Below are 51,035 nucleotides of genomic sequence, written 5' to 3' on the forward strand. Positions count from 1 at the left end.
CTTCAGTAGTAACTGCAGTGATCCCTGGGCAAGCTGTCAGGGATTCTGAGACCTTCCAGGAGCCCTGCTGGGCTATAAATAGAATTTATTGCTATTTGTTTCCCACAGAAGGCAGTTCTTTCACATTTTATCTCTTTCCTCATGTAAACACAGAACAAAGTGAGGAAGGCTTTCTCTCAAGATCAAAGTGTGTGTGGAACTCTTCCCTTGGATCATTTACATCACTGCAGTGTGCATGAAGCATTTCCCAGCTCTGCCTGTCTCACCTGCCAGGGATTAAAGGCTGCACTGCAGCCTGAATTCTGTGCTGCTCATGACTTAGCACCTCACATCCCCTTCTTTAAACAGCAGTACTTTCATAGTAAATCCCACAAATACATAGTTTACAGAGGCCTTTTCTACTCTTAGTTCTTCTGTTACTGTTGTGTCTGTTCCTGGCTCTGTTCTTGCTTGCATTTGGCTTTGTTTTGCAGTCAAGTTGTCCTTGTTTCCTGAATTTCTGTACATAGGATCAGTTTCTCTTAGGCAGGAGTATTAACAGACCCTGTGCTTCATGGTCATGTTCTAGGTTCCTCTGAATGTGCCCTGACTCTCATTCAGGAGTTTCCCAGCAGTTGTGTTGGAAGGAGCGCCACTCCAGACTTGCTCTCCATTAGTAGACATTTTGAATTTCAGCTTCTGAACTCACTTTTTATCTCAGAAGAATAAAGCCCCCCCCCCCCAATATCTGCAGTCAAAGTCAGCTGGGCCACAGTGGCACCGCAGGGAATGGGAGCATCTCGGGGGAGAATGCCACCTCCTAATTCTCATTGTACCTCCAGAAAGCAAAGAAACCTCTGGTGAGCCCACGGAATTGCTCAAAAGGAAAAGGATTTGTTGCATTCCTGAACATTCCTGTGGATAACACAGGTTTTCTGCCCTGTGAATTCCTTTAAGTGTCTGCCCGTGTGACGAGCTGAGCTGACACTGAAGCACATCAGCCACGACCTGTTGATTTTCCCTACTCCCCTTTTGCTCCCTGGCCCTGCTCTCCTGAGCTGCTCAGGCTGGCAGCTGCAGGCTGATGCTCCACCTTGAACCAGTCCAGGCTGCACAATCACAGACCAGACACCAGTGCCTGGGAGGATTCCTGTCCATCACAAGTGCTCCAGACTGGGACTGATGGGTTTTGTCCAGCCCCTGGTTCCTGAGGCCCGATTCCTATGATTTTCAACAACATCCAATCCCATTCCAATCTCACCTCAGCAATTTCCATCCCTCAGCTCTCCCTGGCTGCCTCCCCAAGATGTGGATAACAGCCCTAATTCCAGGGATGCACAGCACAGCCTGCAGCCCCTGCATGGCCTTTAGGCTCAGCCCAAGACTTAGGCTGTGAGAAGCCTGACTTCAGAACTTCCCAGCTGAGCTCAGAGCTGGTAAAAGTATTTTGTGCTCTTTCATACAGGGTCTGATGAAGCAGATTTTGTCCATCTGGATTAGAGTCTGCTTGTGCCCAGCAGATTGGTTAAAATGTTCCTGGGATTTATTACAGTTTAATGCCATGGAAGCTAAACAAATTTCAGGAACAATTTTGAGGCTCAAATCTCAGCAGGCAGCTATTTGCCTAATGTCCTATTTTTTTATACATGTCCTGCAGGAAGAAAATAGCTTTTAGTTACACGGGAGCCCGATTTTTGCTTGAAATACTGGCACTGAGAATTGCCCCTTTTCAGGCCATTTCCTGCTGTCAGGGGCATGCTCAGTGCCCTGGAAGGTGCTGAGGAGCACGAGCTGCAGATCTAAAGGCAGGAACACTCTGCTTTGCCTGGGATATGCAATATTTCAGCAGCAAGGCTTTTTCTATCCCAATCTTCCAGTTACTTTTGTGCTCCTAATTATTTCTATGAGTGTAATTGACTTGCAAGACATTCTTGGCTTGCAGAGTGCACGGAGTGAATTATTGACCCGTCACATGGGTCATTGATGTGAGGAGACGTCAGAACAAGCTGGGTGCAAAGCAGCTACTTTGCATTCCTAATAGCAAATGTGAGCCATTAATAACTGTGCTGCCTGCTGCACTCAGAGCCTGCCCAATTTGGGTTTGACATGCATATGGCTGAGTTCATCCTCAGTGTAATTTGAAATTCATTGGGCACGGACTTCATCTCCTTCTGCTGCTTGAAAATCTCTCCTGTGCCGAGATGTGCTATGCTAATTCCAGAGTTTATGGCTGACTTGAGATGTTACATTTGAAAAATCAAATTCAATTAAATCAACTTATTACCAAGGTCAGAGACCAGCATTCAGTACATCCATTCCTTGCTATTTCACAGCAAGGAGTAAACTTAGGGAGCAGATTCTGTCTTAACCCAAAACCCAACTGATCTCTCCTAATCAAATGGCTTTTGGCTTCAGGACCTAGGAAGTGCAGTCAAGTGATAAAGCATTCCCCAGAGTCCAAATAGCTGAGCTGAATTACCAACTTTCCACTTTTTTTGCGTACTATGGGACAAATATTCTCCTCTTTGTGCCTGTTTTCCCATCTGCTCATAAGATGGAAGAGGAAGGAGGGGGTTGGGTGGATAAATTCAATGACTGCAAAGTTTTGAGTGTGGAGCTGTGGGCTGGTAACAGCATCAGCTTGCTGTAGTCAGAGTTGGAATGGAGCACAGATTTTAGGAGAGTCTCAAGAGATGCCCCATTGCTACATTGGCAGGCACGTGCTTATTATCTGTGAAGGGAAAGAAGTTCTGCGAGTATAATATCTCAATATTCTCAGCAAGGAGTGAAACAGAGGGGATATACAATGCCTTTTGGAGGAGGACAAATATAAAGCTGATTTGCAGATCCTTTTGCAAATTGAAGTCTTAAATTTAGATTTATGATGAGCTCCCACACTGTGCAAGGCTTTGTATTTAAATTACACCATCACCAAGTGCCCAGTGGCTCTTTCTGCCTCTTATTTTTCAGCACCTAATGCAGTTCCTGCAGGAGATACTTATGTTCCAGACAGAGCCAGACAGAAATGTGAGAGAGATGTTGACCTTTTGGACTCCCTTTACGTATATCCCACTGTTTCATTTCCAGGGAAAAACAGCTTAACTTGTCCAGGCATCTCACAGCCTTCCCACTCATTTAGGAGCTTAAATCTCGATGGAATTCTCTGTGGTGGTGATTCATTCCACCAACCTGAGGGAACTTACTCAAGTGACTCTGGTGCCTCAGAATTCCTCTCAGTTCTCAGAAACTGGCATTTCAAAGTGAATTGCTTCAAACTTCCCTGGATCATCAGCTACACAAGCAGTTCTAGGTACCAAGATTCCTATTTTAAGTTTCTGCTTCTGTTAAGTACCTAAGTTGAACCTGGGACTAAATTACTTCCAAAACTGAAGCTCTGACCCCAACCATTAATGAGTTTTTAAAAATCTTGTATCAGTTGTGCCACTTCATGTAGGATTCAATTATGCAGCAAACTCGGGATGTTATTTGAGATTTCCAAAGTTCTACTAAAGTGGTGTAAAACCCATGAAGGATTTACTCTCACCTCATTTTACCCCTTCAAACGTTTGAAGAGCACAGGCAGCTCATTTAAGAGAGGCACCAGAGCTGCAGTTTAAAGTTGAGGGCTGAAGGAGATGCTCTTCAGGGTGTCTCCTTTCACCCAGAGTGACAAAATTAGACACAGCCCCCAAATTTAAACAAGAAAGGGAAGTGAGATGGACTCCTCTCGATATTAACAAACCTCCAGACACAGCATAGCCATTCAGGTGGCAGCAGCTCTGCCCTGTGATGCACATGTCATTTGTAGAACTGCCTGGTTTTCCCTTTGGGATGGGCATTCCGAGGGCTTCGAGCAGTTACCTGTTCTGGGCTCCTCTGTGCACAGCTCTGCCCACAGCACACAGAGCATGGGAGAGTTTATTAAAGCCTGAGCCAAGTTAAAGTCTCTTGCCTTTCTCATGGAATGCTGCAGAGGTTCCCATGTCCCAGCCCTGCTTTCCTACTCACCAAAACCCAAGCTATTTCAAACCACCACACTGGGGAAAGCGAGAAGGGAACAAACCCTTACCTGAGTGAGGCTCAGCAGGGAGGGTGAGCCCTCATCGGCCCCTTGCTGCTCCCAGCTCCTGCTCTGGGGACAGGACTCCTGAAGATCTCTGGGGGCACCCAGAGCACTGGAACTGAGCTCTAAAGCTCCTTTTCTCTGTGGGCAGGCTGAGCTGCAGTCCAGGCAGGGTGTGAGGTGCTGGTGCAGCTTTAGGATTGTGTGCCCAGGGAGCACACAGCGGGCACTCCTGGGGCAGCCTGGCTGGGAAGGGGAAGTTCCATTCCCATGTCAAACTGTCCTCATTCCTGCTGTAATCCAAAGATTTAGGGATGTGCCTTGGTCACAGGGGCTCAGGTGAGCTGCTGAACCCAGAACAGCCCTCTAGAGCCCTGAACTCCTCTTGGGAAGGGCCTTTCCCCCACCACCCCTGCAAGAACCCCGCAGTTCCCCAGGACATGCTGCTCACCAGTGCTGGGGTGTGTCCACAGGACTTCTGCCAGAGAGGTGAATTCCCAGAGCTGCACTCTTACATTTCTCCTGTCAAGGACAAACAACAAATCTGGATGGAGCTGGAACCCAGCAAGAATCCCATGGCAAGAAAATGAAGCGTGGGAGTCTCTTCCTCCCACCTCCCACCACCATCTCCTTCACATCCAAACACAAATCCATGATTAAGGCTTAGTGCCCTTTGCCCTCATCCTTCCCCACTCCACACAACACTCCCATTAAGCAGCTGTGTTTCCAAGTCTCCAAGTCTCTCCCTTCAATATTTTCTTGCCAGCCTCGGTTCTGTCTGGAAGTAAGGACCTCCTGCAGGAGCTGTAGTAAATGCCAAGTAGTAAAAGGCACAAAGAGTCACTGGACAGTTGATTGAGGTACTCAAAGAGCCCATCCCTAGAGTTCCATGCCCTCTGCATCCAGCTCCAGCTCCTCACTCACGTGCTCTGTGCTGCCTTGTGCAGCTCCCCCAGACTCTGCCAGGCAGAGCCTGGAGGGGTCCAGCAGCCCCAGCTGTGATCAGGGCTCCAGAGCCAGAGGCTCAGTGCCTGTCTCAGGAGCACTGTCCTGTGCATGGAGAACACCTGTAACTGTGAGAAGATCTCACACTGCACCTCTTTGGGCTTTTGGGACAGAGTTTAACTCAAGAGTGGCAGCTCTCAGATAAGCACCTATGGAAAAAGGCTGTGGTGTAGGAAATACAGGCCGAGTACGAATGGCCACTTGCTCCTTCGTGATCATTCAAACCATTACCTGGTTATTTTTTTCTATAAGAGGAGATTTTCCCCCTCTTGTGCACTGAAGTTGCATGATGCAGAAAATTTGTTTGTTTAAGCAAGAGCTCTTATGGTGTCTTTCATCAAATGTTCTCTGAGAACATTACTAATAATTCATTAAAGCAGCACTGTCAGCTGGAACACTTTTAATTATCATTTTCTGACAAGTCAACCCTTAAGTGGTATGCCCTGATTTTTAAATTTATTACTAACACATATGCAGATTTTTCTCTTTCCCTGCTGATGTTTATAGGGGTTGAGAAAAGCAATTGACTGTGAGATTAAGGAAGTGAACCATGCATTACACGTTGTCATGCCCAAAATGGAAGAGAATTTAAGGGTGGTTACTTTTTTTAACTTCAGAACTTTTGAGAACCTTGTTCCTAGAGCTCTGAGCATCTCCTGCAGCTGAGCTGGGGGAACTTCTGCTCTGAGCTGCTGCTTCTGGGGAACTGAAACACCTCCCAATTCAGGTAGTGCTGTGGAAACCCTGAGCTGATGCTTATTAACTGTCCACTTACACACACTTAATTAGCCCTTCAGTTACTCTGAAGCTACTTAAGTCACTCTGAAGCCCAGGTGGCTGCTGCTAACGCAGGGTTAAACAGCAGTGCTGGCAGTTCCCACAGAAATCTAACATGCTTTGAGCTTGTACCAGCTTATCCCACCCCAATTTTTCACAGATTTGAGGCTGAAGGCCCTTTCTAGCCCCATGCCACTGTCAGAAATCCACTCAGCATTCCCAGAGAGGAGCAATGCCTGAATTGCCATCACCTGCACTTGGTGTCTGAGGGGACTCCAGCAGATGCAGAGATTTTCTTTGGCAGTGGATACAGAGAAGTGGCAAAGAGCTGCCCAAGGAGAGGTGAGCCAGTGACAAGGCAGACTAGAATCCACACATGCTATTCCCCCCCCAAAAAAAAAAAACAAAAAAACCTAAACCAAAAAAAAAAAAGAAATTATTTGGTTCCCTTGCTGTAGTCCTGACATGGCAAATTTGTGCAAGGAGACAGAAGGGACAGTCTGTAGGGAAGTATGATGGGAAAACAGTAGAACAAATCCCCTTACCTTGTGTCTCACCCAGTGCAGGTGCCTGCAGAAGGGAGATGGGAGAGGAGCTGCCCGTGTCCCCCAGAGCAGGGAACGGCCACGGAACTTGGGTCCAGCAGCTCCTGCATCAAAGGAAGAGAGCCCAAGGCCCTTCTGGCTTTTATGTGTGCCTGTGGCAGGTCAGAGTGGCTGCCAGCTCATCTGTATGCAATGGCTCATTAATGCTGGGCCTCATCTGCACGGGCTTGTGGAAGGCAGGGGAATGGGCTGCGGGATGGATGGGGAGGCAGTGAAGAGCTGGGCTGCCAGAGTTAAAGAGTAATGAATGCAGCGCTACCTGGAGGAGCTGACCTTACTGCTGCTGCCCAACGCCTGAGCCTCGTGTCCCACCCACCAGCACAGGCACAGCACAAGTGCCTTGGCCACCTGTGAGCTCCAGGCCTTTCCTTTGCACGGGGAGATGCTTTGGGCAAGAACCAGGTGCCTCTTGATGCCCCCCATATGCTGCACAACTCTCTGCAGCCCGATTTAATGGGGCTGTGCTCTGTGAGCTGGCTGTGTCCTTGCCCAAACTCCTGGTCTAACTTCCCCCCTCAGATCTGAGCTGAACCCCTGGCTCCACCTGAGCCCTTTGCAGAGGGGGGGCACAGCAGTGACCTCACTGGGGCTGCAGCAGTGACCCCACTGCTGTGGGGCTGCAGGAGTGACCCCACTGTTGTGGGGCTGCAGGAGTGATCCCACTGCTGTGGGGCTGCAGCAGTGACCTCACTGGGGCTGCTGTCTCTCTCTCTGCACTGCTGTCACCTTGGAGCTTAAAGAAATGTCCATCTTTTGTAGTTCTCCATCCTCTGCATCCTGAGGGACCAAGTGACCAAGGCCTGGGATCATCCCACTCACCTGCAGACGCACAGACATGAGGTGTCTGATAAGGCCAGTTCTGGTTCCCCTTGTGCTCAGGAGGCATCTCTTCCCTCTCAGGCAGGTGTCCAAGGCTGCACTGCTTTGTGGAGGTGTCCATCCCTCTCCATCAGCAGAGGATGGCTGGGGCAGGTTGTACCCCTGAGTTTTGGAGGCCCTGCTGTAAATAAATGAGTTCTTCCCTCAACAAGCCCAGCCTGGAAGCTGCTCTTCCCTTGGGAATAGAGCAACAAGCACCCGCTGCCTCTGGCCACCACCAGGGACAGCTGGAGATGGGATCCTCCAAGGCTTGAGGAACTTGGCAACAGGATTTGAGTGTTCAAAAAAAGTTCTCTAACACCTGGGCAGAGCCAGGTGTGCTCAGAGTGCACCAGAGGAGCTCTGTGGCTCAGAGAGGCAGCGTTTGCCCGCAGCACTGTGGGGACAAAAGCACAGGAACAAGGAATTAACTCTGTTATTAGACACCCCTTGGTTTAATAGCTCCGTCATGAATAACAAATTTGATCTCACCCAGGCAGCCCTTTTCATCTGCAGAGCATGTCAATCCATCTGTTACACCTCCTGGCAGGCAGGTGTGTTACACCAACACCTTTGGGCTTTTACAGCACCAGGGGCTGAGGATGGAATTGCTCCAGACCCTTTACCAGGAGCTGATTGATGAGGTATACCCTGAAAGAACCTGGTTATTTTTATACCCTACCTACTACACTCAGGATTCCCATCTTTTTCACCTATTGGCAGTTCGTGATGGCACAAATTAATTTTCTTGCATCACTTAACAGGCTGCAGATTGTTTAACATAATTTTCCAAAGCATCTGGCTGGTTCTCCTGCACTGAAACTCAATGGGATTTTTCCCTCTAGCTTCAAAGAGCATAGCTGAGCCCTTAAAGGGATTTACTTCTGTTAAATATTATCCTCAAAACTGAGAAATTAAAAGCAAATCAGCTTTCTTCCTTTTTCCTCTAAGACATGTCAAAAGAATATTATAAAATAAAAGCCTTTCTGAGCTTTCAGAGACTCCCCAAGTGAATTTCATTTGCAGGTTTTTAGGAAAGAGTGTAATTAACAACTTTAATCAGTCTGAAGCTAGAAAATACATTCTATATTTAGCATGAAAAAAAAAGCAGAGCAGAAGGAGGGGAGTAAATGACCTAGATTTTCACAAGTGACAAATGATTCCAAGGTGCTTGGAGCCCCCTTGGCTGACAGGGATTCCCACGGAGTGCAGAAGGTTTTCTCCTCCTTGTCTCTGGTGTTGAACATTCCAAACCACCCAAGGCACTCTCGGAAATCCAAGGGGTTGTGTTTGTAAAACTCTTTCTTTTATTCACCTCGGGAAATATTCCCAAAATTGCATCCATAACCAGGCAATTAAATCCCATTTTCAGCAGCGACCTTGGTGTGCTGGCAGCCCTCCTAATTTCCAACATTGCCCGCTTTTCTGAGCTTCCTTCATTGTTTTCCTGGAAATGTGTGTGATGAGAGCATCTCCCACCAGGAAAAATGGGGAAAACAAGGCATGACTGAGCTACTGAGCTCCCATTTCCAGAATGTCCCTTGCTATATTTGCATTTTCTTGTCTTTCAGTGTTCTGCTTGCCACAATAAAGGCAACATTTTCTATAAAAAGCACGAGCCTGCTTGCCTACCAGCAGTTTTTCTGTCTAAATGCTGATAATCTCTGTTCTGTCAAAGGAAACATCCAATGCTTTTATCTCTTGGAATGGTTATTTATGGAGAGGCCTCTCGAAGATGCAATCAAAGATATAGACATTAAAAATAGGAGGCGAGTGAGTCCTGCAGGTGGTTGTTTATTCATTAACCTCGGTGCAGGAATCCTGGCAGCCTCCCAGTCCTTATTTACTGTGTGCTGAGCACGGGAGGGATGTGAGCAGCAGCGCAGTCCCGGGAGAGATGATCCATCCTTCCCAGGAGAGATGATCCATCCTTCTGGGAGTAAGGTGCGCGCTGAGCGGGTTCCAGCCGAGCTGGAGCAGCAGGGACGGGGGGCTGAGCACTCACTCTGCTGTCTGAGTGCCTCTGAGTCACTCCCAAACCTCCTGCCCTGGGAATAAGTGCCGTCACAGCCCAGGGAAATGTGAGAGCAGGGCTTTGGCTCCTCTTGGCTTCCCTGCCAGCCTTCCCTAAATAATCCAAGCACGCAGGCAGGCAGGCAGGCAGAGAGTGTAAATCTCTGATACCTGCAATGGAAGAACAGTCTTACAGATGGAGTAAATTATACCCCTCATCCCCCCCAGCACTTTCAAGCCTTGCTAGTAATGAAAGCAAAGGGTTTGTAATCACTTCAGCCTCACACATTCTGAGGCAGCAGCTCGGTGAAGCCTTGTCCTCCTCTGCTGAGTCTAATGACAAAATTTAAATGCATAGGCTGTTTAAATGCTGGCAGTGCATGTGGGAACCCAGAGAGGCAGAGACCAGTGGGATTTGACTCCTGGAGGTCAGAAATAGCAGCAGGGCCCTTGTGTTCTCTGCTCTGTTCTTTACAGAGCACTGAGGATGGGCTCAGAGAGGGGAAATCCCTCCTCAGAGTTGACAGCATGAGATGCCCTGGTGAGTTATCACTGAATCACAGAATCATGGAATATCCTGAGCTGAGAGGGACCCACAAGGATCATCCAGCCCAGCTCCTGGCCCTGCACAGGACAGCCCAACAATCCCACTCTGTGCCTGGAATGTTGTCCAAACCTGTCCCTCCACTGCTCCTCGTGAGGATGCTGAAGTCACGCTGAGGTCTCCCCTCAACCTCCTCCTCTCCAGGCTGAACAAGCCAAGTTGTTTTGTGTCTTTCTGACACCTTCACACACTTTATTTTTCGATCATTTTCAGAGAACTGATGAAGAGAATTTAGCACTATCTTTAAGTTGTTACATTGGAGCAGCTCAGCTGCCATAAAAAATTCCTAAACCCGTGGGATCTGGAAAGTCCCTGGGTCCCTGGCGAGGCCTCAGGGGCCAACACCTCTGCTGGCAGTGCCATGTGGGGAAAGTGAAGCTCATGCAACTCTGCTGATGGAGGGAATTATCCTCCTTACCTGTATTTACTTGTAAACTTGGCTGCTCGGCAGAGCAGGGAGCGCCAGGGAAGTCCTTCCTTCCCTGGAAATGTAGGGCACGGGGGCACTGCTCAGAGGCTCCTTTCCATCCTGCTGGGCTCGGCTGCAGCTCCGCACGGGCTGGGGGCTGCGGAGAGCGAGTCCAATCCATCCATCCCCATCTAGGGATGGGGCACGGAGCGGGGAGCGGGATGGGAGCAGGGAGCGGGATCAGAGTGGGATTGGGGCAGGGAGTGGGATCAGGGCAGGGAGTGGGAACAGAGCAGGGAACGGGATGAGGGGCTCGTGGCACCTCAAGTGGAGGGTGTGCAATCCCTCCTGAACAAACAGCAGGGTCACTTCCCTTTTCTAGTCACTTCTTTCAGAAAGTTAAGATGAGCCTACAGAAGATAAGTCAAGTCTTGTACTGATAAAGAGCCACGTTCCTGCATTGGCAGCCGTGACTTTGTCACTTTCCCTGCACTTCTAAGCAAAGGAACCTGTGGAAACAATGAGTGAGTGCTCTGAACAGTGCCACTGGCACCTGACTCAGAGGTATCTGAAGTTCCTCCTTCTGCTTGAAGCTCGAAAAACAGAAGTTTGAAACCCTGTGTGTAGGAAAGTGTTTGAAGCCACTGAAGAACTGGTCAGCAGGTAACACCTGCCAAAGTTTTGTTTCCAGATTTTCAGCTGGGTTTGTCTGGTACCATCAAGTTTCTGAGGGACATTGGAGCTCTCAAGCTCTCACCTTTTCTGGCACACATGATGGCAATAAAAGTGTTAATTAGTAGCTGCAACTCAGTGACAAAGTTAATTAATTGGGTAGAAGAAGGAGCACAGATGTCCCAGGTACACACAACCTACCAAGGTTTTTCTGAGCAGCAATTGATCAAATACTCAGAAGCCTCAAAATGAGCTCACACTTCATTTCACCCTCTGCATGTTTCCTCTCACATTGGTTGCCAAATAAACACACTTCTGGAAGCTCTAAAAAGGGCATTTAGGGAAGTTTAAATTGTTCTCAAGGGCCTGAGATGCTCCTAAATTGCCATTTGTGAGGTGCTGTCCCCACACCAACCCCAGAGAGCCCCTGGGCTGTCAGATCCAGCTTTGCTGGGAGCACAGAGGTGTCTCCACACAGGTTTTCCTCTGGAAATTGTGACATCCTGCTTGCCTGAGCCAGCCTGGGAGGTGGATAAGGGGCAGGGTGGCACAGCAAGGAATGGGCACTCTCTCCTGTCTGCCAGATTGTGAATATCCAAACAGGAAATAGCAGATTAGGGTATATTTGGCTTATTTCAGTTGCCTTCTCAGGGCTGTGTTCAACATCACCAGGAAAATTCAGTAGGGAATAGAATATGATCTCTAGTTTTGGAGAACCAGTTTTGGAGAACCAGATGTGGACTTCTGGTAAATCTGCTCTCTGTGCCTCAGTTTTTCCAGCCCTGGTACTTCACAGATGAAGAAAGGAAGAGTTCTGTGTAGCTACAGCCCTGCCTCACTCTGCTCAGCAGCAGCCACTCCTCGTGCTGCTGTTCCCAAAGTCCCTTGACAATCCAATGGGTTGATCTTGCTGCTCCTCAGAAGTTCCCAGACACTGTCATGCCTCTGGTCTCCTCTGCAGCAGGACCTGCTGGTGGTGGTCATTGTCCCATTTGGGTGTGTCTCTAAGGTCCCCCTTTGGGTCAATGTCCAACTGACCATTTAGCCTTCCCTTCCTTTCACCTTGAGGAATTCATTCCACCTGTTCCTTAAGCAGGCTGCCTGGCAGCCCTCAGCTGCACTTCACAGACTTCAGGCTCGGGTTTTGCTTGGGTTTGATTTTTACTGCTGCTTTTACTTTGGACAGCATCAGTAGGTGCTTTGAAAAGAAACAGTGCAGCACAACCCTTGAGCAAGGTAGAACATTCTGTGGTGCTTCATGCTGAGTCTCCTCATCTGCAGGTCCCCAAGGGCTCAAAGAGAGCATCATTTATTAATTATCAGCACTAATAAATGAAACTCACCCTCTCTCTGGGAATGCAGGTGAGGGAGAGAAAGAGGCAGGAAGCAGTCACCGTTCTGCTTTTCCCAGAGGATGACCAAGGCAGAGACAGGCAAAGCAAGGCAGAAGGCCTGGTTTGATATCCTGACCCACTGAAGTCAGGCACTGCTCTCCCCTGGGAGCCATGAAGAAAGTGAGAGCACATTGTGGGAAGGAATTGCAGCCCTGCTGAATTCCCTCTGTAGATAATGGCTGGAATGGAGCCCACGGTGATAGGACAGTGAGGAAGTGAGCAAGTTGTGTGGAATGATTGTTTATTTAGTCATCTCCCAAGAGCAGTGAGGTCCCAGAGGCTGCAAAGACACACGACAGGCTAGTGAGGAATTCAGCACATCCCCTCCACATGTGTTATGCTCTTTCTTCTGCTCTTTCCCTGGGAAAAGGGTTATCTTTGGTTGGTGTTTGGGGGTAGTCCATGGGCCTGTGGGGCCTGGCATTGTGAGATTTAGGCAAAGCCTCCATGGGAAGAGCTGGATCCAGGAGCCAAGCCTGTACTGCTTGGTGCTCCATGAAGGCAGTGCCAAGGGGAACTGGAGCCCCTGAATTCCTGCCTCCCTCAGGAGCTCCCCAGCCCTGGGAACAGCAGAGCTGGGTGGCAGTTTTGTCTTTGTTCCGCAGGGCAGCAGAGTGGGCTGGCAGTTCCACATTGGTCCCACAAAAGTTGCCATTCCTTTTGTGTGTGGTTGCCTCTGTCAGAAGAAAAAAGCGTGGAGCCTCCAGCAGGGTTTTCCCTCAGCTGAGGTCTGAAGATGCCTCAGCAGGAGCACGTTTCCCAGAGAATGGTGCACAAACCCGGGCCTCGCTTTGGGAGGTCAGCACCTGAGGAATAAAGGATGGCTGATCTCCAGAGTGAGCCCATGCAGGCAGTCACCCCGGAGGGCTCTGCCAGCGGGCAGGGAGCTGCTGTCACCCAGGCTGAGAGAAAGCAGCCTCAGGCGTCAGCTCACCCTGCTCCATGTGCCCCAGCACTGGCAGGGGCTGGAGAAGAGGGGACAGTGACACAGTGGCTCCTCCTAGCTCATTTTGGCCAAGCTGCTCTGGGTGCCACCACAGCTCCCCTCAGGAGGCAGCTGCCTCCAGAGCCTTCCTGCTGGAATAGGAAGCAGAAATTCAGCCAGCTCTGAGTCAGGTTGGCTCCTTATCTCTCTCAGCTTGATAAAAGCCTACCAGGCTGGGTAGATGAGACACTCCTCTGCCCTTCCTCTTACCATGTGTCCATACTCTGAGGTCTCTTTGTGCCAAAGTTTCCCCTTTACAAAGATTTTATTCCACAGAGACTCCTTCTGAAGAGGAACTTGATTTATGCCCAGGCAGCCACCTCCAGCTCCTGTACCAAGGTTTTTGGGAGGTCTCCATCACTCACACTGAGGTGAAACTTGACTCTGCACAACCTTTTCTGCAGATGTCCCAAAACATGTTTGTCCTGCACAGTACTTTCTAAAACTCTGAACTCTTACCTAGGCCTCATATATGGACAAAGAACTTAAAATCAGCGTGTCTTTGCCTTCAAACTATGGCCAAAGACTTTATTTCAGTAGAATCATAGAATGGTTTGGGTGGGAAGGGACCTTAGAGATATCTGGTTCCAAGCCCTGCCATGACCAGGAGCACCTTCCACTAGAAAAATTATGCTTAACAAAAAAAAAAAAAAAAAAAAAAAAAAAAAAAGTTTAATTTTTTTTTTGCAAATAGGGTGTGTGGTTAAACAATGTCCTAGAGATGTGTGGCTTTACCCCAGACTGGGCAGGAGAGGAAAAACCAGTGTGGTGGCCCACTCCCCTCTGCTGGGCTGTGCAGGGACTGCTGGAGACAACACTGGCTGCTTGTGGTGGGAAAACCTCTGGAAAACATGAAATAAAGGTTGGGGGCGGGGGGGGGTGAAGGTGAAGCTTTGGGCAGGAAATGTTTTAGCATTTTCTGCCTGAGCCTTACAAAGATCCATCCTGCTCCTCAAAATAGGGCTGGTATCATCAATGAAAAAAAAACACTCAATCTTCTGTCAAAACCCTTTTGCACAGCAAATGGTGCAATCAGAGAGGCTGAGCTTTCCACGCAGGTGTGGTTGTCCTGCTGATGTTTTGGGGGATGGGGTGGCCACACACGGGAGCCGAAGCAAGGGTGGTGGCAGCACTCCCTGTCTGTTGGCTTTAGCAGTTTTAGCTCATATTTAACACAGCTCAGATGAGAGCAGCATCTGGTCCGGGCACAGCAGGGAATTTTCTTGGCCTTGGCTCAGAGTGCTGCATAAGTCTTGGATAAATCACCCAAAGCAACAGCCAGAGCCTTTCTGGCAACTCAGGGGCTTTGCTGGGTAACAAGGTGTGTGCAGGCTATCAGCACAGATGGATCAATTCTCCACGAATGGGACAGTGCAGAATGCACAAGTTCCAGTGCTTTTGTCAGTGGGGAGGCACCACAGCCCAAGGCAATTTCCGTGCTGAGCTGACATAACCCAGTGCTCCTGCTCAGAAACCTTCTGACATGGCAGCACCTGGGGAGCTGCCAGAAGCCTCACCAGAACAAAGACCATGTCCATATGGCATCATATTTCCTGGGAAAGCGTATTTTTATGCTTTTTGACATGCCTACAATTCTGGTGTTATGCCTCATTTACACTGGTACATCCTGGGAAATCCAGTCAATAATTCCTCGTGTCTGTTCCTGCACGAGCAGAGGGACCCTGGAGTTGGCTGAGTTATGGCTGTGGTTGTGCTCCACGCTGAGAAGGTTTTATAAAACTGAGATTACAGTGATCTCCTTCAGCTTGGGCTCAGATACATCAAACAGAGGATGAAATTCATGACTAACCAGAAAGGAAAGTAAATTTCATCCATCTGGGTGAAGCATCTTTTCTCGTACAATTTTAGCACTAAGCAGCAGTAAAATTCGGAGTTGGTGTGTGCAGTGGCACAGGAAGAAGCCCCAGGCAGATCCAGGCAGAGAAGAAAGTTCCACTGAGGAACTGTGGGGTGAATCCAACAGTTTTGCTGCAATTTTAGAGAGGTGTTGCTGCTCAGTGACAGCATGGGGGAGAGCCCTCCAGTGTCACTGAATCCTGCATAACTGCAGGGAGGAGTGGAGGTTGCAGAGGACCCAGTTTGCCTCCCAGCAGCACAGCCTCATTCCCAGGACTCCCTGAAAGGTCCTTGGCTCTGACCTGCAGCAGGGTTCACACAGGTCACAGCAGAACTCCTCAGGAGTCCACTCCTCAGGAGGATTGGGAACACTTTGAGGAAGGTCTGCCAATTAAGGGTTCTCCAAAAGTGCTGGCACTGCCCAGGCTCCCCAGGGAATGGGGAATGGGCATGGCCCTGGGGCTGCCAGAGCTCCAGGAGTTTGGACAGCGCTGCCAGGGATGCCCAGGGTGGGGTTGTTGGGGGTCTGTGCAGGGCCAAGAGTGGGACTGGATGATCCTGGTGGTCCCTTCCATGCTTCTATGAAAAGCCATTCTGCAGCTGGAGTTCCAGGAGGAGCAGCCAGCTGTCCCAGCTGGAGAGGGGCAGGGTGTGGCAACAGTGCCTGCGTCCCTCCTTTTTCCAGGGAATTCAGACCCCACAGTGCAGCACCCTTCTCTTGGGCACACGAGTGTGTTCCAAAGGGTGTCCCTGCTCCAGCCCCTCTGGAGGACAGCAGGGAGTGTGGAGAGGGCTGCCAGCCCCTGCTGTCACAGCCAGAGGCTCTGAGACACCTGAGTCCCACAGCAGAGGCTCCATCCTCTCTGCCCTGTGGGAGCAACGAGGGACATGGAGCCTCCCAGAGCCAGAAGCAGGGGCAGGAGCAGGGGCACCCCAAAGCTTTGGCACATTTTGTCCTCAGTGCTTGAGCCAGGCACTGCTGCAGTTTTATATTTATGAACCCGTGCCGGGGGATTGCTGGAGAGGTCTTTAATTTCTTCTGGTTTCGCTCTGAACATGCCTCTCTCGGGACAGAGGGAACATTTTCGGTGTTATTGAATGTCATTTCTGTGCAAACTGAACAGAGGGAAAATATTCTGAAAATAACTGGAATATATGGAGAGTGGTAGCTCCTGGCTGCTGATTTTTTTTTTTATGCTTCTCCCTCCGATGAGAGTTTCAAGGTCAGCTGGCTCCACAGACACAAATATGCCAGGAACAAAATGTGCAGATGCTCAGGAGTGTGGGACAGGCACGCTGGCACTGTAAACAGCCCTGGCTCGTGGCCAGCATTGCCTGCACCCAGCATGCAGGAGGGCTCAGGAAAAAGCATTTGTTCCAGGCAGATCAAGATTTATCTTTTCTCTCAGCTGCATCATTAAATGTGAGTTATTTGTATTCCTGTGGGAAAACCTGGATCCAGCACAACTTCAACATTTTATTTGGAGGATCAGGAAGGGTTTTATTTAGAACTGAAAAGCAATATCTGAGTGTATAACAGCACTGAATGAGTGGCTGGAACAAAAACAGGGTGGGGGGAAATGTTCTTTTCCTCATTCTGCTGCTGATTTATTGTGTAAACATAGACAAATCTTTCACTGTAGCTCTTGCAGTTTCTTATACACCCTCTCTTTTCCCTCCTAGATATGTCTGCTTTTGTCAGTTACTTGTGTGAACTAAATATCAGCCAGTCAGGCAAAAGCTGGCAATATCTTCCTCCAGCAGTCTCAGGCAGACTTAAAATATTAATGCATTTTATAATGTACTTATTTTTCGTAACTGTCAGTCGTTGCTACCAAGACAGGGAATTCCTTATAAATATTGAATGCTGCTGCAAGGTCTGCAAATAAAATTCTAGAAATGGTTCTCTCGAGCTCGCAAATAACTGAAAAACTGCTGAAAATCTTGCTAATTTTAGTAAAGTATGTGGAAATCCGAGTTGCGTAACTGTTTCTGGGGTTTTCTAATGAACGGTGATGGTTACAGTGAGGAGTTTGAATTCAAGCAATGCTTCCAGATTCCTCACTGGACACAGACACTTTGGGGACAAATGGAATGATTGGTTTTGCTGTGTAAGACTCCCTTGAAGGTGTGGGTGCATCTCAGAAATCAGCTTGAAGGTCTATTATGTGTAAAAGAATAAAACTTAATTGCAGAGAAGATGCAGTGCCCAGCCCAGGTGCTGGAATTGTGACAGAGCAGAAAATTCCTCTGTAGAGCATTTCCAGCCTGTGCAGGGGAAAGGGAGTGCAGCGAGAGTGCTGTGCCAGGTGTGGCCAGCAGTCGTTCCGTGCTCCTGCTGTGGCAGCAGGAATTCACATTTTGGTTCTTATGTGGACCCTCCCACCTGAAGAATCCCAGCACAAGACTGAACTGGGAGCAAGGGGGGGTGAGACCAGCTGCAAGGGCCAATCGGCTTTTAGCTCCTGAGAACAGATTGCAAATAGTACCAAAACATGTCATTTACACAAATTGGTGCTGCACGGCCTCTCATTGCTGCTTTTGCTCCATGGATTGTGCTTTTCGCTCAGTGACCACAGGATGTGCTGGAAGAGGCTGGTTATGGTGCCCTGATCCCTCTCCAGGGGATCCCTGGCTCTCCTGATCCCTCTCCAGGGGATCCCTGGCTCTCCTGATCCCTCTCCAGGGGATCCCTGGTTCACAGGGACACAATCCAGGCCTGGAGGGGAGCACACTGAGCTTTGGCTGAGCTGTTTCCAGTGCCCAAAGGCAACATTCAGTGTATGAGACAGAGACATTTGTGGAGTCTTTCAGAACCAATTAAATCCCCTGGAAGATTCCTCATAGGCAAATGAAGGAATTGCTGGCTGTCCCTCCTGTCTCTCTCCTGCCAGTGCTGGGAGAGCCACAAGCTGGAGCTGAGATCCGTTTTCAGTGAAGGGGTTAATTAGTGGCTGATTTGAGAACGGGACTGTCCCTTCCTGGTTGCCCCCTGTACCCACCCATCCCATCCCATCCCATCCCATCCCATCCCATCCCCTCCCCTCCCCTCTGCAAAGGGAAGTCCTCATGTTTTAGGAGGGAGTTAATGTAACGAGATTCCCACCTGAAAGAACCGAGGCGTTTGCTTTTGTCACAAACCTTTTCCAGTTCTGACAGCCTAACAAGGAAATTGTTTTCCTGAATTTGCCCTCATCAGAGTGTCTCTGACTGGTGCCTCTGTAGCTGCTGAGCTGCAGGCAGGGGAAGCCAGGCTCTGGAGCGGTGCTTTGTTCACAGGGAGGCGGCACAGAGGAGATGTCACACGGGTCCCGCTCCGCACTGTGCCCCTGCCACGGATCCTGGGAAATTCAGCCTCAGGTGCTGCTGCTGCACCTGCAAAACATGAGCTTAATTAGTGTTAATTACCAAGCAGCTCGCTCAGAGCAGGACTAACCCACTCGCGGGCAATCCCGAAGGTAAAAGAGCCAAGGGCTCGGCCGGGGGGATCAGCGGCCGGCTCCAGCCCGGTGCAGCTGGGAGAGAAGCGCCTCGCTCCCCCTTCGGATGGGATGCTCATTATCACATCAAAGCACATCCAGCCTGACTCCTCCACAGCGCCGAGCCGAGCGGGGGTGTTTGCTGAGGAAACTTCCCCTCGCCTGCTCTGCGCCCGCTTCCCAGGTTTAGTTTTGATTTTGGGGGCTGGATAAGCCCCAAACACAAAAGGAAGTCGAGACAGAGTGGGTGACTGTCACGTCGGGATTCTCAGAGCCTCAGCTCCGTTCAGGCGAGTACCAGGGGAGGCTGGAGGTGGATGAGCAATCCTAGGAGCTGTTTCCAGCACCGGCTCTTACAACTCTGTTTTCTTCTAGTGGGGTGGCTGATAAACGGGAAGAGACATCTCTCGTTCGAGATCAAATTGCACAACAAATTAAAACGCTCCCTGGAGGCACTGCTGCTCCCTCTCCTCTCAAAGCCCAAGCCTGCCCTGACTGCAGAGCAGGTGCCCCTGTCACCGGGGCTCACTGTCCCTTTGGGTGAGGAGTGTCAGGGCCAGTCTGGCCTCAGCAGGGGCAGTGGCTCATTCATAGCCCGTGAAACCTCAGGGAAATGCAGGGAACTCCCCAGGGGGTACCTCACAGATCAAAAGTAGGGCTGCCCTGCTGTGTTCTACAGGAACCTGCAAAAATCCAAACTGTTCATTTTAGGCAAGCTTTTGATATAAGTAAGATCATCAGAGAGCAATTTAGTGACACCAAAATGAGATTAGAGCTTGTTCTTCCATAGCTTGCTGTTCTGCTTGCAGTTCCAGGAGCTGAGCATTCCACAGTTGCCATAAATCCCCCCTGTAAATAGCTCTGGATGTCCTTTGAACAGCACAGCTGTTAGAGCCTATAAGCACCCCCAGGAAAATCAAGATGTTGCACTGATGTGAAATCTGTACCTCTGTGCTCCTGGAATTGGATCCTTCATCCCATTCCAGCACAAGGTTTAATTTGGCTGCCTCCTGCTCCTACCTGTCTGTCTGCATCAGCTGGAAAGGAAGGAGCAGGGCTGCTCAGACTCAGACTCGTGCATTCTGAATGCCTGAGGTGAATCCCATCCTGAACAGAAAATCAATCCCTCTGCATTTCCATGTTTCCATCCTAGCCCAAAAATATCCAAACTGTGCTGCCATTTGGTGTTAAATCAGCCCTTCTGTAGCCTGCTGATCCCTGCAGGTCTGGAACATATGTGAGGCCATTGAAAACTTTTTCACCACCTCAGCAGGGGCACAGTGATGTCACTGCAGTTGGTTTGCAGCTGAAAAACTGCTCTTAGGCCTGGTTGGTCTTTAATCAGTACAAATTGGGAAATGTCTGTTGAAATAACACGTGAAACACAGCAGAGTTTGCAGTGTAGGGATAAGGAAGCAAAAGCAGGGACTCACATGGACCAGGGGGAAGGTGATCCTGCCCGGTGACCAAAGAAATGCTCCTGAAAGGCCTTTAGTGCTGATTGAAGCAGTGCCTCTCAAGAGCCCTGCTTGGTGTGGCCTCTGCTGGGCTTGGTTTGGTGCACCAGCCCCTGTGGCAGGCACAGAAAGGCATTTCCTGGGTGGATCTGGGGTCAGAAATTCTGCTTTGCTCTGAGCTGACACCTGGCCAGAGGGGTGGGCACAGCGCTGTGCAATCCCACAAGGGGGGCAAGGGTCCCAACCATCCACCTGCCATGGACAAACGGCCTAAGGGGAGAAGCCTCTAAGCCTCCGTGTATTATCCAGCTGGAGAATTCATGCAGGATGTTGGGGAAACCGGGATTTCTGCAGCCTCAGGGGCTGGGAGGGCTGTGAAAATCCAGAACCCCATTTAACCCTGGTGTAACCCCGCTTGTGTGGTGCTTTTGGGGCTGGTTTGGAGGGAAGGCCGCGGTGCCGGCAGATGGCAGTGCCTGTCAGAATTCCACTGTCGGGAGAGCAGAATTCCAGCGTCGGGAGCCCCGGGAATCTGCCCAAGCCGGGAAAGGTGTCAGGGACACGCACGAGGCACGGAACCCCTCGAGCTCCGTGGGAGCTCCAGCGGGGCTGGCAGACACCCACCCACCCCCCCAGCCACCTCAGAGAGGACCCCTCCGAGCCCCCCTGCTGCCCCGGAGCCGTTCCCCTCCTTCCCAGAGTGGACACTAGGGGCAAGCCCGTGGGGTGTGGAAGGGAGGCTCCCCCAGCCCTGGCCATGACACACCAGCCTTGCAGACACTCCGCTCCTCCAGGGCTGCTGGCTGGGCAGCACAGAGATTCCTTCTACATTTCCTAGCACAAAAATTCATTCCAAATCTTATTAACAGAGATGAGATGAAGGAGGAAGCAGAGCTGATGCCATTCTGAAGGTGGCACTGTCCTTAGTGCTGGGGAAGCAGCATCCAGGGACCTGTTCTGAAAACCAGCGCTGTGATTTAGGGGGGCTGACTCTCCCACTGAATGAATTTACTCTTTAGTGCTTTTCAAGGAAGTTTGAATGCTCATTAAAAATACCCAAACTGTGACTGTACTCCCAAAACAGCACTTTTATAAAGTTATCACAGACATACCCCTAAAAGGTAAAAGTAATTCTGCTGAAAAGACATTCCTGGCAGTTATGAGCAGGCAGAAGATCTGATGGAATTTCACAGAATTTGATCAACAGTTCCTTACCATGGCCTTTGCTTTCCTTGCAGGGAGTTTTGCTGCTGATTGGAATTCAGTCCTGAGCTGTTGCAGCCTTGCTGGGCCACCCTGAGCTGTTGCTGGGCAAACAGGAGCCAGGCTGGCTGCGCTGAGCTCGCTGCCCACGCTGTGCTGCAGTGGCAAACATGAAGTAGCATGTGGAAAAGCAAAATTACATCTCCAAAACTGATTTTTGATGGCTGAAATCCTTGGTCTGGTTCCTGATTTCTGTCCCATCTGGACAGATCAAATATCCAGAAAAGAGAAACAGAGCACTGATAAAAGGAGTGTGTGTGTAGAGATGGGCTTTATTCTCCCAGTCCCTGGGCAATATGACTATTATTAATATTCAAACCTGTGGTTATTTCCCTTTCTTCAGCATGTCTGTCTTTGATTTTCCCATCTAGTCTTCATAATAAGGTGTTATGTAGCCTAGATTTAAGCTGGTTGAGACCCAAGTTTTCTGATCTACATGAAGTTCCATTAGTTCCCTTTTCCCCTGTTCAAAAAAAAAAAAAAAAAAAAAAAAAAAAAAAAAAAAAATTGCAAAATGTCTATATAGGAAAATAAAAATATCATTCCAATGCTGATGTATTTCATTAGTGATAGTGAACAAAAAGTAGCTTGCAGATTCCAGCAATACCCACACAATCCTGCACCGTGCTTTGGTTTGGGTAAGTTCTGTTTTCCTGACCAGACAAATCTTCTGTGAAAGCTTTCCTGATGGGCTGTAATGTGTGTGCTCCTGGAATAGGGAATCAGGGAGGACAGGGGGACAGGACTGTGGGAGCCGGGAAACAAAGCCTGGGGGTAACCTGCAGTCACCAGGCAGATCTGCCTGAGATAGGCAGCTGGCCTGACATTTGCTTTTCAGAAAAGGAAATATTTCACTAAGCTGGGGAGACAGTGTGGTATTATCAGTGACAAAGGGAAAAAAATAAAAGAAGAAGAAAAACGAGAGAGACAAAAATTACGGCAAAGCACTGAAGCGCTTCGAGAGCACTCCCGGGGAGCGGCTGGATCCCAGGCAAACCCCACAACTCCGTCAGCAAACACCATGGCACAGCCCGCTGGAACCACGCTCTCCCCCTTGTCCCCACAGTGCCTGGTCCAGCCCGGCGGAGTTTCTACGGTGCCGGCGACGATTTTCACACGTGTGAAATGCGCGGCTTCCGCGCTCTCCCTTCCCGCTGGCTTTTAGGAGCTGCTCTGTGTGTGTGTGTGATGCTGACAGCCCACAGCCCCTGAAGGATGCCAGCCCAGCCCACCTCCGGGCAGGGCGATCCCGGAGAAGCGGAGAGCGCTTGGCGCGGGGGCAGCCGCCCGGAGCCCCTCGCCGGTGGCCCCGGTGAGCCCGGAGGTTTTCCCGAGCTCAGAGCTCCTGCGATCCCGAGCTCCCCAGGCAGGGATTCGCCTCTTCGCCTGCCCACCCTCCCTCCTTCCCCTCCCGGCAGCGCCCAAACCCCTCCCTCGCCCCCCGCCCCTGCGCTCATTGAGAACAGATAAGGCGCCGTCACACGCAGCCTGCGCGTTCTCCCTCTGCCCCAGCCCTTCAAAAGCTCGGGACCACCGCGGATCCCCGCAACGGGAGAGGGCAGAGCTGGGAGAGGCGGGCGAAGGAGAAGCAAAAGTGGCGCCGCAGCGGCGGAGGGCTCGGAGCAGAACAGGGGGATCGGGGATACCCAGGGACGGGCGTGGGCAGCCTCCGTGCCACATCAATGCTCGCTGCCAGCGGGCAGCGGGAAGGAGGCGGCGGGCAGTCCGGGGCCCCGAGGACGAGCCCGGCTCCCTGGTGATGGCCCGGACCGGCCGCTGCTCCCGCAGCCTCTCCCAGCCCCGGTCCTGCCCCCGGCCAGCCGCCCCCCGGAGCCCAGGCGCGACTGATGCGGAGCCGCTCGTAGCAAGTAAGTTACGATTCCTTTGTTATTCCAGGTCAGTTCCGATCTTCTCTGGCTGCAAAGGATCAGAACAAACGCGGAGCTGTTGGGCCAGCGGGATGCCGGGCTCCTGTGCCCAAACCTGCCCGGGTGTGAGCTGTGAAGAGGCTCCTGCCTAACTCACAGCTGCCACGGAACTCTTTGGGAAGGCAGGGATTGGATGCTGGTCTTGGGCAAAAGCACCGTCAGATCTAAAGGTGTGATGCAGAAAAAGACATTAAAAAGTAGGAACTGCTCAGATACAGGATTAGTGGAGATGACTGGAATGCAAAGGGCACCAGGAGACTGATCAGTGAGCAGCCCTGAATTATGGAGCAACTCCATAATTCTTATCTGGAGCCCAAGATTAAATTCTTTCATAATTAGGATACTTGCCAGTCAGCTTGGAGTTACAGAGCCCTGGCAGTGCAGTCTCCAGATGAGGAAGTGGCATATTCAGCCCTTGGAGGAGACAGGGAACGCAGAGCTCTGGGAATCCCTCGGGGGTTATGGCTCTGGGAGGTAAAAGCATGACTAATTTTTTTTTACCAATGTCCTGTTGCATCACTCAGAAAGGCGCCTGGGGTTCTCTTTGTGCCAGCACATGGTGGTTGGGAGCACCAGGTTAACTTTTACACAGCCCCTCTCCCTTGGGTTTGAACAGGGAGTTTCAGGAACTAGCCAAGAACTGGCAGAAACTGTTCCTGTCCCAAAAAACTTACCTCTGGCTTTTGGAGATGCTCATCAAGCAGTTCCTTCCTCCTGCACCCTTTTGCTTTAAAGTAGACCTTGGATTTGTAGAAGAGGAGCTTGGAGGGAAACCGAACTGGCTTTTCTCACTGGTTCTCTGACCAGTCCAAGCAACCAGGATCTCCCCGAGACGGTGGGGAGTGTGTGGGGCAGTGTTTGTCCTGGGGGTTTATTTCATTTCTGGGCCTCACTTCTTTGGCTCACTATTCCTACCCAGTTGGAGATAAAAGATCAAGATCATTTCTGATTCCCATGGCAGAATATTTTCCATCTCTGGAAAGCTCCAGCCCAATTATTTGCAAAACTAAAAAAAAAAGGCAATCAGAGCTTTGGAGTAATATTCCAAGGCAAATGTCCAGACATAAACAGATTCCACTGTTTAGGTCACCCACTTTATGTTGGGTTTGAGATCAGGAGAGGCCCTTGGACACTTGGTGCGAGCACTGACCCTTGCCCAGCAGTTTGGTATGAGGTTGATTTGTCCCTCTGTGACTCTGACCCCTTTCTGCAGTGGGTTCAAGCACTGCTGAAGGCCTTGGGGCAAAAAGAGCCTGTGTTTGGTAAATCCATCTGTGAACTCTTTGAGTGCAAGGTACTGCAGAAGCGTGAAGTGGTTCAACAGTTTAACTGTATTTTTTAAAGTTTTATTGTATTTTAAAAAATTATTGTATTTTTTTTAAAGCAGCTGCAGATTAGAGTGATTCTCTGTTGCTGTGATGGTAAATTTCTAAACAATGGAGAATGGGAACATTGCTGCTTCTGGGGCAGGATTTTCTCCTAGAACTGAGATTCTGCTTTCTCAACATTCAGTGTTTGCTGTTCAGAATAAACAGCCAGGAGCAGGAGAAACAGGAGTGTCTGATCAGGACAAAGGTGTCCCTGTCTTTGTTCAGTTGTGTTGGTTGAAAGACAATGGTCAGATTTTCAATGACAGCATAAGGTGTCCCTAAAATAGAGCTGGGGTGAGAGGCCAGGGGCAGAGAGGCTGCAGAGCAGGGGCAGAGTGCCTCGGGCACAGTCACTTCCTTGGAGGTGGGAGGATCAAATTGATTTATTTCCAGGCTTTATTTGTTGTTGGTAGAGAAAATATCATTTGACTGTTCCAAATCATGGACAACACCTAAGAGCACAATATTGTGGTTGCATCCTTTGCACAGGGACTGATCATGCTCAAGGTCTTTAATGCAGTGAAGAACAAGAGAATTGCCTGGGAGTTACATGGATTAAATCCTCCCATCCTTCCTGTGCAGTGGTAGGAGATAGTCCCAATCTTATGGAAACTCCATATTCTCCAGTCCTTGTGCTCTAACAAGTTATAAAAGCCTTAATGATGCCTCAAAAAATGTTTTCTAGTTTTCATCTTCTTTTTCTGTAAAAAAAAAAACCCACCCAGTCTCTCTCCTGATCACAGTTTTGTTTCTCCACTCTGTTCTGTATCGGTCTGGAGTCATTATATTTAATGCAGCTGTGAATTTGTGACATGTGTGGGGGTTTTTATACTTCAATCCATAGTTGAGAGAAAAAAGTATTTGAAACCTGTAGCTATTTGAGAGAACAGAAACTGCCTTAGTTGGCTTTGGAAATATTCTTGCTGGGTTATTCAAGTGGTGGATCAGGCTGTGGAGGCTCTGCAGAGAGATCTTCAGACACACCTGAAGCAGACAGGGACTGCATTCCCTGCTGTGGGAGTGGGGGAAGGAGGAAAGAGTTCTGCAGTGATTCCAGGGGCTCATTTAGGATTTTGGAGCTGCTAAATTTAATTCCTGCCCTGCCACAGACTCCCAATTGAGTGTTGAAAAACTAAGTGTCTTTGTGAGTGATTCCCCCATCCTGAAATATGGGACAAAGAACCCTTCCTTGGTCCAGGCCTCTTGGAAATTACATAAATAAAACTGTACAGCATGTGATATCTGTGCTGAGTGCTGTAAAACACTTGGATACTCTGAAAGTGGGAGAGTCATGTTCCTTCCTCACAAATGACAGTGGAAGGGCCCCAGGATCTCAGAGGAGAAGGATGGATTGGGAGGTAACTCACAGGTAAAAGGAAAGTGCAAATGTCCATAAACCCTTCCTTGGGGTAAGATTGGCTCCCTGGCCAGAGAGATTTTCTTTGGAAAGACTGAGCAGCTTCTGTTGGGGTATTCTGAGCCAGGGGCACTCTGGGCACACCAAAGCTGTCACAGCCCAGCTCTGTGACAAGCACAAAGCTACCCTGGCCCTTCAGGTTAACCAGCAGCCACCCATCTTTGTGACCTGGCAGCAGGGTGAGGCCTCCTCCAGCCCCAGAGGAATCTGCTGTCACATCCTGAGTGCCAGGAAAGTCGTGCTGAGGCTTACCCAAAACTCACAAAGGAGATGAGAGGCACCTTCCTACCTCAGTGCTGAGTGAGGTGACACTTGGAGCGACAATTACTGGGGTCAGGGAGCTTTGGAACCACGTTTGTTTGTGAAGTGCCACAGGTCTCCCTTCTTGTGCGGTGACTTTGAATCTTCTTCCCTGGCTTTCAAGAGCACAACTCTTCTGCAGCCTTCCCTCCACCTGTGAATCCCCAGGCACTTCCAGAGAGGCAGCCACCAAAACTCCAAACCTCTATTTATATGAAGTCAGAAAGACGGAATATTCCATGGTTTTCTCCAAATCCACCTGCCTTTCCTCACCTTGCATACACAGGGGTGTGTGGAAAGGCAGGCTGGTGGAGCTGACTGTTCAGTCCCACTCACACATAGGCAGGGAATAAAAGGATGGAGGAAAGATGCCTTTCTCAGGTAAAACAAAGCCCCACCTCAGTCAGAGCCTATCCCAAGTCATTTTTCTTCAGGTTGTCAAAGGCCATCTTCTCCTAAGATTTCTCCTTCCTCCATCTTTCCATGAGCACTAAGTGTTCAGCAGCCAATGCTTTTATTCTCTTCGTGTGCTGCTGCTTTAATTTCCTTTATTCCTGCACCTACTTCCCTATGTTGCTCCGGTCTGACAATTAAGAATTCATTCCCTTGCAGCACTGTAACCTAAAGCAGAATTATGTGGCCCAGAGGAACCTGGGCACAGTAACCTGGTTTATGAGGTGTGGGCCAACAGGCAGCAGAAGAACCAGGTCAGGTTTTTCAGCAATCTCTGTTCAGTATTATTGGTTGCTTGCTGAGAAGTACAGGACTCATTGTCTGGAAAAAAAGAAGATAGGGTTAAGTGAAAAAACCCACATTTTTCTGGGAAGTTGTGGGAGGTTTGCTAAAGAACAGTTGCTCAATTATTCTCCCAATGTGAGAAAACACAGGCATCGGGTTTAAAAGAAACAAAAAGAAGTCTGCTTTTACACAAACTTGATGACAGATTCACATCTTTAAACTCCACCTGCCTGCCAGTTTAGTCTTTCCAGCATCAAATCCCATCCCCATGGAAATTTGTGTGTTTACTGCAGCCAGATTAGCAATTGTTTAAATGGAGAAAGCCCCCTGGTCAGCAGGGAAAGAAGTTTCTTCAAGCATTTTATAGTTTTGCCCTCCTTGATGTCCCTGGCAAATTGCTGGACCTGCCAGGAGCACACCAGCTGTGTCAGGAGGGGTTGAAAGCTGCTCTGCCAAGCACTGCCTCCTGGAGATTCTCGCCTAACCCCAACCTGACTCGTGTGCAGCAGATCCCAGCCCCTAAATGTCACTGCCTGCCCTGAGTGTGTCATCTGGGCAGAGCTGAACATCAGCAGGGCTGATAAAAACCTCTCTGCAAGGCTGATAATGCACTGACTCACAGCTCCTCATGCAGTAGCCTGTCCTAAAGGAAGGCAGCTTTGTACAGAAGTGACATTTCTATTATCCTGGGCTCGTTTAACCAAAGCCGGTAAATGCCAAAGAAACAGAACAGTGCTTGTGACTAAAAGAGGCAATTTCACCCCATGGCTCTCTGTGCTGGAGGGAGCAAGGATTTGCAGACTGGAGCTGAAATCTCTGGGAGATGCATGAACAGATTTACCGTGATCTGGCAGAGATGTTTATGCCTGGCACAGTGGCTGTGCACTGCACAGGGAATAGTTAACCAGGTCCTTCCACAGTCACACTGCTCCTTCCAAAGCATCTTGTCATTTGGGCTAAAGTTCCCCAGGGCAGTTAAAGTCAGGAAAGAATGACAGCAAATTTTCTAGAAGATTCTGGTGCCTGGCATCTCACAGACCATTCACGTCCATATCACAAATTTTACTGTTGAGGAATTAAGGCAGAAGGAAGAGCAGTGATTTGCTCAGAATTAGAAAACCCTGGAATCATTTGGAGCAGAAAGCTGGGTAGTGTGCAGCCATCCAAAACTATGCTCAAACTGCTAACAAGGAGCATTCTGTTTAAAGAGTCTGAAGCAAAAATTCATATGCTTAATTATTTTCAGTAACCACAGACTGAGGTTATGCTCATACTACAATGGGAGAGTTAAAGATGAAATATTAGTAGGAATTGTAATGCCATTGAAGCTGTCAGTGAACTTCTCATCCAGCAGGAATTTTTCTGCTTTACTGGATCACTTGGAAGGTGTTCCTGAAGGTTTGCAGAGATGTTTCAGCTGAGCTGTTGCTGGAGATCAGTAGCACCACCAGAGATGTTGCCAGCCCTGTGAGTGTTTTAGTTAAAAAGGTTCCTCTGCACATTCGTTAATGGGCAGTTCCTCAAACCTGCTCCACCAGAGTGATCTTTCCAGGGATTTAGGATTTTTGATTGCTTTTCCTCTATTCTGTTCTTTGTAATAAGTTTTAAGATGCTTTTGGTCTCTTTGATGTGAATCTAGAACATGAAACCTTCCACTCTAGATTGAAGTCTGGAACTGGATTGTTCTCTCTCCTATGGTGCCAGTGATAGCTTCAAATTTACTGTTACAACAAAATTATCTTTAAAACAAGTGTTTTAATTGAAAGCAACAGGAAACACTTGCCTGGTTTTACATTTAGATTGATGACAAGCTTTTTAGTCCAAATGGAGTAATTTTAGATTAATCAATCAATGCAAACATACATCGAGAATATTATTTGTAAGAAGGAAGTGAGGTTTTTCACTACCTGATTTGCAGTGGATGGGAGGCTTCTTTCCCTATTAAAGAGGGGTAAAAAATGCCTGATTGTTCTGCCATGTGCCTTCACATATTGGGAAGTGAAATAAACTGTGCCCCTGTCAGTTTTCAGCATCTTGCAGCACTTTGCACACGTGTAGAGACAAACCTCAGGGAGCAGAGAGAGCCAGGCCAGCGGGTCTGGAGGTTTGCATTGCAGCAGGCAGTGAGAAGCAGCTGAGGATGTTTGTGAATACACCCTGAGCCAGCTTTCAGGAGGGACAGAAACGGAGCAGGGGTGACTCTTGTGTCAAAATCCTGGCTGGAGGAAGGGAACACACAGCACTGGGATTATCCACCCCATGTCCAGGGCAGGTGGCAAACCCGAGCCCCCCCGATTTCCCATCCCAGCATCAGGAATGGCCATTCCCAGCCCCTCGCGTGGCTGCAGGGCTCAGCCCTGCCCCAGCCCCGTGAGCAGGAGGCTGTGGCAGCGGGCAGGAGGCTGTGGCAGCGGGCAGCAGCGCTGGCACAGATGGTTGGGCTCCCTGCGGAGCCGAGCCAGCAGGGCCGCTTCCAGCAACAGGCTCTGGCTGCTTCGTTGGAGCACTGATCGATGGTGACTTAGACAAGGGCCACGAGGAGTTCTCTGCCATTAACCAGACTTGGCTGCAGCCAAATGGAAGTGAAAATTTGTTGCTTCATTTATTCATCCTGCCTCTGCTTCCTTCCCGCCCACCCTTTGTGCTTTTTAGTACCGAAAAGATGGAGCTACTTTGCTCTGTCTTAAAAACTGTCTGTCCCAAGATACTCTTAATTGTATCTTTACACCTTTTCTCATTCACAGGCGCATAAGAAGATTAAAGACAGAGGGAGCAGTAATAGATTTAGTTAGGTTTTAATAGGATTTGCAGAGGACAATACAGGCAATGAACGCCATAGAAAATATTGCTGTTCTATCTTTTATATCCCTAAGGCTCCTTAGGTAGTCTTTGACAGAGATTTTGTCTGTGCCCTGCATCCAGAGTCAAGACTCTCATTTTTCAAAGGAGTATCTAATCATCTCTGTAAACAGGATGTTACATTAGAACTGGCAGACAGCATTGCCGCCCTCATCTCATGTTATTTATTTGTATCCTGGTAAGCATTACTCTGAATGTCGACAGTGGGCTTTTTAATAGCTCTGATACATTCCTAAAAGTGCCCAGTGATTTTGTCTAATGTCAGGTGGGGCAAAGGGGTGAGCTCTGATAGATCTCATTAACAGCAGGCCTGGATTCATCACATCCTCACACGTGGGATTCAAGATGCTCAATTAAATGTTTATTTCACGTTCTAAGCCCAGGCTCACAAATAAACTTCCAGAAGGTGATTCAGCACTCCTGAAATCTGAGTTATCCCTAGAGATGCCTTTCTCTGCTGACTGCAAGGGAAGTCTTCATGCATAATTTAGATTCATGTGAGATTTAGGTAGACAGTGGTGCTCAGCGGCTTCTCTTAATTTCTAAGGTTTCTCTTGATATGCACCCAAAACCTGAGGCATGAAAAAGTTCCAGTCCCTTCTGAAAATATGTTGATTATCTTTACTTTGTTCTGAGTTGTGATCTCAAGCAAATTTTGTGTGTAAAAAAATCTAAGGACAAAAAGAAAACGCCAAAATGTTCCAAGGTTTAAGTGTTCCACGCTCCCACAGCGTGCCCATCACCCCAGTAGCTACTGATGTTTGAAGGGCCTGTGTGTGATAAATCAGTCTTTAATTCTGGGTCACTGCAGGGCTGTGTTTAACAAGTGGCTCTTGTGGGAGAAGTGTGAACCCTCCAAAATCAATGTCCTGATTGTCCAGACAGTGAAACAAAATGGCTTTTTTCTCCTTGCCTTCTGCCTGAAACTGTCTTTCCTTGTTGTGCAGCCCAGCCATGGCTGGAGATTCCCGGATCTTCATGAACCAGGACATGGACATCGGGGTCACATCCCGGGAGCCCAAGAAGATCCCCAAGCAGGCTCGGGATGATGTCCCCATAGCCACAGACAGGACCCGGCTCATTTCTGCCGAGGGCAAGAAGCCACGGCAGCGGTACATGGAGAAGAGCGGCAAGTGCAACGTGCACCACGGGAATGTCCAGGAGACCTACCGGTACCTCAGCGACCTCTTCACCACCCTGGTGGACCTCAAGTGGCGCTTCAACCTGCTGGTCTTCACCATGGTCTACACCATCACCTGGCTGTTCTTTGGGTTCATCTGGTGGCTCATCGCCTACATCCGGGGAGACCTGGACCACCTGGAGGACGAGAACTGGATCCCCTGCGTTGAAAACCTCAGTGGATTCGTGTCAGCCTTCCTGTTTTCCATCGAGACCGAGACGACCATCGGGTACGGCCACAGGGTCATCACGGAGAAGTGTCCCGAGGGCATCGTGCTGCTCCTGGTCCAGGCCATCCTGGGCTCCATCGTCAACGCCTTCATGGTGGGATGCATGTTTGTCAAGATTAGCCAACCAAAGAAGAGGGCGGAGACCCTCATGTTCTCCAACAACGCCGTCATTTCCATGAGGGATGAGAAGCTCTGCCTCATGTTCCGGGTCGGGGACCTCCGCAATTCCCACATTGTCGAGGCTTCCATTCGAGCCAAACTGATTAAGTCCAAACAGACCAAAGAAGGAGAGTTTATTCCCCTGAATCAAACGGACATCAACGTGGGATTTGACACTGGAGACGACAGGTTGTTCCTGGTGTCCCCTCTCATCATCTCACATGAGATCAATGAGAAAAGCCCCTTCTGGGAGATGTCCCGCACCCAGCTGGAGAAGGAGGAGTTTGAGATTGTGGTCATCCTGGAAGGAATGGTGGAAGCCACAGGTAAGGGATCAGTAACTGTTTTGAGGAGGAAAGGGGCACAAAGCATTGTAGGTAGTTTGGCATTAGGATTTCACTGTCCACGTTACCTGGAGTGGGAACACAGTGAGGTGTGTCCTTGGGTAGTGCCTGACTCAGGTGGGGTGTCTGAGATAACCAGCAGTGGGCCTTCAGCTCGTGCTGTAGGGTTTCACTCTCTTTTTTGTAGTGTTTCACCCTCTTATATAAGTCTGGGATTGCGGTAAAGGGGTTAGTCCTGGAGCTGCTCATAATCACTTAGAACTGATCCAGGGGAGAAAAAAAGCAATGGATTAAAGGAATTCTTGAAGTCTGTGGTGGTCCTGTTTCCTGTGATCAAAATTCATGGTGCAAATCTTCTCCCATTTCTCCTCTGTATTAAAGATTGGCTGTAACTGTGCTATTTTAGGTACTGCTGTAGTGTTGATTTTAACGGGAGCTCTGAAGTGCTCGAGTCTCACTGTATCCCATAAAGCAGCACGTGCTGAGGCTGAATGACTTGCACGTGGTGCAGGACACACATTCCCAGAAGGAGCTCAAAGAGGAAAAATACAGAAACTGCTTTTGTGACTCTTGCAGCCCTGCAGCTGCTTAACAGCTCAGACAAAGCTGGGTAATGGGAGATTAGGAGATATCCTCAGCCCATTCCCAGTTTCTCCTAGGGGTGGATCTGTGGCAGGGGATGAACGAACTCTGTGTCTGTGTATAGTGATTCTGGAAAAGGGGTAACGCTCAGCTTTCCCTGGAGTGGGAAAGGCAGCTGAGGGAAGGGATGGGCACAGAGGCTCCTTCCCACAGGTATCTCCCACAGCAGCTCCGGCTGCCCCTGGCAGTCATTTCCATGGGCCATTTCCACTTGTATGAATCCCTTTGCTCCAGGTTTGGGGAGGAGCTGGCAGCTCTTCCTGCAGCACTTGCAGCACAGCGAGTGTGTCCAAGCCCCTGAAATGGTCAGGTGCCTTCCAGGCAGGGTTTTCCAGCCTGGGGCGGGCAGAATGCCTTGATGGAATCAGGGTCTGCAGGGGGAAAGGGCTGCAGGCAGCTCTGAGGAGAGAACTGCTGGCTAAAGATGGACAAACAGTCAGAGATGCAAAAAAAAGCTTTTATAAGCAGTTTTCCCCTTTGGTGTTTCAGGATTTTAGTTATGAGCCCAGCGTTTTCCTGTGGGTGGTGGTTGGATTTTGTTTGCCATCTCAATGAGGTTCTCTCTGAGTCATTAGCAGGGGTTTTCAGCTTGTTGCAAGTACTCAGTGGTGTCAGCACCCTGTCTCACAGATTCTGCCCCTTGCTGACTGTTAATGTTATCCCCTCCTGGAGATTTGCTCAGTAGTTACAACAGCCAGAGGAAAAAAAATCTCTCAAATTGCTGCATCCCAAACCTTTGCTCCCAAAGGCAGCTATCCAGAGAGGTAATTCCATGTCTGAGTCTCCCTTTAGGTGATCAGCAGTAGCTGACTTTCCCAAACAGAGCTGATGTGAGGTGATGGATAAATTACATTCCACTGGGGCTGGAATATGTGCTATGGAAGTGGAATTCACCTGGCATTTCCACAGAAATGCTCTTCCCCAGCAGAGCACTGTAGAGACGTGGCAAAGGAAGGGGTGGGTGGAAAAGACTATCAAAGGCAAGGATTTGTAACAGTGACTTACTTTGCAGCCTAAACATTTATTAGAGGCTGGAGCCTCCTAATCTGAGCATGGAATGCAGCTCCTTGTTTGTCCAAAGCCTCTTTCCTCTTCACACAGTGACACCATGACTGCTTTGGACCCCTGCTGCTCTGCCTTCCTCCAGAAAGGCTCAGCCTCTGCTGGGGACGTGTGAGAGGAAGTCATTATCAGTAACAACCTCGGAATTAAAAGCATGGCAGAGGAATAATATTGCCTTACAAATGGGCTCATCTCCCAGAGGGATTGCACAGGCCGGCTGTAAGAATATCAAGGAGCATACATCTGTGGAAATTAATTTTCCTGGGCTCAGAAGGCAGCCTGGGAAGTCCCACCCTGGAGCTGGGACGAGGCATTTTGCACGAACTCGGAGCCTAGTGGACCTTGGATGATTCCAGGATCCAGTTTGGAGGCTGGGATGGGTCCTGAGGGACCTGTGGCAACCAGGGGAGTGGGATATTTTGTGACAAGAGGAGTGGCTTGCAGAGACAGTGTTTGTGCTTTCCTACTTCATCCTCACACTTGGGAATGCTAATAAAGCAGTTTGGGGTTATCAATCCCTCCCTCCACACCTTAAAATCTGCTCCAAACAAATTCTTAAGGTACTTCCCAGCCCATGGCACTGCTCAAGCCCCATCTGCTCTCAGGAGTGGTGTGATATTTACTCCCAGCAGGACTTATGTTAAATCCTGACACTGTCACAGCGTGGTCGGGTTCAGGGCAGTGTAAAATACAACAGAGCATTTGTTCCCTTAGCAACCCCTACGGAAAATTTGGACTCCACCCCCTAGACTTCAGAGGTACCACTGGTCAGAGTATACAGCTCTGTTTTCCATAAGGTGCTTGGAAAGCAGGTCAGAATGGTGATTGACAACATATCAATGACTACAGGAATTGAAGCACGACTAAAAGTGGGGATTTTTTTTCACTGATAATTTGGGACAGTGATTTTATAGCTATTTTCAGTAGATTTAACCAGGCACACACGTATTACAAATGTAATGTATTGTCTCATCTCAAACAAGCAGTTCTATTTACTGACATTTAAGTTTAATTCTGACCCAGTGCAAGGCAAAGATGGTAAATAGCTTCAAATGAAAAGTGTAGAGTAAATTCTGAGGAGTTCACACCCTTCAAGTAATTGTTTTTTTTACAAAGTGAAACACTGTGGCTTAAAACAAAGATTTGTGTTCAAGTTGCCTTGGCTTTTCAAAGGCCTGGAAAACAGCACACTGAAGAACAACAGCAGCTCACCAGCCAGCCTAGAATGCAGTGGGTTTATTTGGCTGAAAGAGATAAAAAAGCTGGTGTTAGTGCAGTGAGAGCTGTGTGGCACAGCCAGGTGTGGCACAGCCAGGTGTGGCTTTTCCCACCGATGTTTGGGATGGCTGAGGCACTGGGGCTCCAGAGTGGAAGGAAAAGGCCAAAGGGAGAGTGAGTTTCTGGGCAGATCTGTTATGGTCATTGCTGGGTGAAACAAGCACTGTGAAGACAAAATCAATATTGCTGACAAGTGTTCTGACTCCCAGGGGGCTCCGTGGGCGTTGGGGGGCAGCAGCATCACTCCCAGTGCTCCTGGTGAGCTGGGCACAGGGAATTCCTTCAGGGAATTCATTATCTTTCCCTTATCAGAAAGGGACTCTTGTCAAGATCAGCTGCCCCAAATCTGACTTGCAATAAAAGGGAACAAAGGAAAGATGGAAAATCTTTTTGCACAGTGAATACATTTTTGCTTTCCCTGCCTCTCTGCTCCCCAAAATCTCAGGGTGAAGGACAGCTCCTGGTTGCTCCTGCCCTTCCCCTGCTGATCCCAGACTGAACAGAGTGTTTAAAAGCTGCCGGGACAGGGAAAAGCAGGGGAGGTCCAGGCCCCCCTCCCACGGGGTGCAGTCAGCTGGGTTGTGATGAAGGATTTGGCTGATCCAGTAAGGGAACATTAGCAAGGCAAATTTTTTAAAATACTGTTTTTCTCTGTAAGCCATCACTGCATGTGCTGACACACTCTGTATACCCTACAAGACTTCCTGGCAGGTAATTTGAAGGGACTCTCTTCTCTTCCAGCTTTACCCTTCCTCTGCTATTTGCTGACAGTTATCCAAATCCTGGATCCAAATCCTGCTTCTCCCGTAGCTTCCTGCTGCCCTCGTTCCTTGGGCACAGTGTCCAGCACTGCTGCTCCCTGGGCATGGGGGCAGCAGAGCTTGTTACTCCGCTCCTGGTCCTCCCTGGTTGTCATTGCCTCTTTTTCCCAGCACAATTAAATAAGGCAAAAGAAACACTCCAGATGCCTGTTTAGTCCAGTCACTAAATGAAGTTTTAATGAACTCTTATGTAAGTACAGGTATATATTTTTCTGGCTTAGAGTCAGTGTGATAAAAAGGGATTTAATGATTAGAAGTAATTAACCCACCCTGTCCCTGTGGGAGTGTAGGCAAACAGCAGAGTTTTCACACCTCAATTTATCCACCTTTGCAGAGGACAGAGTACAGTTTCCTGGCTGCAAATGCAGGGCCAAATGGCATAGTCACAAAAAGATATTATGAAATTAATCATGATTTTCATGGGAGCACAAAGGAAGGGTGAAATTACTGAATGGAGTTTCTGGGCATTCATCATCTGGTTTGGGTTGTCTTGTGTTGCTTTGCATTTTGCATATAAATAAGTTTTCTGCAAGGAGGACCTTTGCAGAAGTGTTACAGACACTGCCTAAAAATGACAGGGAAGAGGTATCTCAGGTCATTCTGTTCATGAGCTGGACTGTCCTCTGGAGGCAGAGGCTGGCAGTGGTGTCTGAGGTGCCTCTGCAGTTGCTGTAAACCCTAAAGACGTTACCTGGTGTGAGCATGGCTGGGGCTGGGCCTGCTAGAGACATGGCAATTGAATCCAAGGTCTTTACATCATAAAGTCCTTTTATTATATTTTTTTCCCAGTGCCTAAGAGCTTTTGCATGCCTGGAGAGCATTCAGATTAATTAAAATCCTATTACTCTCCTCTGGCATAAATATCAAAGTGAATCAAGCCCAGCCATGTCCTCTAAAGGAGACAAGCACAAATAATTGGAGGACCATGCTCTTACCTTCTAATATTCCTTTTCAAGCTGGAAGAATATTGACTTTTTGGATGTTACAGTGTTCTTTGGTCTAATTAACACAGAGGGACTAATAACTTTTATAACTTACCATATGCTAATGCAAATTGAAAGACACATATTGCTTAATTACAGCAATAGAACTTAAATTTTTTATATCTTTTCCTTGCCACCCGTAAACTCCCATCACTGGCACTGCGCCTCCGAGGCCCTCAGCTCCTGGGCAGTGGGTGTTCCACAGCTTCAGAGCATCCAGGAGAAGGAGAAACGTCATCCTGGGCACAACAGAATGGGCAAACGAGGGCAGAGGAGGGAGATCACTGCCAGCAGGGCCTGTGTCCCAGGGGGCTGAGCAGATCTGGCCCAGCCCAGGCAGGCACATGACATTTCCTAGCAGATAATCACTGAGCTCCCTGGCATTTCAATGAGCACAGTTAATTTTAGCCTGATGAAAAATGTTGTCTTGACAGCCCCAAGGGCAGGGCTATCTCTGCCCACTGAGGAGCTTCAGGCCACGGAGCTGCACTGGAAGCTTCACCTCTGCTTGGGATGGGATCCCATGGAAGCCTGGGGAGATTTGGGGTTGGCAGAGCACCCTCTGTGTGCCCCGTGCTCTCCCATTAACCCTCCACTGAGGTTACCTGGCCAGGTGGGATGTTTGCCAAAACTCAGCATCTCCAGCAGCTGGAGAGAGCCTTTGGTGGCAGCCGAGCCGCTGCAGCTGCAGATTTGGGGCGGTGAGGTCTGGTTTAGCCGGGCACCGGGAGCACTGTCCCCCTTCCCAGCCCGGATCTGCTCCAGGGCAGGAGCAGCGGGCTCAGCCCGTGCTGAGCCGGCTCCTCCAGCTCCTTGTCAGCTCAGACATTCCAGCTCTTTGAGAACTGATTGTGATGACAGCAAAGAGCCGATTGGAGAGTTCCTGCACTTGTTTTACACCCTGCTCTCAGATGTGAAGAGACTCCTGCTTTAATACACATCACAGTCTGCTCTGGATGTTCCATCTGCTGGGAAGCAGAACGGGGCTGTTTAGGGAGGATCCGTGGCTGCCTTGAGCAGGAACAGGCACAGCTCAGTTATTGATCTGTGCCTCCAACCCGCAGACAAAAAATCCACTTCTTAGGATTCTGCTGTAATGAAATTATCATTAAATCTCTGTGAAATGCTTATTGCACAACTTGAAACCAGGACACAGTGCCCTGCTCTCCAGGGCACTAGTATAAATCGTGGAATTGGACTCCAGGGTACCTGGTATAAATCCTGGAACTGGTTCTACCTTAATTGAAAACTTGATGCATCTGCTTCTAACTTCGAACAAGTTTTAGCTCTGGTTTCCATTAAAATTGAGTTTTGTTTGCAGCATGAAGCTGAGTTGCTGCAGTAAGAGATGAGAAAGCTGCAACCAAAAGTTGACATCCAAAGATTTCTCAAAGCATTCCATGTTTTCCACAATACACAGATTGCACACATTTGTTTTAAACATACTTTTCATTTTTAAACCAGATTGTTTAGAAGAAAATGAAACTCCTAATGGTCTTACAACCCAGAAAATATGATAGAGTTGAAAACTATATGTTTATGAATTCAAGTCTATCTACTTGGACTGAAAGAAGGAAAATGAGAATATAGGGCATTGAAGATGATGGGATGGAGGCAAGGCTAAGACAATTGGGATTGCTCAGAAAAGAAGGCTCCAGGCAGTGCTCAGAGTCCCTGCCAGGTCCTAAAGGGACTCCAGGAGAGCTGGAGAGGGACTGGGGACAAGGGATGGAGGGACAGGACACAGGGAATGGCTTCCACTGCCAGAGGGCAGGGATGGATGGGAGATTGGGAAGGAATTGTTCCCTGGCAGGGTGGGAGGCCCTGGCACAGGGTGTCCAGAGCAGCTGTGGCTGCCCCTGGATCCCTGGCAGTGCCCAAGGCCAGGCTGGACACTGGGGCTTGGAGCAGCCTGGGAGAGTGGGAGGTGTCAGTGTTTAATGTCCCTTCCAACCCAAGCCAGTCTGGGATTCTGTATTCTTTTGGCATGAAGTTTATTTAAATGAAACCCCCAAACCCCACTTCTCTAGATCTGCACCATTTAAACCCAAAATGTGTAGTTATATATTCTTTAAGGAAAGGATGAACAGCCTTTACTGGGGCCAGATGGTTAATTATGGAAGAAATTCGAAGAGTCTGGAATCTCTCTTGACTTCTTGTGCTCTCCAGCTTCAGGGCTGCATGAGTGATAGAAGAACAGTAATGTCACAGCTGGTGTGGTCCCCAGATCTGGGTCTGTTTGCAGCCAGGAGTTGGACTTGATGATCCTTGTAGCTTCCTTCCAATTCAGGGTATTCCAAATTCTGATTCTACTTGATGGATGGGAGCTTATGGCAAATGATTCCCTATACCCAAGACATCCCACAGGGTCAGATTAACCAGAATTCTGCAATTAAAGAGGTGATTTTTTTCAGGGATACACAGAGGTCTGAGTCTGGGGATTGCTGTGCCCCTCTGCAGGGTGGCACTGGGATATTCCAAGCACGGAGGGTGTACGTTGTGTTCCAGTGGCGAGTGGCTGTATCCATGTGCTCTTAATAAAAACAAGGTTTATTGTTTCCACACCTCTTCTGTCATCTTTTCGCAGTCGCAGAGGCAATAATTAGCTAGGGACATTACAGATGCGTTAATTAACCAAGCTGGAGAGCACAGGGCAGCCTGCAAAGCAGGCACTTAATGGAATTTGAAGCAGAGACAATGGTGTTGTTTACTGGGTGATGTGGGAGTTGCCAAGCAGTGTGTCCCCACGCAATTAAACACCACTGCACATGTGCTAAAAAGGAATATTTGAATGGGATTATGGAGCAATTACAAGTTGTCTTATTGTGCTGGCTCAATGTCCCCCCGGGGTTACAGAAAGCAGCTCCTTCAGGAAGCTGGCAGCAGCAGTGTTTGCTTGCTGAAAGCTTTCCATTGTTCCTGCTCTAATTGAATACTTAGAGTGGGACTGGGACGGTGTCCCAGGAGCTCAGGTTCACTCAGGTGCTCCCCCCAGGAAGGAGCTATTTCAGGCCTGGATTATAAAGCAGGAGCTCCCTTAGAGAGCCCCAGGCCCCCACATTTCACAAGGATGCCCCATCTTTGCCCTGGAGGCTCCTTCATGGTACCTTGATGCAGCACTTGGAAAACCAGGATAAGAGTCAGCTGGTTCATCCACAGGACTGATCCTGGGGCCTGCAGGGTCTCCTCTCCTGCTCTCCTTGCTGGCTCTGGAGGAGGCATTTGGAAGCCTTTGGGATTTCTGGTGCCAAACCAGCTCTGTGCAAAGGGAAAAGAACTGGTTTATTTTAGCCGGCTGCTGGTTTCCAACCTCCTGGCATGAGGCAGCACCAGGAAATGGGATTAGCCCTGCAGCCCTGACCCACCAGAAAACAGGAATAAAAGCCCTTGTCCAGGGAGGTCAGTGTAGGATCAGTGCCTGTAACACAGCTCCCCTGGCAAAACCTGGGACTTGCTCCCCTGGCAAAAAAGGACTGGGAAACCAGCAGCACTCCTGGGGCTCCCAGGAAGTGAGGAGCTGGCCTGGGGCAGGAGGGCTGGTGATGCTGCACATTGCAGAGCCACCAAAGTCAGGAGTGGCCTCACCCTGCTCTTCAGCGCTAAAGAAAAAGCTGAGAGTTTCCTGAAAAGACGCTGAACTTCCACAGAGCTTCTCCTTAAGGCAGCAGCACTTGGGGTGATTTGAATTCCCTGGCTGCGTTTCTCATGGCAGCCTCTGCACTTCCCAGCTCCTTCCAGCCCAGGAAGCAGGCACGCTGGAACACTGTGACTAACGCTGTACTTGTTGTTCCTGCCCAGAAACAAACACTCCTGCAGATCTTCTTGAGGGGAGAGATTGAGTTTTCAGCCTGTGCCACAGAACTGCAGATGTCTCAGCATTGCATGTGTCACCGTCTCTTCCCCTTTCAAGGAACAAAATACTCCTGGCCTGGTAGCTTTAAACCATGGAAAGCACTAAGAGACTTTCAGCTTTGCAGAGAACTTGCCTGTGTGGGTGGCTTTTAATGGTCTGTAGCAATTATAAGAACAAAATATTCCTCTTTTCACAAAGGTGGGTTGTTGTTTTTTTTTTTAAGAAAAGGGGTTTTCTGAGTGCTCTGAGATTTCAGTCATTTATGAGCTCACAGAGTGAGAATATGTGATATGCTCTTCCCTGAAGCATCTGACACGGAGATTTTTTACCCCTATGCATTACTTTAGATTTCTTTCCCTGTGCTCTGGGCTGCAGGAATTAGACTTGAAAGTATTGGCCAGAAACTGGATCAAGTGCATGTTTTGAATCTATTCCAGTCAGGCAAATCCCTCATCCTCTATGAGAGAACAGTGGGAGGATTTTGTGAGGTTAGCTGTTCACTGGAAATTAATTCCAAAATCAAAACATAATTAACAAAAAAAAAAAAAAAAAAAGAGAGAGAGAAGAAAAATGTTTGGAAGACAGCCTTGACACAGGGAGGTGATTCCAAGACGATTTGCTCACAGGTGTGGTTATCCCTGCTCTGCAAAGCTTCTCTTTAAACTTTTGCAGAGCAAATAAACTCTGATCCGTGGGGCTCAGAAGCAGCTTGACAAATCTCAGTTCCTGTGAGCCACTGTTCATTCACAGCACAGACCAGCAGTACAAGGGCTTGAACCCTCCTGGGGCATTCAAAAGCAAGCTGGGTTGGGAACCCCTCACCTTAGGGCTGAGCATCCAGCTGTGTGCAGCTGTGTGCGGGAGAATTGTGGCACTAATGCAGGAGAATTGTGGCACTGCTGCAGGGCAATTGTGGCACTAATGCAGGGGAATTGTGGCACTGCTGCACGGGAATTGTGGCACTAATGCAGGAGAATTGTGGCACTGCTGCAGGGCAATTGTGGCACTCATGCAGGGGAATTGTAGCACTGCTGCACGGGAATTGTGGCACTAATGCAGGGGGAAATGTGGCACTAATGCAGGGGAATTGTGGCACTAATGCAGGAGAATTGTGGCACTGCTGCACGGGAACTGTGGCACTGCTTCAGGGGAATTGTGGCACTGCTGCACGGGAATTGTGGCACTAATGCAGGGGAGTTGTGGCACTGCTTCAGGGGAACTGTGGCACTGCTGCTGGGGAGTTGTGGCACTGCTTCAGGGGAATTGTGGCACTGCTGCACAGGAATTGTGGCATGCTGCAGAGAAGTAGGGATGGGGCCAGCCCTGGAGGAGGGCAGGGCAGTGGCTCCCTGTGCTCTGGGCTCTGTGGGTCGGGGCTGGGGCAGCACTTGCAGGGCTGGGAGTTGTTCCAGCAGGATCCACCGGGACCTGTTCGTGTCAGGCACAGAAACAGCACCTCAGCAGAGCGGGGGGAGGCAGAGAGAAGCTGCTTAGAGCCTACAAACCCCTAAGCACGAGGTGGAAGATGCCGAGGCGAACGCGTCCCTTTTCCTCTGGGTGCTCAGCTTGTTCACAGTAGAGGCTTTTGTGAGGCTTATTACACCAAGACTTTTTTGCGTCCCAGAGCAATCAGGTATGGAAATGGCAAAGAAGTGCTTTTAAGTGCCAGGCATGGTTGGGTGAGCACGCAAGGAAGCTTTGCCTCTAACATCCCTCTCTTTCCACCCAGGGATGACTTGCCAGGCTCGCAGCTCCTACATGGACACCGAGGTGCTGTGGGGACACCGCTTCACTCCTGTGCTCACCCTGGAGAAGGATTTTTACGAGGTGGACTATAACAGCTTCCACAGCACCTATGAGACCCACACGCCCGTGTGCTGTGCCAAGGAGCTGGCCCAGTCCCGCCGGGAAGGGCAGCTCCTTGGCCCCCTGCCCAGCCTGGGCCGGGACACAGGGACAGCCAGGGAGGATGAGGAGGAGGAGGAGGAGGAAGACAGGGAGCCGGCGGGACTGAGCGGAGCCAACGGGACAGCAGGAGAGGGGAAGGAAGAGGTGCCTGTATAACCCCGGAGCGGCTGGAGCACAGCCACCCACGCACCCGCTGGGACACTGGACTGGCCAGCTAGGGACCCACTGGGAGCCAGAGCTGGGATTCCTGTCCTGCTGCTCATCCTGGGAGTCACTGAACTGCACCGGGCCTCGGTTCCCCTCTCTTTTCCTGAGGCTCTGAGCTTTGCCTCCTCTGCAAAGCATCTTGATCTCCATGGACAAGGCCCACTCTTCTCATCACTGTCAAAACCAAAATTCCCACCGCTGGTTGTTTCAAAAGGTGTTCACTGGACATGCAGAACTCTGCCCCTCTTGCCAGGGTGTTTAACCAGTCCAGAATGTCCCATCTCAGTATGAAGAATGTGATTTCATACCTTCAGTTAATTTGTGAGTCAATGTATTGTAGACATTGTTCCAGCTAAATTAAAAGGTAAAAACCTCCCTGCTATGTAGTGAAGTGTTTTACCTACATGAATTTTACAAACAAATGTGTTTGCTTCCAGGATCACAGCCACTGGGATTTATTTCCTACAAAATGTCTGATATGAGCAGGGCACCTTTCCCTGCGGACCTTTAACATGTTTATCCAATGTTCTGTCTTCTCCAGCTGAAGTTTTTCGTGTACTCTTCTCATGGAATCTCTGACACATTTCATAGGCTACCCATGGTCAGAGAAAGTTTAGATTTTGCCCCAGTGAAGGCTTTTTTCTGGCCTGAATGTCCCAGTTGCAGTTCCAATTGATGATTTAAAACAAAGGACGTAGTCCCCTGGGGGTTGGAATGTTCTGGAATTTCAGAGGCTCTAGAGTAGGGAGACTGGGTAAGGGGCAGTTTGCAAAATTCACTGCTTTTCTGCAAAGCACATATTTAAAATAAAGGTTGAAGTGCTGATGTTCCTGCAGCTAATGGGAACTCACTGAAATAACTGAAGCCAACAATTTTGATCTTTAGAAAGAAGCAGAAAACCAGATTTCCCAAAGAGGATTGTCTCATCCAGAAAAAGAATGAAGAAAGCAGTCTGTGAGATAAAAGATTTCCACAAATTTCAACAACACAGGGGGAAAAAATGGTCTTTCTGGGGAAAATCTCTTCCCTTGCTCCTAAAAATTTGGTGGAAAAAGCAGGCTACCTGCAGAATTACTTCTTTAATAAAATAAAATGAGAAATACATAATATGCAAGAGTTATCTTCCATGGAGAAAGGACTGTATCTTTATCTGGGGAATAAATGTGCATTGTCTGGACTGAGCTGCACACTCAGGACCTGAAATAGAGTTTTGCCTCTTGATTTTAATACAAAGACAATATAAACTGGAAATAGAAAGCAATGGTCTTATTGACATGGAAACAAGGAAGAGAATACAATCTGTAGGGGTCAGAGATACCATTTACTTAGAGATGTAATCTTATAATGTAGGGAAAAGAAAAATTTGTGGGGGGTTTTTCTGAGGGGGTGGAAAAATGACCACGACATGGCTGTGTTGTACTTAAACCATGTTAGGAGCCAGCAGCCAGCTCGGCCTGCAGGGTACAGGAATTACTTCTCAGTTACACAACACATTTCAAGGGAAGGAGCTCCACTGGAAATGCTCATCAGTTCTAGAAAGCATCTTACAGCCTCAGAGTGGGCAGAACTTTCCCAGAGGTCTCATTTTTGTTTTTCTGCTCAGGTTCCTCTTTTTCTATCCTGAGCCTCAGAGGAACAGAGAGAAGAAAACAGAGAGAAAAATTAGATCCTCAGAATGGCTTGTTCATTTTCCGAGACCTTCTCACCCAACCTCTGCAAGATAATTTTGTGTCAAAAGTCAAAATTAGGTTTCAGATTTTCTTCCTCTGTAGCTGAAGTGATCTCCTGCTGCAGGAGATGGAAATGGAAAGCAAAACTGCAATGGGTCTGTGCAAGTCAGAGGCAGTTTGAGCCCTCGGAGGGATGTTACATAAACCCTGCCCAGCGAGCTGCCTTGTCCAGCTCAGCTGGACATGAGAGAGGTTTGATGGGTCCCTCCTGTGAGGCCAGAGACAGAGCCTGGAAAATGGCACTGGACTCCCTTTGCACCTTTCTCCTTCCTGGCTCTTGCCTCCCAGAGAGAAAATAGCCACCTGCAAATACCCCAAAAGCTCTTTAGTCTGCTCATTGCCCTTGAGATCTTATCCCACAAAATTGCTCCTTCCTAAGACTGCCAAGTCTGGGAATTCATACATCCTCATGTAAGGATTTGGGTTGTTGCTGGCTGGATATCTGCTGAAGGGTGGGTAGTGCAAATCCATCACAGGGCGTGGGGGCAGCGCAAGACTTGTTTTGTGTTTGGAATCTGCAAATATGCCCCAGTGACTTCCTGAACTGAGGTTCAAACTGTGCCTGCATGAGCTGAGCCCAGGAATTTCCCTGGTTCTGGAGGATGGAGAAACACCCTCCTGCATTCCTCATTGAGCTGAGCAGATCCAGAGCAGAGGATCCCCCAGGCCTGGGGCACCCTATGTTTCCTGTATTTTCAAACCATATTTTCAAGTTGTGCAGCCTGGCCACCACTTCTGGGGGTTTGGGGACCCCTTCCAAAGCCTGGCAGGCAGGCCCCAGGGTTGTCCTTTTCCTGAAAGAGTTTTAATTTAGTGAGTGTGCTGAACTTTCCTGAAAGTGAGGGAGAGCACCTCTTCCAGAATTGTCATCTCTGACAGTTGGATCCGTTTCCCTGCTGTTCACCAGCATGTGCAGGACAATAAACCATGGGAATAAAAGCATAAAAGATCCACTCTTTGCTGTAATGAACATTTAAATACAAAGCTGCATCTCTTATGAGAGTTGAAATAACTCACACAGATACATCCACCCACGTAAATACCCCATATAAACTCTACACTCATCAGTGTACTTTAAAAAATGTTAACTAATACTGCACAAGAAACATTTATAACCTGTAAGCATGCTATTCACCCATGAATAACCATTTCTATAACGGACCCAGTAAACAAGCTAAAAATACATATTCAAAACATGGAAAACATCTGCTTTGTGAATGTATCACTGATAAGGCAAAGTCACAACAGAATCCATCCACAACTCATGTAGGAGCCATTTATGCATAACAGGGGCTCTCAGAAGCTGCCAGTGTTGTGTGTGCAAACATTTCCACCCGAACCCTGCATTTTAACACAGCACCCGAGAGCTGGCTTATTAAACATGAGCCCAGGTGCCTCTCTACACATTGTGTCCCCAGCAGGAAAAGCTGCACCTTCAGAGATTTCCCAACAGCACAGAGGCAGACCCCACATGGCGCAGCACAATCACCCTGAGCAGTGCAGAGCAGAAGGAGCTGGATGCCAGGGTGTGCTCCTGCCCTGCAATCACCCATGAGAGCTTTGGAGCAGCCAAAAGCTGTTTGCTGTGCTTTATTCTCCTCCCTGTGCAGGGAGGCCGGGCAGCACCTTTCTAAGAGGAGAGCTGAGGGGGCAAAGGAGAGGCAGGGGGAGCACAGCAGAGGCTCTGTGCTCAGCTGGGCTTTGTGGGAGGCTTTGGGAATGCTCTGGGAGGGAGCCCTGCACACCCCGTGGTTTTATTTGATCAGCTGTTTTCCCAGACCCAGCCTCTGAGCTGTTCTGGCCTTGGGCAGTGCCACTGGTGCTCATGGAGGGCCAGGCTGGCCTGTGTGCTTTGGGTGCTTCTTTCTCCTGTATGAATTCCCATATTTATCCATATTAAGACTCTCATTTTGACTGGCATTAATTTCTTAGACTGATATGAAGATAGAGTGGAAAAATCCAGCCTTTGCTTTGGCAGATGATTCTGGGCAGGGGTTAATCAATACCCCTCTTAGAAATGCACCTTTATTTTTCATTTTCATTATCCTAGCTTTAATTTTCACTCATTGCAAGACTCATCATTCATTTTAGGCTTAAATTTACCACCTCATTGTTTTCCCTCTCTTGTTACTATGAATATATTTCCATCAGAAAGCATGGATCATGGACCCGAGAGAAGAGGGAATGTTATTTATGCTTAAGTAATTAATACCCAATGATAAGCTCTGTTTGCTGCCAGCCATATCTCCTGCAATATATGAGGGGCAGGTTGCCAGGATGTGTTAAACAGCAGTGTGGTGGAGGACAGAGAAGATGCTTAATTAAGGTCCAGGGAAACCAGGCAAGCTTTCAGAAAAGTGGCTCCATTCAAAGGCTAGGGAAGTGGTGATGAACTCCTGAGAGTCTGCTTGGAGTGACACCAGTCAGGGCTTCATTTCCAGAGCTGCCTGGGCTCTTTGGTGGCTGTGAGGAGCAGCAGAATCCAGATGCTGGCATTTTATTCCATGAGGAAGTCAGGGCTGAATTCTGATTTCATTTTGGGTGATCATTCTCTCTCAGAGAAATGGGGAAAGGTTCCAGGGAAGCTCAGTGGGTCCCTCAGCTTTGCCAACAACTATCAGCCCAGAACTTGGTTCTTAAGTCCTGCCTTAACTCCTGCCTTAGGAGAAAGATGCACTGTTGTGCATAAGAAAATGTACACAGGGGTGTCTGTGCTAAACAACTGGTGCTGGTGGATAATTTCTGCTGAAAAGTAAAATCTAATTCTGCAGCTTTGCTGAAGGAAGTTTGTTATTCTCCTTGCAGGACTGAGCTGTCCTGCTTACATGGAACCAGGCAGTACAAACGTGCAACTGCTTTTCCAAGAAGGTGAAATCCGAAGTTCCACTAAAATCTGTGCTTCATGTGTTGGGGTGTGCAACATGTGAATGCAATTCTAGAGCTGCTCCAGTTTAGCAAGCACTGAAGGAATGGGCAAATACAGACTCTGGTTCAGTTGGGTGGTCTGAAAGAACTAATGAAAAAAACCAGCCTGGTTTCATTAACTCCAGTAAAACCAGGAGTAACTCCTTAAAATCAGAGCAGTATTTTGGTTGGATTAGTGATATCAGAACCAGAACATAAAGTGGTTGTAAAGCTCTGCTTTAACTCATGAGTATTTGCATCATGGTCCATCTCTGAGTAGGACAGAGGAGAAAATCAGAGACCTTTCTGTACCTGGGAATAGAAACGAGCTGATCCATTCAGCACAGTGGGATTTGTTGCTCTCTGGGTGTCTCTCAAATCCCAAAAGGACAGGATGAGCTCCAGATGCAAAGAGGGGCAGGTGCAGCACTGCACAGCAAAGAGCTGAGCCTTTCATTTAACAAATACTGTAAATAACAGTGGGCGAGGAGGAGGGGAGGCCTGGAGCTCTCAGACAGGGCTGGTTTGCCCCAGGGGTGACAAGGGCTCCATGTCTGCTCAGTGAAGCCAGGGCTGCTCTGTGCCAAGCAGCAAAGGGGGGCAGTGAGGGGGCTCCAGCTCAGGGAGCTCCATCCTTACCCAGTTTGTGTCAGATTTAACTGAGTCTCATTTCCTACCAAATAGGGCAAGTTATTTAAGGAAGGGTGATTCAAAATTGAAACAACTCTATCCTTTCAAGCCTCATCTTGTAATTGAAATATTCATAAAGCTCTTCATTCAGCATAAGACCATTGCAGGAATATTTTAAGGATTTCATGCCTTTTGCAGTTACAATGTGCAAATTCAGCAAGACTAGCCTGCATTTTAGGAGTGCAAATGAATCATATTTTTGACCCATCTTTCTTTCATTATATTTTCCTTTATGGGATTTTCATCAGATTGAAAGAGATTGTATTTTTACTGTGTGTACAAACAGCTGCTATGGGTTAGGCTGAGAACCACTGAATTCACTGTCCTGGTTGATGAATGTTTTGGGGATGGAGGTCAAAAAATACTAATCTTAAAATCTGTTCTTTCTTAATTTTACTCAGGTCCTCATATCCTGTGTGATTTAGAGATGAAAACTGAATGCAGATAAAGCCCAAGGTTAATAAAAAACATATTTCCTTCTCAAAGAGGAGCAAATGCTTCCACAATTCCACTCAAGATTACTCAGGAGTGCCTCATGTCCTGGTGTGCAGCTCACTAAGCAGGGACACAGCAGTTCCCACTGCCCAAAAGTACAAGAAATGCACTGTAGGAAATCACAGCAATAGACCTAAAAGCACCTGAGGAGAATCAGGCTGACAGCTCCAAGCCTCCACATTGCTGCAGATTTATCCCTGAATGGGGAGAAAAACTCGCAGTAACAGGAAAATGACCGATGGTGAAAGCTGCTGGGTGCCCACCCCGTGTGTGCTCCCGCTCGTTCCGTTGTGTGTCCATCAGTGTTGTGCCAAGCAAACGAGCAGCACAGCCACAACGAGTCCATGCCCCATCTGCCTCCCAGTCGCAGCAGGGCTCAGCTGCTGCCCTGCTCCCAGAATAGAAGGAGGGAGGCAGTGCCAGGTGCAGGCAGAGACAGCCCTGGCCTGCTGGATCCTTCCAGGGAGCCCAGCAGGGGTTTGTCCTTCCCTGGCAAAGCCTCTTCACGCTGCCAAGGCAGATAAAGGGGCAGAAACAGCACTTGGGAACAGAGAGGGACAGGGCCAGGACCTCGATCTCGTGGGGCTGCTGGGACAGTGGAGAGGAGGCATTCTTCCACGCTGGGTTTCAGGATGTCCGGTTTTATTGGATCAGGGCTGTTTGCTGCCCTGTGCTTCACCCACCTGGTTCCTCTCCCATCTGCTGCCAAGAGAGCTCAGCTCCCGGGCTTGTGTCTGCAGAGCCTGAGCTGGGCAGCTCCTCCTGCATGACACATCCAAAAATCAGCACCTGTGCAATTCCTCCTGCATGACACTCCCAGCAATCAGCCCCTGTGTAGCTCCTCCTGCATTACACATCCACAATTCAGCCCCGTGAGCCCCAAGAGGAGCTGGCCCTGGTGGTGTCCCTGAGCAGCCACCCCAGCACAAAGAGCTGGCCCTCACTCCAGACAGTGTGGGGAAGGCACCATAACTGGGGCTGACTCCGGGCCCTGGATTTGCCCCTGGCTCCCGCTGACCCCACACAATTCAGTGCTCACACCTGAGGCTTTGTGGGATCTGTTTAGGCTCCAGCTCAAGAAGGCCCATGAGCATATCCTGAATTTTAAATGGGTTGGTTTTTAGAGCTGGGGCTTTATGACTGCAATTTAATCTGTTTGTTCATCCAGGTTTGTTCAGCAGTGGGGTGGGGCACTGGCACAGGACATGGTGCAGCCCTTGAGTGCAGGGTAGGACAGCTCTCTGTGGCTGTGCTTCATCAGCACGGGCATGGATGCTGGGGATAAGAACCAGAAATAACTCTGTCCATACAGAGGGGACTGAATTGGAGACTCAAACGGGGCGGAGGAAAGCCCTGGGAATATCAGACCATGTAACCGTGCAAGCCTGGGACATTTCCCACCTGGAAAACCTGCAGGCCCTCAGGATTTTCCATGCAGAAGGTGGGGTCTACAAACTGAATCCCAGGTGGGGTTTGGGACATGCCTGCATGAGGTAGCCTGGCAGAGGTGGGAATGGCTCCCCATCCCCAGGGCTGAGCTGTCCCTGCACAGTCCAGTCCCTACAGGGACCGTGATCAGCCCTTGCTGTGTTTTGGGGGTGGACAGGGAGGGTCTGAACTGTTCTGAGAAAGAGCAGGCTCCATACCTGGAACAGAAATTGCTCTATTTACATAAAACATATCCATTAATTGCCTGAGTTTCTACACTCCCTGAAGAGCTCCCTGCTTCCCCAGACCTCACCTGCCTCAGGCTTTATTTATAGCTTCCCCTGACCTTTTCATTACTCAGAGGCTCTCATGGATCCTGTCCTCTGTATGTTACCGCATCACTTTTTTCTTGTCCCATCTGACATTTAATTTTTATTAACTGTGGTGTGAGGTAAAGCTGGTTTTCTTTGTTTTCCACACTGTGTTCTTCTCCTGCTCTCCAGGCCACAGAAAGTCAGTCCAGAATCACTTGGGAGAATTTTTTCCTTGACATTCTGAGATTTTCCAGCAGGACATGGAAGATTAAACCTGGATTTAAGGTTAATAATGAGCCCATGAGAAATGTAAAGTGGGTGCATGAACACAAGCCTCACTGCTAACCTGCAAGGGTCTAAGTGTGGGTCGGTCTCTTGTACACACCAGCAGGTGAGCACTGGTCACTGCAAAGCCCCTCTGCACCTCCTGGTTCTTGAGTGGCTGGCTCTCATTCCAGTTTGTGCAAAAAGCAGGAGCATATGGTGGGATTTGGGTACGATGGAGACATGTTGTAGTTTTCCAGCTGTGCTTGACATGTTTGCCACACCCTTTGCTGAGGAATCTCTTGTTGTTACTCGTTTAACTGAATAATCACATTAACTCGAAGAGTTTAAGCAGAAAACATCCAAACCAGGAATATTTCTGAGAGACAGATAAAAAAATACTTTCATTAGCTGCTCTTCATTTGGGAGGTTCCTACCAATTAACAGCAGTCTGTGTTCACTATTGGATGATGTGTTGTCTCCTGAACTTTACTGGCTAATTAAACAATCTT

The 51,035-nt window shown here is 48.9% G+C and overlaps 1 protein-coding gene across 3 annotated transcripts; it reads left to right on the forward strand.

Moving 5' to 3' along the window:
* The first annotated feature begins 22,902 nt into the window (after nt 1-22,902).
* KCNJ5 (potassium inwardly rectifying channel subfamily J member 5) lies at nt 22,903-43,891 on the forward strand. 3 transcript variants are annotated; one of them, XM_053996912.1, is made up of 3 exons: nt 22,903-23,288; nt 30,980-31,926; nt 42,313-43,891. In XM_053996912.1, the coding sequence occupies exons 2-3, from the start codon at nt 30,987-30,989 to the stop codon at nt 42,645-42,647; spliced, it is 1,275 nt and encodes a 424-aa protein (XP_053852887.1). In that variant the 5' UTR covers nt 22,903-23,288; nt 30,980-30,986; the 3' UTR covers nt 42,648-43,891. The 3 variants fall into 3 exon arrangements, with proteins under 3 accessions (XP_053852887.1, XP_053852888.1, XP_053852886.1); XM_053996913.1 differs by lacking the exon at nt 22,903-23,288 and adding an exon at nt 23,749-23,822; XM_053996911.1 differs by lacking the exon at nt 22,903-23,288 and adding an exon at nt 28,594-28,640.
* Nucleotides 43,892-51,035: the final 7,144 nt, after the last annotated feature.

Source organism: Vidua macroura, chromosome 22 (genome assembly GCF_024509145.1).
Source record: "Vidua macroura isolate BioBank_ID:100142 chromosome 22, ASM2450914v1, whole genome shotgun sequence".
Classification (NCBI taxonomy): Eukaryota; Metazoa; Chordata; class Aves; order Passeriformes; family Viduidae; genus Vidua; species Vidua macroura.

What these genes read in the sequence shown, in the direction of transcription:
- KCNJ5 (XM_053996911.1), top strand. An exon ending in AGGAATGGTGGAAGCCACAG is followed by an intron (nt 31,927 to 42,312) that starts GTAAGGGATCAG and finishes CTTTCCACCCAG; the next exon opens with GGATGACTTGCCAGGCTCGC.